The sequence below is a fragment of the Fulmarus glacialis genome, unplaced genomic scaffold (assembly GCF_000690835.1).
Source record: "Fulmarus glacialis isolate BGI_N327 unplaced genomic scaffold, ASM69083v1 scaffold6615, whole genome shotgun sequence".
NCBI classification, from domain to species: Eukaryota; Metazoa; Chordata; class Aves; order Procellariiformes; family Procellariidae; genus Fulmarus; species Fulmarus glacialis.
In genome coordinates, this window is record NW_009214861.1 from 1 (window position 1) to 61,647 (window position 61,647).

General features: G+C 38.6%; 2 protein-coding genes across 2 annotated transcripts in view; one reads left to right on the forward strand and one right to left on the reverse strand.

Moving 5' to 3' along the window:
- Positions 1-2,343: 2,343 nt before the first annotated feature.
- CRACR2A (calcium release activated channel regulator 2A) lies at positions 2,344-37,828 on the forward strand. The gene is made up of 14 exons (XM_009578714.1): positions 2,344-2,477; positions 5,653-5,743; positions 8,546-8,641; positions 13,764-13,951; positions 15,963-16,034; positions 18,331-18,376; positions 19,200-19,291; positions 20,685-21,012; positions 26,075-26,207; positions 28,663-28,744; positions 30,106-30,220; positions 31,920-32,021; positions 37,047-37,123; positions 37,738-37,828. The coding sequence occupies exons 1-14, from the start codon at positions 2,344-2,346 to the stop codon at positions 37,826-37,828; spliced, it is 1,647 nt and encodes a 548-aa protein (XP_009577009.1).
- A 16,652-nt stretch (positions 37,829-54,480) lies between these two features.
- The window catches only part of LOC104077465 (protein arginine N-methyltransferase 8), a 47,982-nt gene continuing 40,815 nt past the window's right edge, over positions 54,481-61,647 (reverse strand). The window contains exons 10-11 of the mRNA XM_009578715.1: positions 56,390-56,511; positions 54,481-54,564 (exon numbers count right to left, since the gene is read on the reverse strand). Coding sequence (XP_009577010.1) covers positions 54,481-54,564; positions 56,390-56,511 — 206 coding nt within the window. The remainder of the gene's footprint in view (positions 54,565-56,389; positions 56,512-61,647) is intronic.

Consider the following 61,647-nt stretch of genomic DNA (forward strand, 5'->3'; position numbering starts at 1 on the left):
CTTTTCCAACCTTTATGATTCTATATTTCTATGATTCTAATATTAGCGTGGACTTTAGCCTACCTAATGTCCCTGCCTGCACCCTGGGCCCCTTACCCGTTCTTTGACTGAGACCTTGCATCTTTCCAGATGTGGGTCGTCTTCTGCTTGCTGGCTGGCTGGTTCAGCTGGATTGAAGTTTGCTACCAGAATACGTTCATTTGCTCACTCATTAACAATCACAGATCCTTCAGATATTAGCATGAGGCTTTTTAAGTCCATCTAATGCCCATGCTGAGACCCTAGTCTCTTTACCTCCAGTCATCAGGTCAGACCTTGAGTTTTTCCAGATGGAGATCTTCTCCTTCTTGCTGGCTAGTTCGGCTTGAAGTATGCTAATGAATAACACCCACACAGAACAGACATGTTCACACAGTTAGAAATAGGATGTAATAAGAAGATAGCATAGTCTGCGATAATCAGACACAGGGCTTGACCAGACAAATATACTAACCATCAGATTGCTTACATTTGAATAAGCCACTTATCCCTCCCCTTCACATCCACCTTGGTCCCTTTCTCTATCCTTGTGTCCTCATAAATAAAAAACTTGTCCCTAAATACTTTTTTTGACATTGGTCCCAGTTTTTCTACATCTGTATGCAAATTTCATATTTCTGATATTGATACCTAAGTAATCTTGCCCTTATATGGTGTTACTGATGTGGTTATTTAGATGCTGTTTTCCTTGACAAGATTCTTCTCCCCCAAAGGTGCCAGATACTCTCCTTCAGACAGCTATGAGGTTGGCTGTTTACCGCGTAACTCCTCCTAGAACACCTGTGAAAGCCATCCATCAGGGTGCTATCTGAAACTGTTGTCAGTTTCTCACTGTTGTTTGTTATGTCCAGCAATTTCTCATATAATGTCCAGTAGTTTCTCATGCTCTGTTCTGTTAATTAATCCTCAGGCTAGTCATCTCAATGCTTTAACACTTAATCTATACCAGTGTTAACGTCTCCTACAAAACTGTTCTCCTAGAACTCAGTAAACTTATAGATAAGTTTTATAATACATATGTATACCATGCAGCATGATCCTGCGTAGAGGAAATTTGTGGTGCCTTGTTGGGTGTTACTCAAAGGCATAGGGTTGATCTCCCTGTGAATTTTTATTTATATATATATTTCTTTATATATGTGTGTGTATATATATATGAGTGCATATATTTAAAGAAACCTTCTATATGCCAAGTAAGTTTTTGTCCTAGGAAAAAATGTTGGTAACTTTTAAATAGTCTTGAAGAAGAGATTTGCATATTGTATTGTCTACTGCTGACCCTCTTACAGATACTAGTGTTTTTGTCCTCTGAACATGTAAATTACGACACTGTGCATACTTAGTGTGCGACTATTTCTATTGCTTAGTAACAGGCCATATTTTTTTCTAGTATTAAAAGTCTGCTTTAGTATTTCAGGTAAACAGACCCACTTTAATTTTGTCAGATATTAACCTCATCTCAGTTTTATATTTTATTTTAAGCAGTTAAGACGGTTGTTAGAGAAGAAACTTAAAACCTACCATTGTGATCTTTTAGTTAAAGAGTTTCAACAAAGATGCCTACCAAGATACCAAATATATTCCTGATACACTCACAGAAGATGTCTGTCAATGCATCAGACATATTCTGTGTCAATATAACCATGGACATGTTTCTCCTTTTAGGTGATCTGTAATTCTGGTTCAGTAGAACAACAGCCAAAATACTGCTGATGAGTTTTTACGTAGAACTGAATACACTTTAAGGAAAACAAAGCAAACGACCACATTTTTATCCCAGAACTGGTGTTCTTCTCCTCACTGGTGATTATCATCATAAAGGAATTGATGATAAGCTGTTGCCTATATTTGTAGATTTTAAGGCAAAGTTAAAATATGAGGTTTAAACCCTCTCCTTTTAAAAATACTCATATGCTTCTTTATTTCTTTTCATTTAAACAAAAGTGAGAGACTTTTACTACAGTAATGTATCAAACCAAATACTGTACATATATCTGTACAGTATACAGATAGCTTAGCAATGACTAAGCTGTGCAGTGAAAGTGTGGACTAGTACATACATTCATCCATTTTGCTTTTGGCATCTACACAGTGGATACAATTTTTGTTTGCCAGGGTAAGTTAGTTCTCCTTGATTTTCTGATATTTGTATTTAATTTTAAGTGCTAGTTTAAAATTAGATGGCTTCTTAAGTTTAGCAGTGGTGTTTTTTAAATAGTAATGTATTGAGTGGGCAAAAAAGCGGTAGATGAACTTCATTGTAGATAAATATAAGGAAGATAAAATAATTTAAGTCATGCTTACATGATGCTGAGCTTGGAATGGGCAGTTACAACTCTGGAGAAAGCCCTTGGGGTCATTGCAGAGAGCTTCCTGAAATCATCAGTTCAGGGTGCAATGGCAGCCAAAAAACCCCAGTACAATGCTATGCATGAAGGGTACTGAGAACACGACAAAGCATGTTTTTGCCACTACATAGAATCTTGGTGCACCCATGTGCTGAGTAGTGAGTGAAGTTCTGGTCTCTGCAACACAAGAAGAATGTAGTGGAATGAAGAAAGGTACAGAGAATGGCAACTCGGTTAAAGGAATGGAACAGCTATTCTGAGAGAGCTATTTTTAAAAGGTAGGATCTCTTGAGTGAGGAGGCAAAGGCTGGAGTGGGATATGATAGACCTTTACAAAACCATGAGACCACTGACTAGGCTGAATGAGGCACTGTTATTCTTCAAATCCCTAGCAGTAGAACAAGGCACATTTAATAAGACCAATAGGAAGTAAGCTTAAAACAGAAGAGAAAGAGACCTTTTTCTTCTAATAGCAGGTAAAATCTTCAACTGCCATTAACTCTGTCTGCTGCTGTGCTTTGCATTTGAGCGACAAACCTAGTAAAAAGCCGGACTGTGTTTCAAACAGAGTTCTAAACAAAGAAGAGAAACATAAGGATAAACGGGAAGGGAACAATGAACTGACTTCTCATTGGGCTTAGCATGGGACAGTGTCAGAGTCCACCTTTGGTGGAAGAACAGGAGAATCAGCATCTCAGAAGATTAGTGCACAAAGTGCGCAAGTTGCTGTATTTTTTTAAGGGGAAAGAAAAACCATTATAACAAACTGCATGAACAGCAATTGTGAAACCCAGACAATTCATATTGCAGCTACATGAATGGGCAGAAATTAAATCCTTGTGAGTGTCTTGATCCTGAACTCGTCATCTGAACTTAGTGAACTCACGTTACGTTCCATTTTGGTTAATGTGCTCAACAACAGCACCGTCTCCCTTTCGTCTCCATCTCTGTTTATTCCACAGCATTACTGGAAAGAGAAAGATCAAGTTATCAAATATTGCTGAAATTATACAATTATGCATTGAGTAAAACTGGATGGTATGATCCCAGGGAATAGAGATTTTAATCAAAACATTTTGCATTTTTCACATAACAATGATATGCCCTTATGGCTTTAATTATTTTCCCCTGGCTGCATGTGGGGAATATTTGCCAGCTAATGTATTGGATTATTTTTTCTGCTGCTTGTTAGTTACTTATAATTGTGTTACACTTTTGATTATAGCAGGATATTATTTTATCTTTCTGTTTAATTTGATCAGAGTTAAGAATGGTAAGCCATGAATGAAATGCTTGGGGAGTATTCGGCCTGCAGAAATGGTATGTGCTTATGTGCCAGATCAAGTAAAAAGATTCCTACATCTCAAGATACCTCCTGGATGTAGTCTTGATGGTGCTGCCATATCCTTTGCTTCCAAACACGTAAGAGGAAAGAAATATCTAAATCAGCAGCTTAATAATATGGGACTAAAGTTATTCTCCCTGTCATACCGAAGCAAAGAAAATCTTGATGATTTCCATGGAAACACTGACTGCTGTGCAATATGTTCTGCCTGTGCAAAGTTAAAGGTTTTTTTTCAGTACATAGTCAATCTAGCCCTGATCAAAGTGTCATTATACTGCGTGAATACAGTATTTTTGAATATTATCTTAGCATCTCTGCCATACCTTTCTAAATAACTGTTAATTCTTTATGAATTTGTGTTATTTTATTCCATTGACGAATGCTAATTTCTTATGAAGCATTTTCTTATTTTTAAGAAAATAAAATTTGAGATCAGAACATGACCTGACTTTACACTATAAGGGGAGTAAGGTAGCAAAAACAGTTTCTGGATTTTCTGGCACTCTCTATTTGAAGCATTGCAGTCACATGAAGAGGCCCTTGTCTGGGCTGCTTTTCTCACCTAATCAGAGTTTACAAAAATCTAAGTGACAGCAATTGTTTTCCTCAAATTGGTGTAGCTTGATATTTGTTTATTGCTGCTGTAAATCCTGAGAAAATGCCTTCCCCTTCTCATTTTTTACCTGTGACTGAAAATACAAGCTGGCAATGTCAAGTGTTCTGATGTTTGAAAGGGGGAAAGACAGACTTGTTTCTGGTGTTTCTCACTCCTCTTAGCTTAGGTAAATTTTTTGAAGTTTCTTTCCGATTTGCTTGGCTTTAACTGAGAAGAGAATCAGGCCTTTAATAAGTGAAAACATAGAATATGTAGAGCATTAGGTACAAAAAAAATAGTAGATACCTAGATTACAAATTAACAGCTTTTTTTTCTATTGTATGTTCCTTGTCTTGCTCTTATTGGTGTGAATGCCCTAGGAGATTGTGTACTTTATTTGTAACAGATGCATTCTGCAGATTGCTCAAGGAACAGCTGTAGCCAGAGGAATGTGGGGGAATATACAGTAGTGTCATAGCCCTATTAATCTCTATTAAAAATCTTTCTAGGATGTCCCCTGAGTTTGATTGCAAAGTGATTCTTGCTTTTGAGTTTCTGGATTAGTGAAAATAGAAGAGAAGAGAAGCAGAACAAAGCAGCTGTCTTGTTCCCTTTCAACAGTTAATTTTTTTCTGCCCAAACTAAAGCATCTGCTCAATGTAATCCTTCATGTATCAAACTGCAGTGATATTAATTGCAATATTCTATTGGAAAAAGTGAGCTTTTTAAGTTCTTCTTTTTTCCTACAGTCAGATACACTTGTGCATAGCATATTTATTCCTGTTCCTCAGCTGGGCTTTTCAAATTTGTTTCAGCAAAGCTGTTAGAGAGGCATTAAGGCAGCTTTCAAAGAAGGACTTTCAAGAAGTCTAGTCTAGCTAAAACATCTTAGACATGATAGAAGTACCTTATTCAATGCTCTTGAATGGTGAACAATGCAGTTCCAGAGTAAAAAAACGAACTTGCAGTGAAAATACTTTTAACTGGCAAACTTACGCTCTGGTATTCTTAGTATTGTCACTAGGAAGCTCTGTTCCTTAAACCTAGTGATTTAGTAGTCATTAGAACTGCATAATGAACAGCTGCTTTATATGGAAACATCAGATGTGTAGCTTTGTTAGCCTTTGAGCTGTTGAAGCTTTCCTTCCATGAGAAAAAAAAAAAATCTGTGGCCTTTCCTGCACAAAAATTCCTATTTTCTTAACCCTAGAATGTTTTCTGGAGTCTTGTGTTAAGGAAGAAATGTGGAGCTTAGCTTGTAAAGTGAGCCATGACTTGGAGTAATGCTACAAAGACCTACTCAGTATACTTTTATCTCTTATTAGGAAATTTGCTGCTTATGATGAAGAAATTCAACATCTCTATGAGGAAATGGAACAGCAAATTAAAAAGGAGAAAGAGCAGTTTCTCTTGAAAGTGAGTGTCTCTGTTATTGCTGGCATGGATTCTGTTCCCTCTTCCAGTGGTTTTATACTCATTCTGGGTGTGAAATGAAAGCCCACAAAATGTGTTTCACAACAGAATAAGAAAAAACATCATTTGCCTCACTGCTACTTTTGTACTGATCCAGGCTCTGCAACTTCAAACTAAGTGACTTGGTGGATGAGAGGAGCATTGATGTCCTGTGCTCAGTGGTTGGCATACAGTAGCAGCTGGCATTCTTTTGAAAGTTAACTGAACTACAGTTTCATTGTATTATCGATGCTGCTAGGGGTCCAAGTTCTGGTCACAATTAGGAAAAATGCTCTTTGAGGTTGTTCAGAGCAGCACTAATCCTGTTGAGTTCTGCAGTCTCTGCTATTGAGGAGGAGATAAGTTCTCACTGAAGAGCAACAACAGATAAATCAAGAGATGGTAATTTCTGAAACCACCACAACTGTTTGCAAAATAAACATAGGTCAGATTCTTTTGTCACTGCTGTGGTGCTTCCAGAACACCTGACAATGAATTCCTTTTTCGTACGAAGTCTCCTTTAAATCTCCTCTACTGCTTTTATAGTCTGTTCTTTGGATTTTTCTGTCATGTTTTTTCTCCTAAAACAAGGAAACTAACAAGAACTCCCAGTATGGCCAGGAAAGAGTCACCTTAGAATCATTTAGGTGGAAAGGCACCTATGCTGCTCCTAACTTTCAAACTAGATCTGGTTGCTCAGGGACTTGTCCAATTGAGTTTTGAGTATGCTCATGATGGAGATTCCACAGCTTCTCTGGGTGGCCTGGGACAACCAATCAGGAGGTACTGGCTCATGCCTTTTTGTTGTCTTGAAAGCAGTCATACAAATGAAACCAATATATGGTTTCAGACAACACATGGTACACAAAATGTTGCCAAAACTAATGGATATCCATCAATTATTGCCTCCATTCTCAATCAAATATGGTATCTAAAAAATCCTTTTGTGATCCAAATATGTTGGATCACATATATCCAATATATTGGATCCACAGTATTTTTTGTTTCCTGACATAAAGTGTATTAGAGCAAAAAGAGCCTTAATTTAAGAAAGAGCCTTCCTGTCTAAGGAATCAGTCTTTTAATTTGCCTCACAGGGTAGTGAACCTGACTCATAAATTTCAAGATTTTTCCATTCCAAGCTGAGAGCAGTTTTTAGTGGTGGATGAGATGAACCCTTTATATAAAGTTTGTATATCAGCTGAAGTATAAGAAGTATTTGCAATTTTGCCTTACAGCAGTTGTTGTGGAAGAAATGGTTTATATGCTCTTAATGACCCACAACTGAAGTTGTATTGAAAATCCTAAAGCAATGATGACTTTTCCGTGAGCAATGATTGTTGGATCTCCTAATTAGTTGTATGTTTGAGGTAAAGCCGTTTCTTTCAAGCTTTTTCACTAAAGCTTCCCACTGAAGCTATTGTTTCTTGGTATGACTAATTTGGGATTTGGGGAGATCTGACTGTTAAATTCTTTCTCTAATGCAAAGTTTCACAAAGACTTTACAGCCTGGAGAGATGCATTGATGTCATATAAAAGGGGAATTATTATGGTTTGAATGAAGAGCAGCTCTTGAAGAATACATTTAAAGAAATTGATAAGATGCAAATAAGTACAAATTGTAGCTATTTACAGTACTTAATACTCTACTGACTGAAGGTTGTACAAAAGGGGCAGTTAGTCTGTCTTTTTCACTTGGATATATATTCTTCCACATAAGAAGCCAGTTAACATGCATTTGATTACCCCATTAAGCGTACTGCTGAAGGGGAAAAGAATGTAGGAACCACTGCTGTCTTGAGGGAATTTTTATTTTTGTTTAGAGGCATTTTCCTGGGGACCTTAGAGAGTAGAAGCCTGTTGTGGAGGAATAGGACATATTCTCAGCTGATATGAACTGCTGGAACCCGATTTTACTTACAATTTGTTTCAGCTGAGGAGTGTTTGAAGGGGTAATCCCAAATAGGACTGGGAGTTCCCAGTGACTGCAGGATACTTAGGTAGTGGACAGATTGATACAATTGCTAAGTGAATGGCAGAGCCTGAAGCCCAGATCACTTGCTTATACCAGTGGAATATCTGTGACAAATTGTTGTTAGTGATGAATTTTAAAGGTAGCAGGTATTGTTTCTTTTACTTCAACCTGAGTTGCTGAGCTGTGTGTCAGTAGCCTGTATCTCCTATGTCAGTCCTGATATCTTGTATGTGAGTTACAGTATGACTCCATAATAATTTAAATTTGTCCAGATTGTTTCCATCAGTGCATTCTCATCACTCTTCTGTGTCAGCAGTTGTCTGGTTCAGGAAACCAAATGTGCAGAAAGCTATTCACTTTTTTGCTTGTTTAGCTCTGAAACAGCTCACTGCTGCAACAGATGAGCATGAATGCTAGTGTATAAGAGGATGAGGGTACGTGTGGCTGGAAATGAGAGGATGCACTCTAGCTTCATTGATTTAGGTTGGCTAAGCTGCTAAGTCTCATGCCTAGGATAGAAGACTTCTGCCTCCACTTTGTAGACTTGATGCCTACTCATGTGCCATCAGCACATCCTGTAGCAACTGCAGTTATTGAAGTTGCTGGACCACACCCGTTTACAGAAGCTCTAGATTCATGAGTGATACCATCCCTAAATTGCATTCTATCAGTAGCTCGTTATGTTCACTGTGAAAAGCTTGCCTATTATTTTCATGCCTCATTTCTTATGTTTCCTCCTGCTGACGAAATTGTGCTGTTCTGTTAATACATTTTCTCTTTGAATTTTGCAGGACACAGAGAGGTTTCAGTCCTACAGTCAAGAGCTGGAGTGCAAGCTCCTGTCAAAAGAACAAGAACTGGAACAATTGGTTCAAAAACAGAAAAGGGTATTATCCGATATCTATTAAAAATAGATAATTTTTATTTGTTCATATGATTTTCTTTAGGTACTATTTTAGGTCCCAAAAATGCAAGTTGATGTGATGTGGTTCTGCCAAACTATGACTCTCTGTTGCTTTTGTGTCATGAGTGTAGATACCGGAATGCATTTAAAAGTGGAGTTATGACTGCTAGACTTCTACTCATGTGCTTAGGAAAAATGTTACCCTCTATTTGTAAAGCAGTTTTCCTTTTATATGATAAAATGGAAAAAAAAAAATGCTCCAGGTATTCTCCCCAGGTACTAGGTTAATTTTATGAAAATATAGCAGAATTCCACTGCCTTCAATGTGCTAGGAACTGGCTTAATGCCCAAACAGCTCAAGAGCAGAGAACAATTATTTGGGTCTTACAGTGTACACCTTTGCTCAAAGCTTGTACCAACCATTTACTTGTTTCGGACGATTCAGCACTATGAACTTGAAATGCTCCCTCCTGAACAACCTACTCATGATACATCTCTCTCTGATAACAGTTTTATAGCAGTGCATTGTTCTTCTGCATGGTAACAGCCTGTCAAGTTCCCATATTAAAGCCTGATGTGTTTTACTTCTTAAAATGCATGGCCTGCTTGGGGAAGCAGAGTATTTGTGCATGGGTGAACTTGCTGTGAAGTGTCTCCAAGGTCAGTGCATGAAAGACTAGTGATAGGGAGAATTTAAAGGGCTGAAATGGAATGCTGTGAAACCAACTCCCTCTGTAGAATATGAATATAAAATACCTGTAAAATTTCTTTTTCTGGCAGCAGTGCTTGGGAGTGCCAGTCCGGGGAAATAGGAGAGAAATAAGAGGGGAAGGGAAGGAAGAGGAAAAAGAAGTTTGAGGTCAGTTTCCTAGTTGTGTGTAGTTTTTAGATCCTTCTCTGAGGAATGAATCCAGGTGCTGCTGAAGCTGATGGGAATTGTAAGATTGTACTTGAGTAAGAGGGGAGACAAACCTCTAGCTTACTATAATTATGCAAGTTTAGCTGATGAGGATATAGGACTGAACTAAAAGGCCATTACATAATTGAAATCAACTGCCCGATGTTAATTACCTTTGTTCAGTACCACTGTGAATCAGAATCTGGTTTTATGCAGACTGTTTACCACATTGCAGCACTATAGTGAAATAATCTATATTTTGAAGAGATCTTTGGGGGCACACAAATGAAGCTAACTGCAAAAATACAATACATTATTTATCATAATTTTGTAATGATTATATTTTTATATTCTCCTTTTTTGGTGTGTTGTGTTTTTGTTTTTTTTTTTTTTGCTTTAAAGCGATGTTTAAAACTTAGTTATCAACCAGTAGTTCTGTAAAAACCATTTTCCTGTGGTTCTCTAAAATATATGTGTTCTAAATTTGGTATAAAAAACACAGAAGTTATTCAAAGACTTACACTCACTTTTAAGCCTGGTCTAATTAAGTAATACAGGCAGCAGTATCAGGAAGTTTTATCTTATGCTTACTGTCTACATTTCCTATTGTCTACTGTTGCCTATCTTGGAGAACATAAAACAATGTCTGTGTTATTTTTATTAGTATTTTATTTAATCTAATTTTATGTTTTCCTTTTCTATTCATTGCATTGTTTATTATTAATAATATTACTGTGTTTTCTATTTTATTTGTAATTTCTATTATTTATCATTTCCCCTCTCCCTTACGAATTTGCATGAGTCTCAACAAGGGTGCTTTTGAAGGACAGGATCTTCATAGTACCATAAAAATTAAACTATCCCATTTTATTTTTATGGAAAAGAAGCTGTGTTGGACAAATGGAATTCACTACTTCTAATGATGTGATGAGTGAGATAATTTTATTCAAATGATTGATGGCATTTGAAACTTCTGTCATTCAACCAACTGATTGGTACCCATTGTCAATCTTATACACAATATTTGATTTTTTTTTTCTGGTATAGCAGCCTAGTTCGTTTATTTGAATGCTTAACTTAGCATAGTTAGAGGCAGTATTTTGTAAATATATTTTTCTAATTCCTAATGATCATCTCTGAGAGTCACTCTCATCTTTCCTCAGATCTGTTTTTATAATACTATAACCCCACTCATTTTCTGGTATTACTCTTCATTCACCTAGATATCAATGTGTGCTAGGTTAGCTTCCACCTGTCTAATGTTTGCCTCATCCAGAGCGCTCTGTCACTTTTGCCTCCTCCTCTTGCATGGAAATATACTTTGATAATTAAATCTATTCTTGCAGATGTTAATAGCAGCTTGGTTTAATTACAACTTTCATGCTTGATTATATGAGGGAACCTGTTGGGAATAATACAAATGCTTTTTTCCAAACTTCATTAATAAGTCTTTTTCTTTTTTTTTTTTTTTTTTTAAAATACAATGTAATTATTCCTGTGTTGGAAATTATTATCAAAAATGTGAAAGGGAACTTCCAGGCAAGATGAGATGAGTATTGTTTCTGCTGATTTAGCCAGAGGGAGTTTCCCTTATGAGGGTCTTCTGCCTGGTGTGACTGAAATACTGATCTGATTCCATGTTGACTGGCCTTCTGTAGGCCAAGATTCCTTTGGCTAGGCCTTTTTGCTGGCTACCATGATCTTGAATTGTCAGCTTGCTCTACATGGCTTAGATGTATTCTCGATAGTCTTCCTCAAGGGGTGTGTGATGGCATGTCTCAGAAGGAGGCACTGGGGATAGAGGATGTTCAGCGTAACATCTAAGGCACAGAATCTTGTATTAGGGGAAGAAAGTAGGTGTCGACCAGGTAAAACGCAGGAGAGTTACTGAGCTTCTCACATAAAATGATGAGTTCTGTGCTGATGACAGCCACTGAAGAACATGATCTTGGGATTCTGAGTAACAGATCCGTGAGAACATGGATCAGTAGCCCTCAAAAATGCAAATCAAGTGATAGGATTGTTAAGAAAGGCATAAAAACCAAAATAATCCCCAGCCTTATAACACTGTTTAAATGTTTCATCTTTCACATGCACCTGAAATAAATAGGGGAAAAAAAAAAGGGAAAAAATACAGAAAGGATGCTGAGCTAAGGACAAGGGAATGCATGGAGAGTGCTTAATGTATGTGTCTTTGAGGGACAGCAATAGCTGTCCTCAGCAACGGTTTGTTTGTATTGGACAATCCCAGTTCTTTGCTCGATTTTAAACTTGTGAGTTTTTCCTCCCATTTTTGTCAAAAAGAGAGAATATACACCATCAGCTACTCTGTCTCAGCTTGACTTGTGGTTAATTCTCTCTGCTTCCTAGATTTTCTTAAATATGACTGTGGGCCATGAGCCTTTCCCAATCAATTTTCGTCTACTTGATGACCATGGGAGCCAATTTGCAGCTCCAATAAACGGCTAGAGCCTATAGGGTCTATGCCATTCTATACCAGCTGAACATCCACCTAATGAGTTATTCCACTGTATTGAGAGTTGTTTAAATGAATGCTTTAAAAGTAGTGTTTGGCATCACTTAAATGATTGTATAGATACAGTGAAAGGAAGGAGCTCTGTATTGCTGTGAAATAACCCTTTCTCCTCTTGTTGGGTCCTGGGGTTTAAATATTATGAGCATCTGCTATTGAGCATAGTTTCAACATGATTGTTTTTCTCACAAGAGTAAGCACCAGGATTTATAGCAATTATTTCTAACATCAGTACCTATGATTCTGGGAGCTGATGATGGCTACCATTGCAGTTACATTTCCAGGCCAGTCTCTGTGTAAGTTTTCAGATGGCCATAGTATTCTGTAAGTGGGATTTCTGCCTGCAATGTGTTGCTCTTAAGCTTTTTGAAAGTTCATCTTTGTGTGATCACTTTTTGCTTCTCCCAAAACCACTCCTCTGGATAAGAAAGTCTTGTCTTCTAGTACCTAAAGCGTCTGGTCTTTTACTTAGAATAGACAACTTCATTATGTCAAGGAATGGAAGCAATACTCAGGAACTGAAGTGATCTATCAATGTAAACCAACATTGCTCAGCAGTAATTTGATGCCCAGCTAGTCAGTGTTCCATATGAACTGTGAGCCTGCTGAGGCTACAGTTCAGCAAATACGTTAAGCTGGTGTTGCTGCTGAGATAAGTGCTCTCACTCTACTCTTGTTCCTGACCTTTCACAATCCCAGCTGGAAGGTATTTTCTGCTTTTGTTTTGAACCTCGGCCTTCAGGTTGCATTCAAAACCAGGACTAGAACAACAGCAGTGTTGTGGACCATGAATAGACTGGCAGAGCTGGATAAGGACAGATTTTGATTTGAGTGAGCTCTGCTTGTTGGGATGTGCAAAATGAGAGTTCTAACAAAATCCTCCGTTGTGTCTCAGATCTGGAGGTTTGAACTGGTATCATCGTAATGCTCCTAGTACATTTTACATCCCTTAAAACGCATACTGAAAAAAAAAAATTTAAAAAAAAGTTTTTATGACTTCAGGTCAGCAGTGCCTTCCCTAATATGAAGTGGACTAATTTTAGTCTACTTAACTTTTGCTCTGTCATCTTAATTTGCTCAGTTAGCCAGGGAGAAGCAGGTGGAGCTTCTTTACATACTAGAAACCACTGTCATCTGCTGTTACTTGTTTCACAGGGAAGATGTATCTTTCCTTTGTATATACTTTGGAGAATGAATATAAAAGTGAATAAAAAAGCTCTAATTCACACTTCTAGGCAGATTTAGCTGAGGTGGCAGAAAGGTTACTGCTTGTTGATATTACTGGGGATGGGATTTTAAATCTAACAGTTTTTAGGAACTCTGAATCACTCTGTGTAGGCCTTGTCATTGTGGGAAGTTGTCTAAAATAGCAGTTGTGAACATCAACTAAGTACTGCTAATATGCTCTGTAAACACCTTTTTTGTGGTTTTTCCTGGTGCATTTTTGAACTGGATGAAATTCAATCATAGAGTGGAATGACTTTGTTTTTGTGTAACATAATTATGTCTGTACACAGAGCAGTGGAAGAGCACCATATGTGTTTTATTCATATGTTGGCTTTGATAGAAATAGCTTCCCTATTCAACTAACCTCTGAGACTTGAATTGAAAGCCTCAAAACCAAGATGCCTCAGTTAGTTATAATACTTCCTGTTTTCTTTTCTTCCATCCCAGTTAGAGCAGCAGTGTACAGAACTTCTCAGTGGCAAAGAAGAAACCAAAGTAGAGAACACCAAGCTGAAGCTGACTAACCAGGAGCTGCTGAGAGAACTGGACAGAACGTCTCACGAACTAAGCCTGGCTCAACAACAGTTACAGGTGCTTCAGGAGGAGGCATCAAGACTACATGAGGAGAAGGAAATGTAAGTCTCCAGCTGCAGTGGTTCTAGTGCATTTGCTTAGCGTGCCAGTGAGCCTCCTCCTCAGGGTATTCAGTGCTGTGATTTAAGTTTGTGTCATAAGCAGAAACCACCAGCAAAGCCAAGTACAGCTCTAGTAATTTTTCCCCAAGTAATTCAGCATGTTTTCTGTAGCATATCTGGCTTCTACAGAATCTTTTGCTACTTCTTCAAAATGTCAGTGTTCTCCCACCCCCCCGACACCCATTTGTTGAGAGTGTTTGGAATTAAAAATTAGTTTAATTGGTTAAAAAGTATGTCTTAGTTTTGAAATACCAGTGGAATTCCTTACAGAAATTACAGTTGTGGCACATGGTGCTCCATCCTCCTCAAAGCTAAGTCTATCTGAAACTTGCTTCTCAGAATGTACTCTGGCTATGAGATGGCTAGGATGTGCTTCTTTTCGTCATCAAAAGCAAGTCTAGTACATAATTTCTGACCAAGGAGCCTGGCCAGCAGGATAAAACATAGCTTATGCAGCTAAATCACAATTCACACAAGGACTTATGGTGATACAGAACCATCATTTTGGGGTTTACAGTTCAAATGTCTTGGCTTTCAGATACTGACTCTGAATTAAAAAATATTTTTCAAGAAGAAATATTTACGATTCGTATTTTGAGGGATAGAAATGGCCTTTAAGTGACAGATCAATCTACCTGTCTTGCTCCAGCCTTCTGCACAAAGTAAGTTACATTAGCCTGAAGCTGTAATTGGCAGAAATGTTCGCTGAAGTCCATTTAATGGAAGATAGTTTTAAAAAAATGCTCAGGGATCTGTAAAACCTTCTTGGTGCCAATGGAGAGCACGTGGATACCAGGCTGGGTGCATATCTTGCCAGACTCTATACATTTCAGCAATGAACTACGTAACTCAGAGCTGTGGCTATTTGGCATATTTCAGGATAGAGCAGAATATTAGATCAAATGTCATATTCTCTTTCTGCTAAGCTTTGTGCCAAACTCTACTTAGTTATTACTAATTTAATTCTTCTTGAGGGTATAAATAATGAACTTTGTTGATAAGTGATTGTTAAAGAATGGCCACTGCGTTTAGAACACTAATTTTAAGTTTGCATGTTTGATGTGCGTTTTGGAAGTAGACAGTAGAAATATTCCTCCTCCAGGTGGTTTGTTTCCTCTTTGAGGCCTCTCTTTTCAGATCCAGTGGAAAGACTGTGGAATGATCTGATTTTAAAGCTACAGAGGAAATCTGCCCAGTGGTCAGACTGCTGAATAATACTACTGCATTTACAAAGCACTTTGGATTCAATAGTCTTTATGGAATTAGAGCTCAGCCCTACTCAACTGCACCTGCAGTGTTGCTTTAAACATCTGTATCAGTCTGGTAAGACCTGAGCTGTTGAAGCAGGTGTAATGTTCAGACTGTGCACAGGAAGAACTTGAGGCTTCACTGAAAGGCAAAAAACATTTAAGGCCAGACACCAAGTTGCATTAAGTCAAAGTAAATGGTCTAAATCTAGTGTAAAAATCTGAGACGCTGTGTCCAATGTTTAAGGCTGCATAACTGTTAAAGTCAGGAACTGAAAAGAAATTGTGGGGAATGTAGATGTGTGAGCCTGACATATGGTTCCAGCAGCAAGATAAACTGTAATTTTGAATAAAATGTTACATGGTCTTTAGTGGCCATGAGTGAGAAGGATTTCAGCAGTATGTCTTCTCTGAATGATGCAAGTGCCATTATCAGCATCTATTAAGCTCTCTGGATGAAGAAATTATAAAGCTATAATTTTTTTAAAAAGAATCTCTATTCCTTCCTCTGCTGACTCAAACTGCTGTGGTACTGTGGGCCTTATACTGAATAAGCTTTTTTAAAATTAGTAACCATTCATGCAGAATAAAATCTACAGGTTTGGAGAAGCTGGTGTCTCAAATGTGGATACTCCTAGGGGGAAGCATTTTAGCAGTGTTATTACCATGGTTAGAACAATTTTATTTATTTCTTTTCATTACAGGGAGGTCTACCGAGTGACAGAAACCTTACAGAGAGAGAAGTCAGGACTTCTGAAGCAGCTGGATTTTTTAAGGTGATGCAGCCCTTACATTCAAGAACTTCTTGCATCATTCTAGAGGTACATTAAAGGATGAAATTACGTTGGGATGTGTACCGAGTATAGATGTCCAGGTGTTGGCAGCGGGGTGCCGCAAGGTTGGCCTCTGTGCCAGAGAGGAGAGGCTGGGGCTGCCCCGTGCCAGACTCAGCTGGTTCCAGCTGGCTCCAATGGATCCACTGCAGAGCACAGCTGAGCCCCTCAGCCAAGATGGTGGCGCCCCTGCAAAAGCGTGTGTAAGAAAGGGTAGAAAACACTGTGCAGCAGTTGAGAGAGAGGAGTAAGAAAAAAATCTGTGAGAAACAGCCCTGCAGACACCAAGGTCAGTGAAGAAGGAGGGGGAGGAGGTGCTCCAGGTGCTGGAGCAGAGATTCCCCTGCAGCGTGCGGAGAGCCCTTGCAGGAGCAGGCTCCTGGCAGGAGCTACGGCCCATGGAGAGGAGCCCATACAGGAACAGGTTTTCTGGCAGGAACTGCAGCCCATGGGGGACCCACACTGGAGCAGTCTGTTCCTGAAGGACTGTGCCCCATGGAAAGGATCCATGCTGGAGCAGTTTGTGAAGGACTGTAATCTGTGGGAGGGAACCCACACTGGAGCAAGGGAAAAGAGTGAGGAGGAAGGAGCAGCAGAGAGGAGCTGTTATGGACTGACCACAACCCCCCCATTACCCATCCCCCTGCACCACTCGGGGTTGGGAAGGAGGTAGAAGAGTCAAGAGTGCAGGAGTGAAGTTGAGCCTGGGAAAAAGGGGTGGGGGGGAGAAGGTGACTTTAGTTATATCTTTTTGTCTTATATCCTACAGTTGAGTCTGTTTTGTCTGTGATGGTAGTTGGTAAGCAATCTTCCTGTCTTTATCTTGAGCCACAAGCTTTTCCATCTTATTTTCTTCCCCTGTCCTGTTGAGGAGGGGAAGTGAGAGAATGGCTGGGTGTGCACCTGGCAGGATAATGACACAAAAGGTAGCAAAAATGGTTACAAAAGACAATATGTCTTTTGTAAGCCCCATCTTGCACACAGTAGCAAGCAGTACACATGAAAGATTTGCTTTGTTTTGGCAATTCAGTATTGCAGGACAATCTCTGTTCCAAAAGTCAAATGTAAAACAAAACAATGGCGAACTGTTCTAAGCTGGTTCTATGGTAGAAGCCTGGCCACAGGAGACTTGAAGCTTACTAAAAGGCTCTGTTGTTTCTAAAGTGATGGGAGTACAGCCAAAATGAAGATTCTTTCCCCAAAATGTTTATTTGTAAAATTATATCAAAATACAGCTAGCAGATTTTCTCTGTAGCATTTCTGTATTGATAGACTTCAAAGTTTGGAGTTGTGTTCAGACAATTGTAACCCTCTTTAATGTGCAGCAATGTTAGTTTTTGTTTGCTCAATGATAAGTTTGCATGGGCTGTAGATTGTACTTGCCTGTAGGCCTTCATTCACTGCATTTCCTTTAGGAGATCTCATTTTAAAGTTACCTAAAAAGCTCCCATGCTTGAAAAAAGGCTCTTACTTTGCAGTGTGTTTCCCATAGGCCACTCCATGTGGTGTGGTCTTGTCTACTGCTGGTAATGGGGCCATAGATAGAAACATCTGAGAGCAGAGGTTGTTTCTGTTCACCAAGGCTGTAATGGCTACTCAGCCTCTTTTGTGGCCAGGCCAGCAATAGATGGAGACAATGAATGATGTACTAAGCAGGTGCACTGTCAGATCTGATCAGAGCTGGCTGATTGCCTGGAGTGTCCATTTCTTGACATTTTCATCTCTTCTGCATAATGAATGGAAGATGGATGTCTTCCAAGGGAGACTTTTCTGTGGCAGACACAACTGTGGCCCTCAGAGGGACATAACTGGCCTTCACAGCTGTCACCAGATGAATGTGTTCAGAGATGGTGTTCATTACACCCTCTCCACATGAAGAAGTCGTCGTTACTGTGAAAAGCTTTAAACATTCTAATTTAGAGTAAGTGAATGCATATTGACCAGAACTGATTTCTATGTGTTAAGGCATTTGTTTTGATAAACTACAGAATGAGGGCCAGGTGCCAGCTGGCTTTAATCAGCATAGACGTGCTGGAGATTCAATGGCCCAGACAGGGTACTGGCTGTGGTGAGAATATACATAAAGCATGATCAAGGGTGGAGATATGCCAAATTAAAGTGCATTTGTCTTGCCTTTTACACTGCCAACTGTCCAGTCTGTCTGTAAGTGTTGAGTAGAAAAGTCAGCAGTTCTAAATACTTGGCCTCAGTGTTTCTTTTATTTGTGTTCTTATTGCAGGGAGAGGAACAAACATCTCAAAGATGAACGTGACATATTTTTACAGGTAAACAACTATTATTTTCAAACCCAATGTTGAGCAAGCACATATCAGAACAGACTCAAAAGAAGGGAATTAGAAGGCTGTGCAGGAGACACTCTTCTGCTACTTAAATCTTGCCCCGTTCTTAATTTATATCGTCTTTTTTCTCACTTGAGAATAAGATTTTTAAATTTGCTGAATAATTTCAAGAGCTACATTTTTAGAATTATAAAGTTGGAGCTATCTTGAGGGAGATGAATGTATTTTATAAGAAGCTAAGGATGCAATCATGAGAGGACAAAATAACCTAAAAATTGAACAATTAAATTATGTTAATCTGTTCAGTCAAGAGTAGCTAATATCCTAAAACGTTTATACAACAATACAATATCTGAGTACCTGAATCAGTACCTGAATACCAATCGGTACTGGGTAAGAGCAGACCACATTAACTTTTTATCCAGCAGCAGAGAATGGGCCCGTAAGAAGTTCCAGAAGTACCCTGGCTTATGGAGACTAAGGCCACTTAGTTTACGCTTGTTTGTGTTCTTATTCCTACAAGAAGCTGCTAGTGTAAATCACGATATATCTATTGACTTCTTTTCATGACATTATGCTGTTTTATTGTGGTCCACTTAGTTTACAAAGAAGATGAATTCTTGCAGGATCTGGAGTTTCCATGTTCTAGTTGTTTATCAATCAGGATTTTGAAGCTTTTATACCTCTAGGATTTTTTCTACATTTTTTTCTTTCATATTCATTGCATTAGTTAAGCATTAGGAATGAAGGCGGTTACCATAGTGAACAACAGGAGTAAATTAGTAAGAAGTATTCTGTATTTCTGCAGAAATGCAAAACAAGTGTTCCAAAAGCCAGCTGGAAGCAAAGATCAGGGTCTGTCATTGGGAAATACATAGAGGACAAGATGCTGCCTAACAGGTAAGAACTTTTTTTCATGTATCCCCTGTTTGAGTACGATGAGGCGTATAGAAAGAAGATGTGGAATGTTTTCTTTCTGATACCTTTGGACTTTTCAAAGCATGTATTTCTAAAGTGTCTGTCACTATAAGATTAGTGTGCTCTTTAAGAAATTTAGAAATAAAGAGGCAAATTTTCACATAAAACAAGTGTACTGTCTGCAAAGGCAAGAGACTTCCTCATTGTGGATGAGTATATGCTGGGAGGCACAACAGCTTGCCCATTACCCTATGTTGATGTGGTACAATGTCCTTGGTAACTCTCTGAAAGAGTATACCTCCTCCCCTCTCATTGCAGAGGACAGCAGTCCTATTGTAAAGTATGGGATGTGGAACTAGTAAAACATGGAGAATTTAATTCTCAACTGTGTGGTTGTAAACTTGGAATCAACAGGAACAACATGATGATCTCAGTGAAACACTAGCATGTTTCCTTTGAGACAAGAGGAGCTGGAAAGAAGACTAATGTTTCACTTTGAAATACCAGCTAAGACAATGTCCCTGCAGGCACAGGGTCATGAAGTGTAAGGAGGGAAAGCTTTCAGAGACACAGTTTAGTAAGTTTAGTACTAAGAAGTGGAGCATAATTGGCAAAAGCAATTATGGCACAAAAACCATAGAAAAATTTAGGTGGGAAGGACCTCTGATGTCTCTAGTTCAATCTCCTACTCAAACAGGGATAACTCCAAAACTAGGTAAGGTTGCTCAGGGACTTGTTCAGCTGAGTTTTTGAACATCTGGATGGAGGTCCCACAGCCGCTTTGGGCACGTGTTCCCCTGCTGCACGAGTCTCATGAAGTAATTTTGTTCCCTGTATCAAGCCAGCATTTCTCTTACTGCAACTTGCATCTGTGGTCATTGCACACATCTGAGAAGACTCTGGATCTGTTTTATCTACACTCCCCCTTCTGCTGAATCCCCACTTAGCCTTTTTTTCATCCATATTAAACAAACCCATCTCCCTCCTACCTGTTAAAGAGAGAATTAGATTACACATAGAAAGGGTCTGGGTTAGGGGGTTGTTTTATTCTTCCAGAATAGAGCGGGGAGGGGAGTAGGAAATCACAGTAGAGAAATTTACTTTAGCTATCCCATGAGGTTAGAAATGAGGCTAATCTTATGTTTTGTGTTCTGGTTCAGGTTTTCCCTGTAAGTTATTAGCTTATTATTAGTTATTAGCTTATTAGTTATTAGCTTATAATTATCAAGCATGCTATATATATACACATTGTATGATGAGCTGACTTTTCAGTAGACATTGGACTGAATCTGCTATGCCTGCTGTGAGTAGTAAAAAACATGGGAGTCCGAGTCCAGTATATTTTTGTGATGTACTTACTTTTTTCTCTTTCTAGCCATGCATTTGAAGAAGATGATGTTTTCAGTAACTCAAAGAGAAGGAATTCTGCTGGACTGAATGGAATTCTCCCTGTAGAGCCTGATGCTGGAGCCACTGGAGGAATGCCTAAAGCATCGCATCTCCAAAGAATAATATCAATTGAGGAAGATCACCTACCCCAGCTTCTTGACAGGCTGGTTGATAAACAGGTGAACAGATGGATTGGAGAAGATGAGAATACTTCTTCTGAGGTGGAAATGGATAAGAAAAACACAGAACAATCAATGGAACACTCACCATCATCTTCTAGAGAGCAGCCTGTAGGGAAGAAAACATTGTCAAATGTAAGGGGGCAAAGGGGACCTCATCTTGAGTACTGTATGCAGTTCTGGGCCCCAGGATTTAAGAAGGATGTTAAGGTACTTGAGTGTGTCCAGAGGAGGGCAACAAAGCTGGTGGAAGGGCTGGAAGGCATGTCCTATTAGGAGCAGCTAAGGACTTCGGGCTTGTCTAGTTTGGAGAAAAGGAGGCTGAAAAGCTTGCTCTCTGCAGCTTCCTGAGGAGGGGAACTGGAGAGGGAGGTGCTGATCTCTTCCCCCTGGGATCCAGTGATAGGACGCCTGGGAATGGTTCAAAGCTACATTAGGGGAGGTTCAGACTTGACATTAGAAACATTTCTTTACCGAGAGGGTGGTCAGACACTGGAAAAGACTTCCTAGAGAGGTGGTCAATGCCCCATGCCTGTCAGTGTTTAAGAGGCATTTGGACAATGCCCTTAATAATATGCTTTAACTTCTGGTGAGCCCTGAAGTGGTCAGGCAGTTGGACTAGATGATCGTTGTAGGTCCCTTCCAACTGGAACGAGTCTATTCTGTGCTATTCTATTCTATTCTTTCTGTTCTAAAGGACCTTGGAAAAGATGAAATGGTGTTGAAGGGTAATGCATTATTCTTAGAATCTGAAGTTATTTAGTTTTCTGTTTTTAACTTAAAGCATGACAAATTAAGCCATTGCATGAAGAGGGAAGTGGAAATATACTGCAGATAAGTGTTCAAGGTGCAAAGAAGGGAAACTCAACCTAAAGGAGTGGTAACTGCAGAAAATATGTGCAGAGACTTATGTCTGAAGGACTGTTTAGAAAAAGTGAAGGTAAGCCTTGTAATAGATGACACAAGAAGATCCACTGAAAGGTAGCAATTGTCTAAAAAAAGAAGCAACTCTTTTTTTGAAAGGTTGGGGTTTTTTTTTGCCAGAAAGTGACATTTCTTATATTCTGATACTTTTGAGTCAGCTTTGGTACCTGTTACACTACCTGAGAAATAAAGAGAGCAAATATCTTTACTTTTTAATTATTTTTTGAGAGGACATTTAATTAGGAAATTGAAATCCAGATTTTTTTTCAGCTCTAGCTTGTATGTGCATGTTAACAATGAATTCACCATGCAGTAATAAACCTTAAAACAATATGCTGGAAGGTACATTTCTTTGGAGTCTAAAGTCCTTCTTGCACTGCTGTTGCCTCAGAGCTAGCTGTGCTTGTTTTCTAATTTTAGTATCATTGTTAAGTGTTACTCATTTTTAGATTCTTGAAGCACATATTAAAAAGATTAAAGTATAGGAAAAATAGCTATGCTTGGTCATAATTATATAGTTCTTTTAGAAGAAGCAAGCATATCTTAAAAATTATGGTAGAATTATGCCATGGTTACATTATAACTTCTAAGTGGTACATTTTAATAAAAAGTCTAGGGCATGGAACAGAGCTTCATCCTTTGAAATGATTTAATACAATGCATACTTTTTGCTTGCTATATGACTTATTTTGTATCACATATTTGAAGTATGGCATGATCGGACTTTAGGATAGCAAAAGCCAGGTAGGTCATCAGGGCCAGCTCGGATAAACTGCTTGCTCTGTTTCAGCAGTCGTGCTCCTTGAAAGTATGTCCTCTCAGCTGGGTAGGAACTGGGCATTCCCTCAGATCTTGTTTCTTACAATTTTTTTTTCCCAAAAACAATTGAGAGCAAGGAGGGAGGGGAGAGAAGAAATCATAAAATGTCTCCTGCTTGGTTATTGAAAACGTTTTGTTTCAGTTTCTAAAGAAACATCGTCAGGGTAAACAAGAAGTTCATTTCCAAAGGTCACTTAGAACTGGGAATTCCATTTTTTTTTTTTCTGTCAAATGTCAGTGCCTTAGCCCAGCCCTTACTTTGGGTTGGTTTTTTGCTTGCTTTTTAAAATCTAGTTTAAAAAAACACAGCAGAATACTCCTTTCTGATAAACCCTCTGTCCATGTGGCACTGAAATATGTGCATGGCCCTGCATGGTCCTCTTGGCCTGCTGACTAGGCCTGCCAACGAGTATTCAATTGATGGCATTCCATTGCTTAGGGCAGTCTCTAGGCTGTGTAAGTGTCTGACCACTGCTACTTTGTGTGAGAAGTGCTTCGTCTCCTTCCATACAGCAGCTGTAGTCGGATGAATTTCTCATACAACTTTGCATTTCCTAAATGATGGCTCTTGGGATCACCACTTTTTGACCATGAGATTTAGACATCAGAAGTGATCTTGTTCCATACCTTGCTCGCACACTGATTCCCTCTCCTAATAGAATGCCTGGGCTAGGAGGAGTGGTATTCAATTAGTAAGTGTTTTCAGGGCAGCTCTGCATATAATCCTCAACTGGAGCTAAAGAAAACTTCAGAAAAAGATAACTCCGTGCTTGCTGCCTCATGAGTTATGAGGTGTGAGTCTCAGGGCCATTTGTCAACCAGACTGTCTTCTGCAGCCAGTCCTCTCCCCTCATGTCTTGCTGCTCAAAGGATCTGCAGTATAAAGGAGTGTAGGATCTAGAAATACTTGTGTAAAGGAGGCAGAATGATTCCATTCATTTGTTACATATGTAGCTCACTCAGATATGAAATCTTGTCATTCTCTGTTTTGCACTAGGAAGATGAAGGATCTGAGACAACCTGTATTTTTCAATTCATCGCCATTTGTGTTCCTGTAGTCTACATGGCTTTGTATTACTGCATTCCATGACCTCATTGCTTACTATACTGAACTCAGGCTCCTAGCTGCTAGCATTAAGCCTTCCTGTTTACCATACATTCACAGTCATTTAGCTGCTAATCCTTTATGACCTACTGCATCTTATAGGCAAGTAGAACCAATGTAAATTTTTTCTCCTTTTAGAAATGAACAAGTCCATTTCCATCCTATGGAAGGTGACTTCTGAAAGTGGCTAAGAATTTGCAGCAGTACATGAGGCCAGCAACTGCTCTTTTGTTAACAGTCAGGTAGAACATTTTTCTGAGTGGCTATGAAGACGAAGCTGCAGTTAGTATAAGCAGAAATGTGAGTGGGAAAACACCTGAAGGAACCATAATAGAAATTAAAGCAAGATTTTCTGTCAAAACCTCTGCGTGACATGCAATTCCTCTCCTCTCTGTTCCTTCAATATGGAATATGAACCACTGTGTTTATACCTGCCATCTTCCACATTTGTGTTAAATTGCACAAAAGGTAGTATGTTAGTTGAACTGGCCACAGTTTATATGAAGGCCACTCAAAAGACACGTCTAGGGAAGACTTTTTCAGACTGCATTATAAATTTACATCCCACTGCTATTCCATTATCCCATTAGCACTTTGTTGAAGCAGACTATGAAGTAGCTCATCCCTTAGTATAGTGTTCATGACCAGTTTTAGAATCAAATTTGATTATTAAGGTTATTTTCGTGAGTGGACTTGATACAGCTCAATGAAAAATGACTGCCTATGTTGGGAGTTTAGCTGAAGGCATCTGGTGTCTTTCAGTCTTAGTGCTACGATGTGTGTATGACCACCAGGGACAAGGTATTTCAGGTCACGTAGTCCATGTATTTAGTTATTGTTCTCAGAAGCACTGTGAAAATGGTGCCAAGCTGATGATTGTATGTTAACTTGTTTTATTTCCCAGAGCATGCAGACTAATAAGCTGGGAATGTTTTTCAGCAGAACTGAAAATGTGCTTTATATAGATGTATGTGTATTACTACAGCCTATAGTTGCAGTGGAGTTTGGGATTTTAATAGAAAAGGAGTAGTGAACAATGAGATAAGAAATCTCTGTATAGTTATAATGGGCTGTTATCCCAGCTCATGAAAGAGGCCTGTATTTTTGTCCCCAAAATTTACAGCAGTGAATGTATTTTTTTCATACTAAGGAAGACAGCAGCTCGAGTTCTGTTTTTTTTTTTCCCCATCAAGTGCAGCTCTGTATTGTTTCTGCTTCTTTCTGTAAGGCTTCAGTATATTTGTAGAAAACATTTGCAAGGCCAGACTTCAATGTCCCATTCAAAGGACTGTTGGGCAGTGAGTTCAGTTCTGATGTCTTCTTGAAGTCAGCACTCTCAGGGATTCTGTACCTCAAAAGCCTGGCAGAGGGCCTTTCCCTCCCTCGCCTTCCCTCCTCTCCTCTCCCTCCTCACAACCCCTGTGCCAACAAACTAATGCCAGGAGCATCCACGATCTTGCTCCCCTTCTGCAGCATTAAGAACAAACTCGCTATCTCCCTCTTCCTCCCCCACCTTTGCACAAAATAGGAGAAGAGGCCGGCTAGGGCACCCCCTGCAAACCAGCTGGTTCTACAGTGTTCTTCCCTAAGCAACATACCTGATCTACATACAAAGGTCTTGGGAATAATGACCTACTTGACAGAGGATATAAATATTCTCTCCAGCATCCACTTAGCTTAGCCTGCATGTCCTGAAACAGGACATGGATAGGCAGAACAAATTGTTCTTTCTGCTTAAAAAACTAAAGGACAGAAACATAGCTGAATGTTTACAGCCTGATTAACTGGGTCTAATTCTCTTTGTCTGTCTCTTTCCCCCATGCTTCTGCCTATAATGTTAAACAGATGTAGAAGTGCAGTAATTCCATGGAAGCTCTTGCCTCCACACTAGTAGCAGAGAGAAGAATCTGGTGATAGATGGCATAAGCCGAAAAATTATGACTTTGCTTCTGTTATCTAGGTGAAGATGTGCTGTTTCCTCTGTGTCATTGGTATACGATGAAACTACTGAACAGAGCTATGTGAAGCTTTATGGGTTTTGATTTGCAGGGATGAACATAAACCGTTTTCTTTTAGGAATTTCATGCATTTTTCAATACAGTCTCATGTCAAGGTTCATATTCAGTATACTTCCAGAGCTCAGTCCAAATTGCTGCACTTCAAATGATCTGGAATGATGCATGGCTGTGTTATTTTAAGAAACAGAATATTGCTTTATGAGTAATGGAGAACATGATAGGATAAAATCTATTCTTCTTCCTATCTCAGTTAGCCTTCAAGACAAGGCAAATTGGAGAGGCAACAGGATTTAAGGAACAGTTGGAGACTAATGTTTGCTCTTACTTGAAGGAGGAGAGAATAAACTCTGTCCCAGACCGCTTATTCAAGATTATTTTTGTGGGCAATTCGAATGTTGGAAAGACTTCATTCTTAAGGCGATTTTGTGAAGATCGTTTTTTCCCAGGCACAGCTGCTACTATAGGTAAGTTTAAGAAACATTATTACTGTTATTATTTTTGTTCCAACAGTACTTAGCAACTTCTACTGAGATCAGGCCCCGTGTTACAAAACAGACACATACGGATGTTGTAAAAACCATTATCCAAAAGGAGAGTGCAAAGTGAATTCTCCTAAACTGGGAAACAGATAATTAATGGAGAGGCTTCAGAGTAGATTCTGTACAGAAATCCTGGCAGCACTGAAATAAATCAGAAAAATCCTGTTGCTTTCAGTGAAGCTAGAATTTCCTTGTAGATCTCACTGTTCTGAACTGATACCCTGTCCTCTGGACTGCAGTGTACTAACCATCCCACCTCCATACGCCATCTCTATCCCTTTAAGTAATGTGATTTTGTTTTAAAGAGAAAGTAGAATATCTGAATTAGTTTGAAGATTTAGCATTATACTAAGCACTAAAGAAATATGTTGGACCAGTGTTTTCAAAGCCAATCATTTCAAAGCCTATGTTGTGCTTACATTGCTTGAAGTTGTAAACGAAACTTTCAAAACTCAGACACATAATCAAGGTACAAAAACTTAAGTATAGGTTATTGCAATGCAGCTGAGTTACTGTAAATGACCAGATTCATTATACTTAGCCTGTATTTAGGCCTTACTTATTCTGCAGTATGTATGAAATAAAACTTGTTCACAATAAAAGGTATTTAAATTAATGGATTTGTCATGCATTTGTGACAATCTAAGAACATTCAGGTGAGCAGTTGCTGTAGCTCCCTTGACTTACAGGGTAGATAAAGACACCTGAGTTTAAATTTCTACTGGTATGTTGAGTGTCTAAGTTCACATTAGAGTCAGGGAAGATCTAAGATCTTAGCATAGGGATTTAAATTCATTTTGGCACTATAAGGTATTTCACCTGGCCTTCAGCTGCTGCTTTGGAAGAGAGCAGGTCTGGGTGTCCTGCCACATTGAAACAGACATTTTGAATGGCATCTAAGATAGCACTAGGTGCCTGTGAGCAAACAGCTGAATTCTACCCTGCCATCCTCTCCAAATCAATTCAGTCAGAGAAGCCTAGGGACCAATTAATCTGACCCTTGATGCCTACTTCAGGGTGAGCTTAGTCATTTCCTAGACTCCTGGTTCTTCATTGACTAGATCTTCATTAGCTGTAATGGGAGCTTAGACACCTATATGCAATTGTCTACGTTTAAGAGTCTGGTGCTATGTCCTATCCATGTTGTCTTGTAAATGGCTGATATGCTTCTTTAGACTCTGAGGTCTTACACAGTGTGTGCAATTGCCTGGAGCTTCCAGAGGAAAAACAAAGGAATGCATCTGACCTTTTCATCTTTTGGTGGGTCATCCAGTGTTCTTGCAAATGCAATGGAAGAAAGTATTTGTCATAGCTTTGATTTAGTCTTCACATCAATGAGTTTCACAGGTGTGGACTATGGCTGGCAAGATACAGACTGTTGAAAAGTCAAGTGAACAACCTGGAGAAGAGTGTTCTCATTGAATTTCTACAGAATAGCTCAAATTTCTTCTGTTGAGATATAAGCAATGGATATATCCTCCATCCCAATTTCTTAATTGCCCATTGAAGGAATGCGGGCTTGGATGCTTCTTCATTAATGCCAGTGGTAAAAATCCCATTTACGTGGAAAATGGCCCCAAAGAAATTGTTGATGACCTACTGAGGTTCCTTCCAACCTGAATTACTTTATGATTCTATGATTCTATGATACAGTACAGGGTGATACAAGAACATGCAGGTTGTCATTAGGAGAAGGCAGTGACTGATTAATATTTAAGACTCTAATTATTGTTATAAATATCCAAAAGATACTTATATCATCACAGGTTAGGGGAACTGGGAGAGCATTCATTTAAAAGTTCAGGTAAACTAATGTTTGTCTCACTTCCATTTAGCCACATAAAAATTAGGGACTAGCCTAACTGTAGTCAGCTAATCTTCTGTATTCTGAAGAGGGGAGGAAGTTCTCCACATATTCAATCCATCTACCTTCAGCACTTATCTTAGGTTCTACTGTCCCCTTAGTGTGGTGCCTTGTGTTTTTCCACTAGCTGTAGAAGGTGCCTACGTGGCTAGCTCAGACTAAACGCTGAAATTTCAGACAACTGGAGTTATACAGCATGAATTCGAGGCTAAATGGCTTAGACTGCTGTGGACTGTCAAATAGACCCTTGACTTGTGTACTGTGATTTGGAAAGTTATTGATCTTACAGCTTTTAAAAAATTCAACTAGTCTGTTAGCATTCAGTATTTTATTACGGAAGAACTTCTGGCAAATAAAAGCTCTTGCTGGTCTCTGATAGTCAGAGACTATGGACATAATTTTTAATGTAGTATCTGTCTTGTTACCTTTCTGGAATTGTTGCTATTTGCTGCATCAGGTTTTCAAAGATCAAACTGAGCATATAAAGAGACAACCCACCTTGTATTTCTGTTATAGGTGTGGATTACAATGTGAAAACCATCACAGTAGATCATACCCAGGTAGCCCTGCAGCTCTGGGACACTGCTGGCCAGGAACGGTGAGAAACATTCTGTTGTGGGTTTAACCCTGGTAGTCAGCTAAGCACCACACAGCTGCTCGCTGGAATATCCATTTGGTCAGTAGGGGTCAGCTGTCCCAGGTGTGTTCCCTTCCCAACTTCTTGTGCAACCCCAGCCTACTCACTCGTGGGGTTGTCTGAGAAGCAGAAAAGGCCTTGACGCTGTTGAGCACAGTTGAGCAGTAACTAAAATGGTATGTTACCAACACTGTTTTCATCACAAATCCAAAACATAGCCCTGTACAAGCTAGTATGATGAAATTTAACTCTATCCCAGCCAAAACCAGTACACATTCTAAGGTCTTGCTTCCTTGAATCATCTGTTTGAAGCTTAGTAAGCATGGACCTAATCCTGCTTCATGGAGAGAAACAAATACAGGAGTGTTCCTAATAGAGCCAGTGAATTCACAATTTAGATTCTTCTCTAGCAGTAATAACGTGCTGATTTGGTGCTAAGTGTCCATTGAAAAACTGCCAATCTGTAAAAGAGATTCTTATTAAAGCTCTTAAAAGTTTAGTACCACACAATTTCTTTAGGAGGAAGGCTGATTTTAAAATGTACCTAGAATTATTTCTATAGCAGAAAATGCCTTAATAGTTAAGAAGGTTTTTTTCACCAAAACAATCCCGTTGTAGTTGAAGATCTCCAAGTTTTTGTAAGTTTTCAGTGGTAATTTCCTTCCCCATCTCCTCACCTATTATGTAGTTTTCTGTTACTAAAAGCAAGCATGATAATGATGGCCTATGGGAAGCTTGGGCTTGGGATGCTTGGGAAAAAAGCCCCAAACAGAAATCTAGCTAGCTTTAGGCAGAACACTTCGTGAGGGGGGAATTTCTGCTCCAAGCTTAAAATGAAAGAGGATGGGAGAAGGTGAGATATGCAGCTGATTATCCAGACTAACCCAGAATCAATTAAAGAAGGCAGAGGGAATTTTTCCAAACACTTTCTTTAAAAAAATATTTTTTTTGAAAATAATTTATTTGCTGTTGCAGTAATTTGTGGTAGTAGTGTCCTCCATGCATCTTCTGCTGAATGTGAAAAGGAGTCTGATGATTCAGGAAGAATGGGATTGCTTACTACAATTCATGTAAACCTCACCTTTCAAACGGGATCTGCAATGAAGATCAGTATTACAGCTTCTCCCTTGTCTAGTTTATGGAATTTTAGAATACATATGTAAACCAAATTAACAGGGGTTTAACCCGTACTAAGACTAGATGATTAGAAGAAAATGTATGGAAACATATTCCTTTGCAGGGGGGATTACTATAAAATTTTACTTATATTGTCAGATTGCTATTTCTGTTGAAGAGAGCTATAAACAGGTTCTTACTTGTAGGTACCGAAGTATTACCAAGCAGTTTTTCAGAAAAGCTGATGGTGTCATTGTGATGTATGATATAACAGCAAAAGACACATTCACAGCTGTCAAGCAGTGGCTGATAAGCATTGAGGTAACATGACATAACTTTAAATCTAAACTCTGAGTCATTAATCTCTACCTTCTTCTGGACAGGGAGTGTTAGCACAGCAAAGCACAGAGAGCAGCATGTTTCTTGTGTTGTCACAATTACCTTTTTGTTAGTGATTTTGGTCTGCACAGTTACCAGTAAAGCTGTTTTTAGAATCCGTGTCTATGAAAATAATCAGTTCCAGGGTTTTAAGGACTTAAAATGAGTGGTTGGAAAAGCACAGCAAGGAGTCCTCTGATTTCTCATAAAGGTTATCTAGCTGATGGCTCCCATTGGATTACCCCTAGCACTGGAAGGTGCTTTGGATCAGTGATGATGGTCTGATGATCACTGATCATCACTAGCAGTTTGACAACCAAGTATGTAGCTCACAGGAAATTGACTGTGTTGTGAACGTAAGCCATAACCTTAAAGCTATAGTATCTATATCAGTGCTATAAAACTGTCTTGTGGTAGACAGTTCAGTTTCCTGGGGATCATCCTTTCAACCACATGAAAACAAAATCATAGCCCATGCCACTGAGTGGCTTCAGTTAATTAAAAAGTCTCTTTTTTTTCTCTTGGTATATCTCTGTAGCTTATAGGCAACATAGTGAGAGTGCAAGCAGCTGAATTTGCTTGTGGCCAAAAGAAAAAAATAAAAATAAAACTGAGGCTGCTACCATAAAGGACTGAGTCGCTAGAGAGAACAAAGCGTGACTTCCTATTTGCTCACTATTGCAGAGTATTGCTACTGAAAAAGTAGGGGATAAATTGGTATGCGAAGATAATTTAATCTGATTTTATTTGGCACATGTTCTAGTATGGTACACTGTTTTCTGTAATGGCCAATAGGTGGCTTTGCAGGTTGAAATTAGGACTCATTCATTCAAATGTTTCCAAACAGTAATAGTTACTCCTCATCTGAGTAGCTCTACTGAAGTAATAGTAGCATGCATTTTGTAAGAACAGGCCTTTATTAAATATATGATCTTAACAAATCAGTGATTGTTACAACTCAGTGTGGTAAAAGCTAGAGGAGAATTCCAGGTTTTGATCCAGAAAAATCAAATATTGTGGTCAAAATCTTTTTCCAAGCTGTAATAGTTCACTCATCTTTTCTGACTAATTTTGTTTGCTACAAACTATTGCTAAGTTGAAGACATACAGCCAAGTCCATTTACTGCTGCAGCATTCAGCCCACTTTATGAATATACTCATTGTGATGATTCTAACCATTTTCAGAATGAAATTTTATTTGTGCCTATTCTATGTATTTTTGGGGGGGCCTATTCTGTGTATCTCTCCACTACTTTATGTAATTTATTTGGCATGATTGTACGCAGATGTTGTCGTTATTTTCCCCTCCATGTAATTAAAAAAGCAGTGGCTATAAACATGCAATGTCAGAGCCTGTATAGCATGGTAGTTTTCTATCTCCCATTTTAATATAGAGTCTGATAAGCTTCTGTGCTGTTACTGAAAAAATGCCAAGTTAGTGCAATCTCTAGCATTCTGTCTTTTTCATGCCTTTTATCCAACTTTAATTCCTGACATGTTTTTAAGTAAAGCGGCACATACCTGGCTTGTACGTGATGTCTTAAATGTCTTGTTGCAGTGTGACATTTGTAAGTTTTTATCCTCTTGATCTGTGATTTTTTAAATACAATGCCTCAGTTGATACTTACTCTTTGTTCTGCAGGAGGCAACTGGGGAGAATGTACCTGTGCTTTTGTTGGGTAATAAAACTGATAATGAAAAGGAACGTGAAGTCCCTATGGGAATGGGAGAGCATCTTGCTAAGGTACTATCCTTAGAGGGGAACCCCTTACAAAACTTGAAGATGAAGGTTTTCAAATGGAGCCTGAATTCATAGAAACACAGATTAATTTTAATCAGACAAGTATTTTTAAGGATTAAGAAACCCATCACACTCATTAGTTCAGCTCTCAGTGATGTAAGTGCTGATAATTATAGTAGATATAAAACTGTCTAAATGAAAACCACAAAAAGTGAGTGGTGCAAAAAATATTTAAGAATTCACTCTCATTGTCTCTTCTCTCTCTCCCCCCCTCTCTTTTTTTCTTTGTTCTCTCCTTCTCTCTTTTTTCCCCTCCCTTCTCCTTTTCTCTCTCTTTTTTTCTCTCTTTTCTCTGTGGATGGATTCTTAACAGAGAGATAATTTGGGGATCTTTTCTCCTTCCTACCTCCTGTAAAACCACGGAAGACCATCTGTTACTCCCATGGTAGGAGTAGAAAACATGTTTACTTTTAGTAACTTTCCATCAAGGAGATAAAATAAGTAGAGTTAACAGTCTGCACCTACCAGAGCACTGGTGATCCATGGGACATAATTTAAGCATTAAAGGACTGCAAATAGCAGATACTTGTTTATATTCCTGTGTACCATGCCCATCAATTTTTCTTCTGAATCTCTCTATACAATGCATATAGTTTCAACACTAACGGCTGCAGAATATTCATTTATTTAGAAATAAGTCATCCCAATAGTCCTGAGAAATTAACTGAGCTGGTAGGAATTTACCTAAGTGAAACAATGTGCTAGATTTCACATATGTACTTGTTTCTCCTTTGAAAATAGATTTATAGCTCTGCTTGCTGGTAACCAAAAAGGATATTTTCAAAATTTGAAATGTAGCTGAATTGTTCTTCGTTTATAGGAAAGATTGCTGCTAGGCATCTCTCTATAACTGAAGGAATTAGGGCCAGATCTATTTTAATCTTAATTTGATTATTCATACAGCCTTTTAGAAGCGTACCTCTGTATTCAGGTTTGTGTCCATTATTTCATTTTTATAGGGGAGCAATATCAGTCTTGAACTTCATCCCTCGAAGGTTCTCCCTTTAGGAAATCTGCTTTATTTTCTTGTATGCGTGGAAATGCGGATAGTTTTGAGACCCTGGAGGCTAGGAGGGACTCCAGGGTGTAACACTGAATCCTTCTGTGAAAAAACAAATGACATATAAATGCTAACTGGATAGAGTAGGTGTCTTATGTGTCATTTAGCTCTCTTAAAAAATTGTACTAGTAAACCAAAGATGAATCATTCTAATATACAGAACTCACAGCCCACCAGGCCATTAATTCTAACATGTCATGCAAGAAAATAACGTCTTGCATAAGTAAAACAAAGTAAGTTGTCAAATTAAAGATGGTTATAATCAAATTAATGGATCTGAATGACTCATTTGAATGTTTGAATGTGCTGCCTGAGGTAGCTAAGAGAAGGAATGATTAATGACAATGGATGAGCTGAAAAGCAGTGTAGATATAATTAAATTATAACAGTTTGCTTGCTGAGCTAATAATAACCATGAATTTTAATGAAATATTAGTTCTTGCTAAATAGCCATGTAATTCTTATGAAACCACATACCACTGTCTTTATTAGTGAATGCAGTTGAGTTACTTATTTTGTGAATAATCCCATGAATTACTCACAAATGACCCAAAATACATGGGACTAGATGCTGAGCCATATTTGGTGAAAACAACCCTGAACCTGTTCTTGTGCAGACAAAGAACCAGATTAGTCTGTTGACACTGAAGTCCAACAGTTTTTATGGATTGTTTCAAGGTCTCACAGGACGGGATCATTTTTACCTAGTTTTTTCTATAGTCAGAGAGGGATGTGTACTTTCAGAGGGCATTCCAGCCCAGCCCAGCTGTGTTAACTCTTGCTTTGCTTCAGTCCCACATCATACAAGTCAGTGTACTACAAATTTGGTCAGAAACACAAGGGCTCCCATTATAATGCACGTGTCACATCATGACTTCTTTGCAAGGCAGGCAGCACAGTTCATTATTAAAAGGCAGAATGGCAGCCTGAAGGGAGTCCTTTCAATTCCTTGTCATTTGAGAAGACTGGTAGTTGCAGTGTGTGTGTGAAACCCCGGGAAAGGGGGAATAGAATGAGGGTAGGGATTCTGGAAGACATCATAGGGAACAACAAGGCTGTGATGAAGCTGATCTATAGTTGGATGAATTAAAGAATAAACATGATGGTAAGGAGAATTTTGCAGTATTGACTTTGCAGGGAGAAAGAGCAGACACAAACCAAAATGTTCATATGCAGTACAAGAATGACCTGATGGAAAACATCTAAAAGTCTCTTGATAGAGCTACATGGAGTATAAAGAAAAAGAGAGAGAAAGAAAAAAGAAAAGAACAAAAAAAGGCAAGTCCGTTTGACTTTCTTAGCAGAGGATCCAGAAGGAAGACTCCATTTAAGAAATTTCTGTTTAGCTTAGCTTGATCCACTGATCAAGTGTGCGTATTAGCACAACAATACAGAGAGTATTCAGATCATATTGTGAGCATCTCCAGCAACAGCCAATGTTCTATATGAGTGGATTAGTGTAACCACTGCCAATTATTTAAATAAAATGGCTTATGATGTAGGTGCTGCTCAGGCATTCAGGCAGCATGATTTTATTTTGGCCCTGCACAAACTTCCTGAATGATCTTAAATGGGTCAATAACTCCTTCTCTATCTCTGTTGCTCAACTATAAAATAAGATAATAATGCCTTTGTCTGCCTTGACTTTGCAGACTATGTTTGCTTCATGGAGTGAGGACTGTTACTGTGTGTTCATGCAGTGTCTCCTTTATCAATCTGTCAGTGCCATCGTTACACAAATACTGCTAACGAGGGAGCTATTTTTCTCAGAGTGATACTACTTTAGAGGTTAGAAATTGCCCATTTCCCTCTCGTAATCATTCATTTTCCTCCCTGTTCTTTAGATGTCTATTGATTTGTATGTAACCTTTTAAAATGAAGTAATTGCCAGTGGTCTCCCAGGTTCAATAGCTAATTCCTGGATGGAGATGGATGGCATTTCCTGGCTTATTAATTATATGTGTCCTGCTTCTGCTACTTCGTTCTCGTTGTGTGTGCTATCAGTTAACTTTCCTCCCTGATTCAAAGGAATGACACGTTGCATTTCCAAGCTGACTCCCTCTCCAGCGAAAGACCTGTTCGTCAGACCGACAGAAATAAGCAATTAGTATTAATTGAGTTTAAATTGTTATCTTTCACCAACAAGAATTTGCCCTACGCATGGAATTTGTTGAAAAATCCATTCAGATTTATGCCAGCATAAATGATGTCATCACTGAGAGTTCTCCTCTAGTGAAATTCTGTTGTATGTGGGGAAGATATAGGAGTGGTATCATTCTCTGCTTGACTGACATAAAGTAGCTAGATACTGACCACAGTAGAGTTCTGGTCAGCTGAGCAGAAAAAAGGAGTGTAAATTTTATTTCAAACTTCTGTTTGCATAGCTAACAAGAAATTTGAGCTGGTCAGATTTTATCTTAAAACTTTTCTAAGCAAAGCAAGAGAATCATAGGGTTACATCATTGTAAATATTATACAGAACACTGTTTTAAAAAAAAAAATCAATAAAATATCCATCCAACACTAACATTGCCTGATTTCTTCCCTTCTCTGTTCTTCTGTGCTTATCTGGCCGCCCAGAAATTACTACAAGTGGTTCAATCCTGATGTTCATTAGAACAAACCATATAACCATTGACAACATATTCAAAACTGACATTTGATAACATTGAAGCATATTTTAGAGCTGCTAAAATAAACTACCATATTTATGAAACTTTTTTCCCCCACTTTTTGTCTTTGAAATTTCATGAAGATGATAATTTCAAAAAGCTGTGCAATTTTGGAAGCATGGTATATTTAAAAGAAAACAAACCAGAACTGAAATACCTGGTCATTTTAATGGGAACTTTTGAAAACTGAATTGTAAGTGTCTTATGAAGGGTGGTTAGGTAAGTACAAATGCAATAACCACAGTTAATAGCAAACACATGAAAATACGCAGACATGTGATTGTCATTTCTAAGCTACTGACTTACTTGAATTTTAAGCTACTGTCATAAATAGCAGTAAGACACAGAAAAGTGGAAAGTGAATGGAAAGTTGAAATCTGGATGGGCAAAAAGGGCTTGTAGTAACACCATAGAGACAATGTAGGTGAGCTTCAATGTAATATCTTGTGAAAGTAGTCAGATGTCTATTTTGGAGAGGATAATCTGTCATTCCCTCTCAAACTTCTCTTGCCATCACAGGTGCCAGGTCAGGTTTTTGTGCAGATGGTCTCTTGCATTTGCAGTTATTGTGGTAAGGCTTCAGCTAAAGTGCTGAGAATGTCTCCAGGGCTTGATCATTTATCCATTGTTCTTAATTACAAAGCTGCCAGAGGCTACAAAACCAAAGGTGCAGGCTGACTGCGAAAGAAGGTGCAGAAAAATTTCACAAGTACAAAAAATGAAATAGAATTAATTTGTTGTTATTTTTTGCTGAGGTTTTTAACCGGTCATTTACTGGAAAACATCGGTCTCAAACTGTTGAATACAGAAACACTGTTGCTGAAGCTTTCCAAGATTAGAAAAAAAAGTCACTGGAATTATTTTCACCTGCTTTGTCAAGCCCTCAGTGATGTACTAATTGCCTCATTATCACAAGGAAAGTTCATAAGACTTCAGTACCTTATAAGGCATGTTTGCATTTGAGCCTTTAAGAGATCAAGCTCTTACAGCAAAAGCCACTGTATAAAACAAATACCTGCTAAGAAATGCATATAGTTGTTATTTGGGAGGCACACTTGGACTTCTTTTCTTTTGTTACTCTTTACTGTTAGCTCTAGAATTAAATACTACTTTTTCCTAAGATGATTTATTTCTCGGTTTTTATTTGCATATTTCAGTATATCTGTGTTACTTTTTTAAAGCTGGAGTAAGATATTGTGCAAAATTAATTTAAATAGTCTTTCTGTTTAATTCTAGGATTACAATTTAATTTTCTATGAATGCAGTGCATATTCTGGGTACAATACCAAAAAGTCTGTGCTTCACTTAGCTAGGTAAGAAGAAAAGACTATCTATGAGTTCTGTATGTGCCTGGCTTCCCTGTCACTGATGACAGAGTGAATTCTGTTTGTTAAATTAGTTTGACAGGAATTTATTTGTTCCTTTTAAACTGGTCTGTAGAGGGGTGGATTTTTGAAGTTATATAAAGGCTAGGGGTAAAAATACAGGTAAATCTGTCCCCTCTGAACTACTTACAGAGGTGAAAACACTGGTAATGAATTGACAGATCTTCAATATTGTTGCTGAAGTTAGTGAAATTTTGTGAATGTGTCAGGTAATTGATAAATGTCTAGGTAGCCAGATGTGGTTTTGTTTTGCTCCAGCCTCAAAAATAACAAATGAAAGTTACTGTTTGAGTCTCTGTAATATACAATAAATGCTAACAATTGGCACCAACTACATTTTTCTAACTAAATGAACAAAGGCGGTTTTGTGATGGAGCCACCATAGTTGTACTTTTTTGTTTGTTTGTTTGTTAGTTCACAAAATTCTGTCATTTTCTGTTAATCTCTGAACAATTTTATAGGCTTGGGGGAAATGTTTTTTGGTTTGATCTTTATGGATATTATTGATTTTTTTTCTCAAAAGTATTATTTCTTTCCTCCAGGATTTTAAAGGAACATGAAGATAAAGTGAAAGAGAAAACCATTGAACTTCAATCTGATATGAATAAAAAGTCGTGCTGTATCAGGCCATAAAATGCTGGGGCATGTTTAGACAAGTCATACATTTACACGACACTACATGGCATCATCAGATTTGCTTTATCTTCCAAATATTTCTTCTGCTGTGTTCTGAGTGTAGCTGTAAGTGAACCTTAAAATCCTTGTATGCTCTGATCTTCACTTTTACAGATATTGTCTTTAGTTAATTGACAATGTATTTGGGGCAGTAACAGTCTTTTATTCCATTTGACACCTAACACCACTGAATCCTGCTTTGTGATCAGGCTTGTAGAAGCTGCCACATTATTAATAATAAGAAATAATTTTATAGGAAGAAAACTACTTGGAATGTGAAGTAAATTCTTACTGGTGTGGATGACGTATCTTCTGAATACTTCTGTTTATTTCAGTGCTCTTTAGATCCTGATTTTGTGCTGACCTTTGTTACAGTTTTTTAAACATTGAAATAGGTAGCTGGTTGGTTGTTTAAAAGCAACACACCAGCAACTGCAAAGTATTTTAAAGCTTATTGTGAAATATACATGAACAAAGGATTGAAGAACTATGAAGATTTTCATAAGTAGCATTAACTCATTTATACTATGCGTTGTTGCATATAGGTCCTTGATAAGAAACCCATCCTCCCACTTTAGATGTGATGAATTAGATATGTTTAGACAGGTCACTGAGATACCGTACAGATTTGTTGAGCTGTTGCCAAATAAGCTGGCATGTTTCCATGGTGAGGTGGTGCTATGCAAATATCTAGCTTAGTTTCCAGAAACAGTAAAGTCATGGTAGTGCAGTGCTTTACTCTGGCCAGTTAGCATTGCACTCAGAGCAAATCAGCCCGCGCTCTTCACCATGTTTGACATGGCTGTATTGCTTTGTGTTGCAGAGCTTGCTCTGAACCTCTGTGTGGCTAGGGTGTCCTATAGAAGTCCCAAAGCAATCTATGGCCAACTTGAACATTCAGATCAATTCACTGTCATTAGTGCTCATCGAAAACACATACCTACATAGGAAGCTCATTTCACTGGTGTAGTTGGTTGTAGTACAAAGCATATTGTGGCCAACTGAACAGCTCTTTGTCTCCAGAAGTCTGTCACAGAAGGTTTCATGCCAGATGTTGGAGCCAGAATTTTCAGAAATAGTAGATCTTCTTTTGAGGAAGATTTTGAGAAGCTTTCCAGCATTTAAGGAGAGAAAAATCTCACCAAAATCCAGTAAGATACTGCTCTCTTCAGCAATGAAAAAAATTCTTCCTCATGTACCTAAATACGTGACTGATTTTTCAAAAGCATCTGCCACACAGCATTTCCCTTTGGTTTAACTAGGGCGTGATAGCACTGATATATAACATTTGAGAAATCAAACCCATAGGGCCATGTTTTAGAAAATCATGGCCCACCCTGGATCATAAGAAACCCAAATGTCATAATTACTTTTGGAAGCCTTTGTAGGATATAAATGAAAATAAGAAATTTGAGAGTGGGTCACCCAGCCAGCATATGATCAACAATTATTCCTGTTGGTATTTGTCTTCACTGCATCCAGCTATTGTGGTAAGCATTCAAGAATAATTTTCATGATGGTGAGCTTGTTGGGAACCCATGGCATAATTTATTTCATTAAAATATCAAGCAAAACTGTAGCTTTTATTATATGAGATTGTTACAGACATTATGTTTTCAATCCATTTTCTAAATGTTTCAAAAAAGTTATTTTTCATTTGAATAATGAATCAATTTCAAGCTAAAGATGAAAGTTAAGCACTAGTTCAATAAGTAACTGTATTTTGGGATAAAAACTTTGTCAGTAATTAATTGTGCTCTTGGGATTTCAGTCTGATCAAAGATATTTATCTTGTGCCAAGAACTATATGATAGAGGTTTTCAAACTTTCCCCTACAGCAATTCCTATATCCATACCAGCCACTCAAATGCCCTTTCCTATGATTTAGGATCCAAACATGACCCCATTCACTATGAAGTAGAATAACCAGCATTTTCCTTCTATCAGGAATGGTGGATGGACCAAGTAGCCCAGGATGAGCTGATGCTTAGGGGTTTTTCCCTTGTTGATTCCCAAGAGTCTGCTCACCCAAATGAAAAAAACTCCCCGTGCTTCCAGTGAGGTGCTTAAGAACCCCTAAAACCCCAAAGGAGCAAAATGAGCATTCATTAATGAAAATCAGTAGGCTTTCTGTTCACTTCCCAGGGTTGCTTCTTGAACTCCATTACTGGTTGTGGAGGGATGAGTCACCTTATCGATTGTTACATGTAATCCATCATGGAAATCTTCTCAGAATTGAATCACTTGTGTTCAGTCCTGGCTGGAGTTGAACTAATGCAAACCCCTAATTTAAACCTCAACAAAAACAACTGTTTATCCCAATTTCAGTTAGGGAAAAAGTGTCATCAGTTTAAATACTGGCTTTGCTAATCAACTTTGAATGATCTGTTCCCCTACAGTAGGGTGTTTCCTACCCCATCAGTATCAGAACTGGCAATATTTCTTCAACCTCTGTCAGCCTCAGCAAGACAGTTTAAAGGTTTAATTTCAGCTTTACTACGACTGACTCTAGCCCCACAAAACTCCAAATTCAGATCCTTAATTTTTCGTTCCCTGAAGTTCATCTTGATTTTGGAGGAAAGTGACATGTGAGGTGGATCTTTTGTATGTGACTTCTACAGGATCATTTTTATTTGGACATCTTTTAGTATGCATTGAGACCCTGCCAGCAGGATATACATAACTTGAGAGTAGACAATGCTAAGGAGCAGCTGAATCCTGGGACAAAGGAGATTTCTTTTTCCTCATCTACTAGAGCCAAATCTGGTGCAGCCTAAGACCCAGGAGGTGTCTCCCATCTCAGAGTGATAGCTGTGGCTACTGCTGTTCCTTTTTGCAAGTCCAGCCAAAACCCAAGCTGAGTACACATTGCAAAGATGCAGATACACACACAACACTAATGTCATCAGCCACACAGACAACACAGAGAGCAGTGTCTTCACTGCTTGTCACCCACATACACACAAACAGCATTCCCATAAATAGGAACACGGATAGCCCAATCCTTCTTTTCCTTTCCAACTGATCAAGATTGAAGTTTGCTGATGAAAACATACATGTACACAACTCCTATGACTTGCAGTGCTCTCGCTCCCCCTCTGCCCTCCTTCTCTCCCCAGGATCATGCAGAAATTTGATAGAAATAAGATTTAATAAAAAGACTGGATAGCCTGCAGTTATGGGGTGGCAGGGCTCAGTCAGATAAACTCTGACCAGCAGCTTGCCTGCATACAACTGGCCCCTTTTAATCCACCTTCTCTTGATTTTTTCCCATGCTTGTTCTTGCTCCATCCACCTTGACCCCTCGCTTTCTCTGCCCTTTATATCCCAAAGAAACAACTTGCCCCTAGTTGCTTTTTCCCCATTAGTCCCAGTTTTGCTACATCTGTACCCACACACATTTATATTTCTTCTACCATTACCTACGTCACCTTGGCTTTACCTGGTATTACTGAGATAGTTACTTAGGTGCTGCTGGCCTTGCAAATTTCCACTGCAGAAAGTCCCTACTATTCTCTTCCAATTATCTGTGAAGTTAGTCATGAAGTTATTGTATAACTCCCCCTTAACCACCTGTGAAGTCCAGCCATTGCTCACAGTGCTATCTGTAACTATGATCAGCTTCTCACTGTTATTTGTTATGTTCAGAGTTTCTTGTGTCATGTCCAGAGTTTCTCATGGTCTGTTTGGTTAGCTAAACCACAGGCCAGGTCCTAGTCATCTGTCTGCACACCTTAACCAACAGCAATTACTTGTTGATTAACGCTCACAGAAGATAGATATGACTAACATGTACAAGGCTCTACTTCTGGACAAATTCTAATGGCCAGATGGTCATCAAACTGGTGTAGGAACTGTCAGCTTCCAGTATTCCTTGATGCTAACTGATCCTTTGTGTTGCTGGGTTGCTGTCTTCTGACTCTCCTCCAGGGTTTTATACCTCCTGTCAGTATTTTTCTCAGATCGATCAGAAAGCCAATACTGGCTTACTAGCAATGAAGCTTTCTTTTACTTTTTCTTCTTTTTTTTTTCCTTCTTCTTTTTTTCCCCAGTTTTGAATTAGCTTTAGCTTGCTCACAGCCTCCCCTCCCCTTCCCCCAAAAGCTTTTTGGTAAAGATAAGCCAAGATCATGATGCAGCTGTGCATCATGAAACTGGACTCTGGATCATAAGTGTTCTCTTGTGGGTTATGCAGAGATTTTTGGAGACATAGATGATGTCTTTGTACTGAAAGAGAAGTGAATCAAAAGGTAGTAGGCAGGGGAATACCAAGCAGAAGTGTATTTCACCTATTCCTGTTATGCTCTGAGAGAACAAAAACATCTTCATTTAGAAGTGACTAAAATGCTAATACAGAAATCTTTGAATACAAGTATCTGCAACGCTACAGAACGTTTTAGCTACAGAACGTTTTAGCTACAGAATGTTGTTTTTTTTTCTTCTGTCAGACTCTTCCTAATAGTCTTTAGACAAAATTCATAGCTGGTGTTAAGTTAGGTGACTGTAATATCTTCTTTTAGGGATGTATATTACTCTTGAAAATTTCCCTTACTAGAATGAAAAGTACCAACAATAGTAAATGAGAAATTCTGCTGAAAAATTGCTTCTTACACTCAGCAGGCTTCATCCTTCTCTGAAGTTCATTTATGTAACTCCTTGATTCAGTAATGTTTCTTCTGATGCCACCCTATATACAGTAAATCAGCTCACAAGCAGTGTGCACCCATGTAATCTCTTTGAGAGGATGATCAGTTGGTAGGAGAAAGTGGGAGAAATTAATCTTCTCAGTCTGGTCAGGTACCCAATACTGACAGATCTTTGGGTATCACACACACTACAAAGCCCATTTGCATGGATATAACACAATGCTCCTAGCCCTTTGGAATGGGTGTATGTTATAGGCTGTAAGTAGCAGTGGGCTGCAGTTGTGTGGGGGAGGTCTGGTTCCAGCCTGCCCAGATGCAAGCCAAGCAACAGTAGAAAAAAAACATTGCACACTATAACCTTACCCAGAGAAGTGTACAGCACCTCCCCACATAACATATTTAAGAAGTAATCTGCAGCTGTTAAGATGGGGACACTCCACACAGAAGGAATGTGTGAGGAACAGACCACATTGAAGAAAGTTTGCTCCTGAAAGAACTGCAGCCGGTGGTCATTCCCCATGCTGGAGCAGGGACAACTAAGGAACAGGACAAATGGAATCCCTGTGCCCAGGACAACTGGAAGCATTGGGCACTGAGTGACAGAAACCATAATACTTGGGATGGCAGAAAGCATTATGCACACTGCCTCAACTTCCTGTGCTGCCTGATGGCTCACTAGATGAATTCTGACAGACAGTGTACCTCACAGTGAAAATAAAGGAAGCTGAGACTTAGGGGCAGAGGAGAAGAAAAAAGTACATTGATATGTTTATCTAATTGTTTGCATTCTTTTTCTTTCTCCAATACCTGAATCAGTGATAAAAGATTTATGTTGGTTGGTAGTAAATTAACTCAGGTAGAATTCCCCAACTTCAGACTGTTTTTGTTTGCAACATCTGTATATTGGCAAAATTTTCTACCATGTGAGATCATTATTGAATAAATCCACTTCATCATCTGCACAAGTGGAAGCTTGTTTTAGAAAGCAGAAACATGCCCATAAAGCTCATCAGTAGCAACCTCCTGAATTCATCCACAGCTGTTGAAATAATGGATCTTTTTGATTATTGAAATGACATGAATTGCAATAGCACTCACATGCACTACTGAAAAAACCAGAACGATGGGCACTTTGACCTATTTACACCTCAAACAACTAAAGTTCTTTTAATATGAAACTGGTAGAAGACATCTGATTTTTGTATGATGAAAATAAACATCTCAAGGAAAAAAAAAATCTGTAGGTTAAGTTTACAGGGCAGGAATAAAAGTTCATTCCTATTACTTTAATACTGAGTTAATATGGGGAAGTACATACCAACTAATCTGAAATATTGTATCTACTGACAGTGATTCCTTCCAAATGTACTGAAAGTTAAAGGTCATCTGATTAGTCAGATAAGCATTGCTTCTTTCCTTTCAAACACTGAAGAGGAAAGTGTTTCAAAACAAGTTCAGCTATACTGGAATACTGTTTAGCTTCTGAAGTCAACAGTCTCCTTCCGGTGCCTTTTCTGCAACGTGCTCCTCCTGAGCACCACAATCATTGCAAGTCTTTTCCATTCCCAGAAGAATCCAGATTCAGAGGGCCTTTCTCACTGGAAATGACTGATTTTCATAGGCTGAACAGGAAGGGAGTAGGGAAACCAGTGGAACTGAGACATTCAAATAGAATATTGTGTGGCTCTGAGTATTACTCAAGTACTGGTATTACTTGAGCGGCTGTTTGCGTGTATGTGCGTCATGAGCTGTGAAGACACTGCTCTCTGTGTTGTCTGTGTGGCTGATGACGTTAGTGTTGTGTATCTGCATCTTTGCAATATGTACTCAGCTTGGGTTTTGGCTGGACCTGCAAAAAGGAACAGCAGCAGCCACAGCAATCATCCTTCTATGACATACTGTGTTGTGCCCTGCGTTTCCACATTTTATCTTGTGTCATCTTTATCTCATGTGTTGTGAGATTTGTGTTCTGTGCTCTGAACGTACATAATAGTCGTCTTTTCCAGGTCTTTTGCCACTGTATCTAGCTTCATCTTTTTTTGCTGTCTTCTCAATGACCATATTGCAAAGTGAACATTATCAGCTTTGGAAAATCACAGCCTGCCTATTTGCAGGATTCAGTGCTCCTGCAGCACTAAACTTTAATCTTGCCATTACAGAGCAAATCAAGTATATGAATCAGGAATGTGAATATTGCTGTATCCTGTATAGCTGTTACTAAAGCTCAGGTGCCATCTTTTTCAGTGGGGAGAGTACAGGGTGGGTTTGTGACTCACTGCCCCTGCCAGTCATTACTCCTCCATTTTACCTTTTACAAGTTATTAGAACTCTGCAATAAACCAGTTTAAGTTACTGCCTTGGCAGAATCTCAAGAAAAAAGATGACAGTGTTTTCTACTGCATTAGTGAGCTGAGCTAGCCCAACAAAATCTGACAAATACCAGAGCTGGTGGGAGGATATGGGTAGAAAAACACAGCTAAGATAACAGTTGTGAGAAAAGAAGTCTATTTTCAGTATCAGCAAGCTGTTTAATTGTCTCATCTGTTTGTAACTTCATCTTTAAATACAGATAAATGGAACGATGTGAACTAATCTACCATGCTTCTCAGTTGGCTTTGGCGAGTGCTGAGCTCAGTATTGCTTCAGCCAAACACAAGTTTGGACACTTCTGCTAGGGGCTGAAAAGCCTCAAGACTACCATGGCATAGCTCAGAGATATAGCACTCAGCTGCAAAACTCAGTGTGGTTCCCCTGTGAGTGTGAGTGCACTGTTCTGTTTCTGCATGGCCTTGCTCCCACTTGTTACAGGTGCAAATGACTTAACTATGTTGTACTGCACTACAAGACAGTTTTGATGAAGGTCCTTTGAATCTAGACTATTAAGGCTCATCAGTTGTCATAGCAACACCATATTGTATGGTTTTATATTATGAAGCTGTAAGAAGGCTGCTGCTTATCCCGTTGAAATAAGGCATAAATCGCTAATGCAGCTTGTCAGCGACAGGACTTCTTTAAGTATTATTCTAATAGAGAAACTGATTTGCATTAAATGACATGTCTGTCAGCAGAGAAAGACAAACGAATGATAGGAGTGAAACTTCCTACGTATATGCTATAGACATTTTTATTTGTAACCACACTGTAATGTCACCTTCTACACTAAAATGCATTGGTGTCATTAAAAGCCCCAGGGGAGGATGTGCAAGGAATTACTAAACTCAGATAGGATATCTGAAGCTCTTGCTTTTGTCATGTCCATGCCCCATGTAGGGTATGCTGTACGGAAGTCAAGTGCTACTCACATCAAGGCAAATGGAGAACGTATACACAGATGATTAAGTAGTGGAAATTTTGTTTAATATTTGTTCCTCATTGACATGATTCTTAGGGTTGTGTAGAACAGCAGCTAAAGTATCTTTTTGTCATTGCTGTGGAGATGATGTAGCTGTGCAAATGTAGTATACTTAGACTTCTGATAAAGAAAGTGGAGTCATACAAAATCAGCATTACAGACATCTAGCTAAAGATTAAAAATTATCTGCTGGCAGGTCTCAAAATACAATGCTAAATAAGCAAGGCATGGTCTATCGTGAAGGGGAATGTGTTTTATCAGATCTGCTGATAGCTTATAAAATATCTGTCCTTGGAAGTTTTCAGGACAGGTTTTACACAGTGATTTGACATAGCTTTGCGGAAAGTTCTGCTTGGAGCAATAAATTGGACTAGAAACCTCCAAGGTTTCCTTACAACCAACATTTCTGTGGTACAGATTTTAAAAAACAGATAATCTTTTAGTCAAGCAAACCATTCTGCATGTCTGGTTTGTATACCAACATTAAAGCCTAACAGTTAGTCTAAGACCTCTACACACCTCCAACATAGCATCCAAGGGTGCTATGAAAGCACTCTATGGTGCAAGACATTCACAAGAAAGCAAATGTCAGTCCTGTCTTCCAGAAGGGAAAGAAGGAAAGTCCAAACAGCTACAGGGTGGTAAGCCTTACCACAATTCTTGGGAAAGCGATGGAACAACTAATCCTGGAAACCATTTCCAGACACCTGAAGGACAAGATGGTGATCAGGAATAGTCAGCATGGAATTACAAAGGGGAAATTGTGCTTAACCAACCTGATAGTTTCTACAATGAGATGGCTAGTTTGGTGGATGAGAGGAGAGTCATGGATATTGTTCACCTCAACTTTAGTAAAGCTTTTGACACTGTCTCCCATAACATCCTCATTGACACGATGACAAAGTACAGGTTAGATAATTGGACAGCAAAGTGCTTTGAAAACTGGCTGAATGACTCGGCCCAGAGGGTCTAAAGAAGATAAAGCTCAAGAAGGATCTTATCAGTGTGTGTAAATACCTGATGGAGGTGGGGAATGAAGAGGAGGGAGCCAGACTCTTCTCAGGAGTGCCCAGTGACAGGACAAGAGGCTACAGGCACAAATTGAAACACATGAAATTCCATCTGAACACAAGCAAATACTTTTTTTTTACTGTGGAGGTAGTCAAACACTGGAATAGTTTTCCCAGAGAGGTTGTGGAGTGTCCATCCTTGGAGATATTCAAAACCCAACTGTAAATGTCCTGGGCAACCTGCTCCAGCTTCTCCAGCAGTGGGCTTGGACAAGATGTTCTCAAGAGATTGGTAGATCACAGTGATACTTTCTGGCTCCTGAAATTATGACTCTATATAATGTTCAAAGCCCCATGGGACTAGCAGGATCTCCAGGCCGACTAGATTTATCCTCACTACCACAGGCAATTATGTGAGTGTGGACCATAATAAAAAGAACACATGACACACAGGCAAATAAGAAATGAGGGCAGCTTAGAAGAAAAGTTTGATTTAGGTTTGGTTTTGATTTATAAGCGGATTCCCTTTTTCTCTATGTCACTGAAGTACAAGCTAGAAACACCTTGAGATGAAGAAACAGCGTATCACGTCAGTACTGTTGAAAGAACAAGGATGGGAAGAACATAACACAGTGTCAATGTTCTGGCAAGCAGAAGTGAATTTTGCATTTGGACCCATGAACATTACGTTGGAAGAGTCTAGGCATTTGCCCAGACTGAGACCAGATGTCCCTCTGCTTAACAGAACTCCTACTTAATGGTATCATTTAGCGATAGAACTCAAATGGAAAGTTACCCCAGAAAATGTTATGCTTTAATGTCCCCGCTACATTTGTTAGTGGGAGGTGTCAGACCAATTTACCTGGTCTTCTGAATATTTTCAGAAGTTCTTTTCTCAGTTATCTCCACATCTTTACTGGTAAAGGATACCTTCAGTTTTTTAATTCTGCCGCTTTCATATCCTCAATTCATAGCTCAAAACTTGTTGTCATCATGTGTTTTGTTGTTGTTTACTTGATACACAAATGCTATCCATCACATACTGCTGTTTCAGCTTCACACACGACTTAGGTTGCTTGCTTGTCTACACTCATCCCATAGGAAATCAAGCAAAATAGTGAGCTATTTTTTTTCTGAGATGCTCTGTCAGTGATGATAACAGCAATTATAGGATAATCCGACAATTATGGAAGTAAATAGGTTTTGTTTTAATCAGGTCTCATTAGCTAATGACATTGATGTGTCATGCCAATAAATGTGAAAAATATGCCACTATGATGATAAAGTACTTCTGATCAGCATTACAAGTTACTGTTAATTAATGAGTTACGTATGCCTTTTTGGATTGCCATCTCATATTTCTGCATTAAAATGGTGGGGCATGATGGTTTGTGATTAAATTCCGTTGTGACCTTAACACGGGGGTCCATTTCTGGTTCTAGGGCTGTGTTGTACTGGAAATGCTGATGGTTTCAAATGAAATGGCTAGACATGAAAGCACAGAACTGAACTGTAAAAGAGGATGTTCTGTTTTCCACATGAGGATTCAGGGGTCAGCTTAAGCTCGATTTTGCTGACTGCTGTGCTTCTAAAAGACCATGTTTGATGATTCGGAGGAATGGCTTGGATTGTAGACCAAACCTGTATGTTCTGTGAGGAAGTAAGACTGAATTTTGGTTGTAGTTGTCATCTCCAAGCTAATATGGTTTCTTTCTGTTTCACAACCACACCATAGTTCTCTCCAAGCTTTCTCAAAAAATGCTATCTTCATGTTGTTTGCATCATCACTTACCTCCAATGTTTGTTTCCACTGAAAAATGAGAAAAATATCAAACATTCTAAGAAAAGGGAAAGGGAAGGGAGTCAGGGAAATTGTATCAGTACCTGCAGAGACTGGAAAGACAGGTAAAGAGAACAGCAGAGATTATAACAATTTTGAGATCATAAAAAATCTTTTCCTTTCCCTTCAGAGTATCTGGACCCTGGAATAATTTTTTGTCTAAAGGACGGGTGCTCTGCTTTAGCAGTCATCTGTGAGCAGTGATCTGCCTCTCTCTCCGTCTCAGCTGTGTATAGCACATGTGTTTTTTACCATTTTTGTGTCTAACCCCAGAAGCAGCAGCTATTTTCAGGGAACAGTCTTGTTCCCTGTAGGCATACTACTGCCCTGGCTCACCTCAGTCAACATGCTGTACAGAAATACCAATATTCTGGGGAATCTCTAGCTGATGATTCACATCCTCTTTACTCTAAAACAGGATATGAAAAATGAATTTAAAGTAATGTGGTTTTTTCCTTTTACAATGAGGCTATTAGAAAACAAACATATTGTTATATCAAATCTGAAACATCAGGTTTGTTTCTTCAGTTGCTTTTAAAAATTATTTGTAAGTGCTGTAAATTCACACTTAATTTTTAGGAAGTTTAGATAGGATCTTCCTCCCACCTGCCTGTGTGCTTTGGGGATTAACATCTGAGATGATCTCTGAGAAACGTTGAAAGGAAATGTTTCAAAAAAGACTAAAAACCTCCCACTTTTCCAGTTGGAGCTAGTCTGTGAATGCTTAATGCCTATTGAAAAATGAATCACCTGGCTTTGTTGTATGTTCAAACTGGCCAAGCGCACACACTGGCATAAACTTACACTTCATATGCCAACCTGAAAATTACTCATAAAATGTGTCCTCCATGCCACCAACACAACACGGTAAGAGAATTTGAAGTTCTCTTTAATTAGTGACCCTTGGAGTTACATGCTTTGCAAAACCCTTAGATACATTTGTTAAGCAGTGTGTAACAGGAGTAATATATGCCTAGGGTCTGTTAAAAGGAAAAAAGGAGGGGAGGGATTACAGGTGGATAGGTGGTGTAATTCATATGAAAGGCTAGGATGCAGCCAAGGGTTGTATAGGGAAGAGAGGAGCTACCATGAGGGGACTAAGGTGGGAACTAATTGTATCTTCCAGTACCTAATGGGGAGTTGCAGTGAAAACAGAGCCAGGCTCTTCTCAGGGACAAATAGTAAAAGAACAAGAGCCAACAGACCCAAGTTATAACAAGGGAAATTCGAGTTGAACGTAAAATGCTTCCTTGTGAGATTAGTGCAGCACTGGAGCAGCTGCCCAGAGAGGCTGGGGAATCTCTGTTCTCGGGAATGTTCAGGACTTGTCTGGACAAGGCTCCGAGCAACATGAGTTTGCTCTGAAGTTAGCCCTACTCTGAGCAGGCGGTTAGACTAAAGACTTCCAGAAGTCTTTTCCATTACAAATTATTCTAAGTTTCTATGAGGTTCTATAGCAAAATAATTCCAGCTACTCTGTTTTGCATTTTGATTACCTTCTTTTTTCCCCCTCACCCGTCCTCTCCATATATAGTGGGAGTCATTGCCTGTGGCTAAAGTAATCTGCTCTTACTCAGCTGAGAAAGGAGTTCTGAGCCCCTGACTCCAACTGAACAAGGGAAATGACAGACTGGTAAGAGGTAGGTCACTCTCATGCCTTCCCGCTCCACCACTCTCCCCACTCCTCTCTCCTGCTACTCCTGCCTGCAACAGAAAAAGCATGTTCACCAATGAAAGCAGCCTTCTAAAAGCTAAGTTCCCATTTCTATAACACTCATGGGGCTTTGTAATTTGAAAGTAATTATAATACTGTGTTGTTTATTATACTAGTGACACTGGGACATGCTTTTGTTGAGTAAATCTTTCTTTCTTAAGGGTTATTTACACTTTAAAAAAAAAAAGGCTTGCTGTGTATTCTGATCACAGAGAACACGTTACATCTACCAGTATGCACAGTACTTGAAGTTACTGATTATACAACACAGACATATTGTCCTCTATTACACTGAGTTCAATCCATATGAATTGGGCCACTTACAATGTTATTGACAAGATGTTGAAATGACAGCATATATATGTTTTTTTTATGTAAGTAGTATGTGTGGGACATATTTTACAGGTAAAGGAGAGTGAGTCTTAGATTATCTTCTTAAAGGGGGAATTTATTTTTCATTATATACATAGAATACCATGTATCCTTTATAAAATTACCTTCTAAGTGAAGGAAGTTTCTCTTTATTATTTTCAATCAAATCTGTGTGTGGTAAATTAATTTATGAATTAATATTAAATATAAGACAAATCCTGTAAGAAATTATCCCTGAGAAGTTCTTCGAACTAGCTCTGTAGTAAAAACATGCTGTCTCGAGTAATATTCTTGTCTATATACTGGACCGCTTCAACCCCAATTAAATGTCTAAGACAGTGTAAAAAGGCTCTGAAACTCCTAATTCTGCACATAGGAAGGTCGCCAGAACAAGCCCTGCAAAACCCAAACCAAACCAAACCAAAACTGTGAAACTTTAATAACATCTGGCAAGGGCTAGTTGGTGCTGGGAATAAGAAATGCATGTGAGAATAGAGTCATACTATACTGTCCTGTAGAGAACCTTGGGAGCACTCTTAACTGTAGGGACTATGTCCCTACTACCTCCCTACTACTACAAGCACTGCAAGAGTGAACTGCACACTATGCCTTTTAGAGGCATGCTCAGTATCTGGCTTGTTTGGATGTTTCTTTGTGTTTCAAGTGACAGGACAATCCCTGAGAAGAGTTTTAATACTTTTGCCTTAAGATTAGAGTCAAGGCAGAAGCGACCTGCTTTCTCTTTTCTCCAGTGCTGTATTTGTTACTCATCAGGGACAGTCTTCTGGGTAAATACTGTATTTCAGTTTCTTTCTCATGCTCTGTCCTCAGCTTCTGTCAGTGGGAAGGAAAAGAAAAGCTTTAAAAGTATGTCTGCTTCAGATGTCAACGGTCATCTTGTCATTAGTATTTTAATGCAAAGCTTTGAAGATCAGTGGCTTGGGTTCAACTCTGGAGTCCATGATAGACCTTCTTATTCAAGCCTTGAGAAGATTAGGCTCAAACTCTGTGGTAGTTACCCAGACTTGTTGGATTGCTGAGGAAAGCCTATCAGCTGATTACACCTGGCCTGCATACCTGTTTCACTAATGATGACCTTACAGATCCTATGTATGCTGAACTCTTTGATGTTTTCAAAACCTTAGTGGTAGATAACACCTATAATGGCCTTGGAAGCCTAAATTTTCTTTTTGATCATGGTGATTTGAAGATAGTCAGCACTGCAGTAGGTGCTCTCAGTTCTTTATGTGATGGAGAAATACGTTACATGCTTTTGATGTGAAGAAAAGCACAAGCCAGTTTCCCAGGGCTGAATGTGACTGAGGTCTGGTCATTGCCCCAGAACTGTGCCATTAACAACATCAGCAAGGACTTAATCTTGCAATACTGAAGTGAATGGGCACTTTTAGTAAGAAGGCAAGGTGGCCACTTAGAGAGACCTACATTTCACTGTCATGAGGTGAAAGATAAGGCAGAAAGGGCAGTACACAGCAGTGCTTAAAATACCTCTCAAACTGGTTAATGAGCTGTTCTGATCAAGTTTGCTGCTTCAATGCTTTCTCTCAGGCAAAAATGACACATACTCAGTAAAGGCAGGCAGACCCTTGTGAATTATCTTTTTTTTTTTTGGTGATTTGTCTTCTCTTTTTTTAAACAAGGTGGGTTTGTTTTTTTTTTTTTTTTCCTTCTTTATTATTCTTTTAACATTAAAGATATTAAAGACTCATGCAGTGGGCAAGAGCAGTGGATAGTTTGAAGTGCTGTCAAGGTGTAAGTTAGACAAACAAAGCAAGAGTCTTTCAGTTATAGTCAGCTCAGTGATTACTAGCAAAGGAGAAGATGAAAACATTGTTTGAGTATCTTTGTATAAATGGAGGGGGCTGAGAAAAAATCTGGTAGAATTTCTTACCTTAAAGTCCTAGAATCACAGAAGTGTTAGTAGAAAGGTACTTCTAGTCGTTTTTCTGGTCCAAGCCATTACTGAAAGAGTAGCTGATATAGCTATGAACTGATCCCTTGAAAATGACAGCAATATTTGACAGATAAAATCCTAGTAATTTTGTGAGGAAAGTTGTTCATCCTCATTCCAAGAAAATGAAAGAAAAGTGCTTTAAAACAACAGTGATGAACTACAATGCAAACAGTATCTTCCACTGCTGAATTACAGTTTAATTTCATTCTACATAGATACCATGTGATACAATCCCTAGACCATAATCTTTAGACCATAAGAAATTGGAGGCACTGTACAGTTTTTGTGAAAGGAAAAACAACAGAAATAGGTTTCTAAAAAGTGAAAAGTTGACAATACTGGCAAAATACATTTTCAAGTATGCTTTATTTGCAGGTGATTAAAAAGATTTTTAGGCAAAAAACTAGTCAATCTCATCCAATACATGATGGAACATGATTTAGTGCCTAATGCCAGACAGACTGGAAAATGGGTAGATAGGACCAATGATGCAGTTTTTGACGAATTACATGTGATTAAATGGTCAACATTCATATAGTAAAGACTTGATACATACGTATGAAGAATTATAAGCAGTTAGTATTTTAACTATAAGCAGGAGAAAAAGTAACTAAGAAAAACAAGGGGTGTGAGGGGATGGGCAAACTACAGACATCTTAGTAATATCAGAAGCTATAGACTTTTTTTTAAAGACATAAGCTTGTTCCTGCAAATCACTGCACTCTTGAGAATAGTATTTGCAATTTAAAACTTACCTAAAACACCACCAAAAGGAAACACTAATTCCTATTTTTTTTTAAAATTATTTTGTATTAAGAATCTTGGAAAGAAATGAAATATGGCATGGCCAAGAAACATGAATTACCCACCATTTCAGAGACTTTGCATTTATCACATTTAAATACTAGGTGTCTGATTTCAGAAGATCTCATGCAAAATCCAGCTATAAAAACTCACCACGGAATATTTTCAAGGATAAAAAGCTAATGTTTTTAAAGCTCTGACAGACATCCAGTTGTGAAGGTGAATTTTAAAACTAAGGGTCCACATTTTCCAGAGGACATTAAAAAAGATAGTTGTTGAACTTTCGGTAAATGCCCAGCTCTTATCTACACTTTGCATGGAATATTTACCAAAGCTATAACTTTAGACAGTTAATGGAATATATCACTGCCTAGAGTAGTGCCAGCGGTAACGTCATTATCTTTCCATAACTGCATAATGAGAATTAAATAATCACAAAACAAATTCCTATTATGAAATGACATTTTTTTCTCATGTACAATATATATATTCATTTATATTGAATATAAGTCCAGTAATACTATCACAGTAATGTGCTGTAGTGGTCTTTCATAGTGAGAAAACTGCCCTAATCGTCTTTAACATGCAAAGCTTGGAAGAACCAGAAATTCACAGTAAGTATATGCATCTTCTGCCATCCTAAAGTTAACCAGAACACTCAAGACTCTTGCTTATTTTTCTTAAATGTTTGACAAAAGCTACAGTTCTGTATACTGTACATTCACAGTGGGATCCCAGCCCCCTGTACTAGCTGCAAGAAGGATCAGGTTACCACTTTCCATCAGAGAAAACATTCTAGTATTTAATATAATAATCTTGTGAACAGTTGTTCCTAGCTTGAAGTTCAGCAGTTCAGGACCTGATAAAATTATCCTTTTCATCTCTCTGAAAGGTTTCTTGCTAGCGCATTTTGTAGTCATTAGACACTGACATTTCACATAGCTGTCCTTTAAAATCCAAGTCTACTGTGAAATCCAGGTCACGCTGTAAAAAGATTTAAATGTAACATGTAAGTAAGACCATAAGTTTAGTGCATGAATTCAGTTATCATTGCTTGGATTGAAAAGACCTGCAGATTCAAGAAATACCTATTGTGGTTTCTAACTTCTTTTGGTTTTAAATGTTGCTAACACTGAAAAAGCAGGACACAGGATGTGTAATAGCGTTTACCATATAATCTATGTCTAGGGCATATTTGTGTATTCTTCTTAAGGCTGATTTAGTGTCCTGGTTACGACTAGGAAGCTTCTGAAATGCTGTGCTATCATACGTATTCTATAACAATTTTTTAAGGGTATCCCCCATTGAGATGCTCTTAATCTAGGGCTTTCACACTAGGAGTTATTCCAGAACAGATCTAGTAAACTCCCCATCGTAGAGAAACCCTCAGTCATTCTTTATCTTATAATGACATGTTTTTTGGAAAGAGGCACTACATAGCCCCACAAAATGAAGCTGTCTCTCTACAAGCTTTTGAAAGGCTTCATGTTTCAGAAGAACAAAGCACTAACAAATCCTTTTGAACCAAGGTGGTCTCTCTGTCTTACGATAACTATCAAGAACACATTAATTTCAGCACCTAAATCTGCATTCAGGTGCTAACTGCTGTACAAACAAATTTGAAATATTTTCTTTATTTTTCCCTCAAAAGAAAATTGATACATTCAACCCAACAGAAAATGTTCAAGTACCCCCAGGACAACATAAAGGTGGGAAACAGACTATTTTACTCTACTTTCATAGTAAGCAGTAGCTTCAGGAGTGAATGTGTTTGTTTTAATGCCAAGTTTATTTTGTGTTTATTTCTTCCCCTATATCAACACTACTATGAAAATCATATCCGATCTGTATTTGGTATAAAAAAGGAAAAGTAATGCAAAAAAGCAAGGCAATGAACTGTTAAGATTTGCTGCAGTCAACAAATGCAATATTTCAACAATTAAACAACTGCACAGATGGATTATAACCAGGTTATTTTAATGGCTGTATGTTGTAATAGAAAATGAAGAGATTCTGCTCAAGGTTTTTGGCAGAAAATGGTGCCACTGTTTCACCCAGAAGCCATACTTCTCATGTCTTGCTCTTCTATACAGGCATGGGTTGTCCATCAGACCATGTCTCATAGTCTCCTTACAAGTTAAAAGCAGCACTGAATAACTGACATACTTGGTGAGGGATTCAGCCCATAGCAGAGAAATTGAGGAAGTTTTCACCAGTCATGATAGTGTGATATCCATCATGCTTTAGCTTTAGTCTTAAATAAAACATCTGCATTTTCTGTGGAAAGCCACAATTTTTAAACAACTATATCACTATATTGGTGACTTCAAGTACATTTGATCAGTGAGTTCATACAGACATTCAGCTGAAATCTGTTACTTAATTTCCTAAAGGAGAGTTCTTAGGCACTGAGTGGGAAATCTGGCTATAGATGTGGAACTGAAGTACTTACTCTTGATCATCCTCTATGGGCAGAAGGAATCTTACCACTGATTTTAGTGACAGTATGGAGAGACCCTTGCCTACTTGTGTCACAAAATGTGAGCCAAGCTGATTGCAGAGGGCAGCTGGCTTGGTGATGTACTTGAATCATTGCTTCCTTCCCATGCTAGCTTGTTTGCAAGCTGAGTTCTGTAACATTACCACTGCATTATCATTGCTTTGGTGAAGGTGTGCTAGAGCTCTTACTAATAAACATGAATTTAAAGCCTTTAGCATGCTCATTGTTTTACTTATATGCATTTTATTTACTGTTGATTATAGTTTGTGATCAATAGAGTTGGAATTATAATCAGTGATGCTGACTCACCACATTTTTTGCATTTGGTTTCATGGATATAGTCCCATAGATTTCTTCTCCTCGTCTCACAGTTAAATAGTCCTCTAAGTAGAAGACAGTTTGCTTCCAGTGAGTATAGGGAGCATCAGGTGCTAAAAAATATATATGGGTATTATTAAAGAAATTTCGTCTTTGTCTTACAAACCAAATTAAGACTTGGGAACAATTGAAGAAAGCCTTTCTTACAGAATGTTGTAATTTATATACTATATTAGCAAACATGCTTTATAACAACACAATTCTATTGACTGTCAGTGGGTTGTCTTCTGATTTTTACTGGAATATGTCAGATATTTTGATGTTTTTTGATGCTTTCCTTTCAACCCACACACATTCAAATTGGGGAAATCTTTACCACTAAGTGCTTTGAAAGTCAGAAGTCTAAATTAGTTCAAAAAACAATTACACAAAACCATGAAAGAAAGGTTCATAAAAAACTATTAATTAGAATGACACAGATGAAACCTTTGACTCATGATCCTGGAACAGCAGATTTTATGGTTTCCAGGAGGATACAGCTGGGGAAAGGGCACTTGCACCTTGACCTGTTTTTTGACTTTTTAAAGGCATATGCTATGGGCAATTTGCCAGAGATGGATACTGGTCTAAATTAATTTCTAGTCTTGCTTAGCAGAATCACTTTGATGACCTTCTGCTATTTCAGGTTTTTATTTTACTTGTTTGTTTTAATTTCTGATTTAAATTAAAATCTTTGAGCAGTGCCTAATGAACTTGCATTGGTTACTTCTTGTTCCTAGCATTCTTGCAGTTAAGAGCATCTAGGAACCTAAGAATAGCTGTACAAGTTCAGAGACTTCCTGACCTGACAAAAAAGCCTCTGATAAATTTATTTTTCTTCCATTTGTTTCTCCAATCACTTTTTTGATGCAGACATGGGCCCACTGTATTGAATCATGCTAATAATATCTTAACACTGTTTAATAAAACAATGATCTCATTTCATTTCAACATCAATGTTTAAAAAAAATATTTGGCTTTAGAAATTGTTTGTGACTGGGGAAATAATGAAGCTTTTTTTTAAAACTGTCAGGACAGGAATTTTTAACAGTTCTTTTTTTCCAAAATTCTAAAATCAGAAGACTGATAGAAACAAACTTTTGTCAGAAACTGTGTTGGCAAACTGATATCTTCCAAAGGAAAAGTATTTTACCAGATAATTTCTGGCTATGTGTCAGTTTTAATGGCTGTTAATCTCAATTGCTAAATGGAGAGATCTTCTTGCAGGAGTTCAGGTCCAGAATCTGTCTTCCATTTGGACATGCCTCTGTAAAATTTCTAACTGAAAACATGAAAACTAAACTAAACTTATGTTTTAAATCATAACTGCTATCTTGTACACACACGTACATGTGCACATGCCTTTATGCAGAGCTATCTTCCTTAGAAAAGCCTGACATATATGGAAACTTGTGCTCCATGAACGGAGTGTGTGGAATGTAGGCACAGGTCTTCAAGTCCACTCCAAATCACACACTCACTTTCTTCATAATTAAAAAAATGACACATCAATGAAGTGGCACTTCCTCATGTCCTGCAAACTTGGATATTTTACTGAATTCAGTAGAGCTTTGCCAACAGACACTATCTGGGAATCCAGACCAGTCTTCTAGACAGTGGTGTCTATTCCTTCAGTTACAGAAGGCCAAATGACCTTTTTATGGAGTAACTTGTTCGATATCTACCTTATCATGATGTGCTGAATAGAGGCAGAGAATCACTTCCCTCAACCTCCTGTCTACACTGTCTACTACTAATACTGGTCAGGATGATTGGCCAGATTTGCTGCAAAGGCATGCTTCTGACTCATGTTCGGTTGGTTGTTCACGAGAATCCAAGAGTCTTTTCCAACAAAGCTGATTTCTATCCAATTGGCCCAAGCAATAGCATGGAGTTGTTTGGTACCAGCTGCAGGACTTTGCATCTGGTGTTGCTGAACTTTATAAGGTTCTCATCAGCCCATTTTGAACCTGTGTAGATCTCTCTAAATAGCAGTCCTTTCTCTCCAGCCTATGCTCCTCCCAATTTTGGATCATCAACAAATTTGCTAAGAGTGCACTCTACTCCACCAACCAGGTCATTAATAAAGATGTGGAACAATATTGACCTCACTGTTGGTCACCTGTGGGATGCTACTAATAACTGGCCTCTGGTTTGACTTTGCTGATGGACACATTGTGAGCCAATTTTTCACCCATATTATTGTTCACTTATCCAGTCTGTATCTCACCAATATAGCTGTAAGGATGCTATGCAAGGTTGTATAAAAGGCCTTACTAAAGTGAAGGTATACAACAGCCACTGATATTTCCTCATCCACACAGCTAGTTGTCTAGAAGGCAACCAGGCTGGTCAGCTATAATTGGCTTTGGTCTTCCATGCTAGCTGTTCTCAATCACCTTCTTGTCCTTCATATAGCTGGAAATAGTTCCCAGGTGGATTTGTGTCATAACCTTCTCAGGAACTGAGGTGAGGTTGACTGGCCTGTAGTTCCATGGATCCTGCTTACTGCACTTCTTGAAGACGGGTGTGACAGCTGCCTTTTTCTAACCATCAAGAACCTTCCCCCACCACCATGACCTTTTAAAGATGTTAGAGGGTAGCCTTACAATGACATTGACCAGCACCCTCACCATGCTTGGATGCCTCCTGTCTGGTCCTATGGACTTGTTTAAAGTTCTGTAGTACTGATGGCATACCTTGAGGCACAACTCACGTACTATCAGTTTCATAGTATAAAAAACCTACTTCTCCAATGGCTGCAAGGCACTTCTCCCATTATTTTAGATACTTTAATTACTTAATTAACCCTTCCACATAAATAGTACTTGTCTTAGTGCAACTAGAGGGGCACCACATGGGATCCAGAGGAAACTCTGGACCAAGTACTGTGCGGAGGAGTCATAACCAATTGGTTCCCCCAGGCTTCAGAGTGGTCCCTAGATCCGCTATAATTGGTGATATGGCTGTAGCCTCATTTGCATCAAAGAAGGTCAGCGTGAACTTTGGTTTTAGAAGAAGCCCTCGTCAAAAGCACACAAACAATTTGAGCACGGACTTGAAAATCTTAAGAATTTGACTTTGCATGGATATCTGGTTAGTAGCTCTTCCTCATTTGAATGCAATGACATCCAACCTTTTTTATTTGGTGGGCCGTACAGCCTGCTGGAGAAGTTAGTTACTGAAGTAAGATGATCAGACAATTGGCAGTAAAGCAAAGAAAAGCATTCAATAGGAGGAATGTAGCATTTGCCAAGTGACAGGAGACAGAATTTGGAGACATAGGAAGCGTCTCCAAGCAAGCCTCCAAGGAGGCTGAGCCACCAGCAGCTAAGAGATCTAGTTGCAGAAAGAATGCTGAGAAAGGGCAAGTCATCAAAGCTGAAAGGATCCTAGAATGGGAGTGTATGACTAAGCATTCAGAACCTCTGAAGTAGCAGCCTTTGGGAGCTACAGATAGTTTAGAGAAGCTAGGTTTTCAGGCACTGCTGATGAATGCTGTTCTTGATAGAGGTTCAGAAATATTGGAGATTGTGACTCCTTTCCCCTCTTTTTTATGACAGGTAGGCACAAAATACCTTGTACATATATTTGCAAGTTGAGGTGGGTCTGCAAAAACCTCTCTGTAAGAAAAACACTATGCCAAACTTGATATCTGCCCTAGGCTTTTGTCCAAATGTAGGCTCTTCTCCCTAATACTATTTAACCTCTCTCCTTCCTCAAGTTCTCACTTCTTGTGTGCTAAGGGAAGCTAAGCCCACCTGTGGTGGTCTTGCAGAACATTTTCTGTCTAAGTGCCTGAGTGAGCTCTCTTTATTCCATACAACCAAGAGGCAAGAAGAGTCAAGAAAGTCCTTACCCGAGCCACCTTTTGCTATACTGATACTGGAGCAAGCCTATGTCTACTCTGCAGGCAAGCAACTCCTTGCAATAACGTAATGGGTCCTTTTACATGCCACTTTTGATGCCTGTACACTGGGATGTCCAATAGTCAAGCAAAGAGTGGCTGGGTTTGAGGGCCAGATTTGCTGATGGGACACATTTGACTGGAAAACATTAATCAAATATCCTAATCTATTCAATGGATATTTCTTAAAACATGTATGTTCATATGCACACACAAAACAGAAACACGTTCCATTATTCCTTTGCAGATGAAGCCACATTCTCAACAATATAAAAGACCTTTCATGTAGTTCTGGCAATATAAGTAGAACTCCTTTACTAAGGTAGGTTTCGGTTAACATCACAAAACAGTAACTACACCCTTCATTCAAAGCTATTTTTTACAGAAAACTGGAGGTTTGACTATATTACCTTTTACCTGCCTTCTGCTGAAAAAATCAGCCTTCTGTGGGAAAAACAAATGCCTAAAACCTAAAGTGTTTTCCACCTTAGATAATTTTGTTCAGCACAAACTCAGAAATATTAGCACTTCAGGATACCACTGCAGTGCCTCACAGATTGTTCATGTCTCCCTAGCTACACTTTGTTTCCCAGCACATACTGATGCCTATCATGGTGTGGGAAATACTATAGTATAACACATTTATAGAATGACCAGCGAAACATGGTAACTGAAAAACATAAGAATATGAGGTACCAAATAACATCATCCATATGGTTATACTTTTCGAATCAAATATAAGTAAGTATTTTAACAAAGTGCTTTGAGCTTTGAATCTTATGTAAAGGGTTGAGAGCTCCTGTGAAGGGAGAAAAAAAAGAGATTTCTAATCATATTTAACTTACATCAGGTCCCATTTACACCTGTTTGAGTTGTGTAATGGTGCAAACTGCAACCAGCACCAACTGTAATTTGTTGTTCTTGTCATTAAAGCAGTCATGACGTTTCCACATGTTTTACAACACTGGCTGGTTTATTCGCTCTGATAAATGATGCCTTACAGAAATGGAGTTATTCCTTTAAATATCCACTCACCAAGGTAAGTTAGAGTTTCGCATTTGGGTTGTTAGAACTGATTTACATAAGCAGTATGTGTGTGGTTATACCTTGGAAAAACACGATGGTTTTGTTCTAAACTCTGAGACAAGCAAAAGCTTTTGTTGAGTTTTGGATTTGGGAGAAACTAGGATGCAGAACTGCTCTCTCTCACTGAGCCAACAATTCCCTGTCTAATCTGAGAAACTTGACACAGGATTTAGAAATAACTGGTGATGGGCATAAACTGCTGGGTCATAATTCCTGC

Coding starts and splice junctions, on each gene's coding strand:
- CRACR2A (XM_009578714.1), top strand. CDS start 2,344: ATGATGCTGAGCTTGGAATGGGCAGTTACAACTCTGGAGAAAGCCCTT. Junction 19,292..20,684: donor GACAAGATGCTGCCTAACAG/GTAAGAACTTTT, acceptor TTCTCTTTCTAG/CCATGCATTTGAAGAAGATG. Junction 26,208..28,662: donor AGGCACAGCTGCTACTATAG/GTAAGTTTAAGA, acceptor TTTCTGTTATAG/GTGTGGATTACAATGTGAAA.